Raw genomic sequence first — 72,089 nt, 5'->3', positions numbered from 1 at the left:
GATGCTACCTTGACATAGGGTAGGGCCAATACAGCATGGAGGGAAAGGTTAGGTCAGGTTAGGTTAGTGGCCGGCCACACAAAGAGAATTGTTGAAAGGAGATGAAACATGAACATACAATCTAAATGAATTAATGAAACAGAAGGGTCCAATCCACCTCTTAAGTGAAGAACTGAGATAAAGAGTACTGACAACATGTCTTGTATTGAATATCCAGGATTTTATTGTTTCAAACCATACCCTTTCATGATATTTGCCAACCCCTGGACAGGACATCATATAATAGCAGTGGTTCTTTGCACTTGGGTTAAATTCCATGGCTGAACAAGGTTGGTGGGCATTATTTGCTATGTAATTACCAATATGTACAGTTTGGAGTTTAACAATTGTGAAAGCCCCCAACCCCTAAACCTTTTTTACCATCACACAATGTTTTACACCTCTGTATACTTTCAACACACAATTTCATTATTTCCTTTCATATACTACTCTGATACCCCAAAATTCCTTATTACATTTCTTTAAACAAGTTTCATGATCAGTTTATTATTACATCCTCTTATTGCTCTATCTTTTGAGGAACAGCTCACTCTCAACATCTGTGGTAAAGTCTCCCTGTACTCTTTTCCAGGGTGGGCATGTCTGTGGCCTTTAACCTCTCACTGTAATTCAGTTATCTTATTCAACATGCCACCTTTGCCACCTTCCTCTACAGTTTCCTTACTGCAAACAAAGATGGGCAGTAAGCCACATCAAAGACCCCAACCCCAGCTAATCCCTTTTCATTTCATGGATCATATCACAACCATAAAATGTTAACAGCCACTGAAGTGATGGCTGCTACGCAGCCATCATCAACCCTCCTGATACCCATCCAGCCTCCTGATACCCATCCAGGCAGTACTGATAAATATACCCCCTGGTCTTTTGCTGCCTACCAACCACTACCTATGGTTTCTTTATGTACATGACCAACAATGAAGTTCCTCACAGTCCCTGTATAAGTTGATGCAATCCCTGTCATAATTTATTTCACATGACTTCAGCATCATCTGCAAATATATTCCAGTATGAATATGTCCTAAGACAAATCCTTGAGGCACATCACTGGTTATCACTACCCATTAAGCAAAAGAACCTCTGAAAAGCATCCCATACTCCCTTCCACTCTTAATTCTTGATCCACCAAAGAAGTCCTCCCACTCTATGCATGCCTGAAAATTCAGCTTCTTTACCAACCTCACAATCAATACAAGGTAATGAACTGTAAGACTGGAATACACCGAATGAACTGCGCAAAAATATAGATTAAAAAATTTGAGGAATCATTTATTGACATTATCAATCTGTTAAAGTCAGAAAATGTGAATCACTAAAGACATATGAGAGTGAGCAAAACTTACCATTAATATATCTATAATTGGAGCATAGATGCATCTAGAAAAATCTGGAACTGCCCAAGTGGGTTTATGGCCCTGGTGAATCTGACATCTTCGCTTAGCCTTGCCCTGAAATCCTTCTGGGCACGTGTTTTCATCACTCTGTCCTACCTGACAACAAATATCATGCATCCTTTATCTATGTGCACAAAGTATTGCTATCCATTTGTATAACCAAAATATGGCTTCAATTTATTTGTGAGCAAGGAATCAGGTCATCATATGGAAGAATTATTTGAACAGAGCTTGCAAACATTGCATCATATATCAAATGCATAATTACAACTATACCCCTTCCAATAATCACTTACCAATGTAGCTTGCCAGGTTGTAGAATTTGAAACTTCAGCAGGACAGTATGTATCTTGAGGGTGAATAATATGAACAATCACTGTCTGATCATTGCTTTCAGTCACAACAGAGCTACAGAGGTCCTTCTTCACTATCACTCTACATGTGACATTCACGGACTGCTACAAATAAAATTCTCAGTATAAACAGAGAATTCAAGAATCTTGAATATGTAAAAACAATAAAAACAGGAATAATCACACCAATAATACTTGCTCGGAAAGCAAAAATGGGTATGTTTGAAGGAATAGTGGTTCCAACAATGTTGTATGGTTGCGAGGCGTGGGCTATGGATAGAGTTGTGCGCAGGAGGATGGATGTGCTGGAAATGAGATGTTTGAGGACAATGTGTGGTGTGAGGTGGTTTGATCGAGTAAGTAACGTACAGGTAAGAGAGATGTGTGGAAATAAAAAGAGCGTGGTTGAGAGAGCAGAAGAGGGTGTTTTGAAATGGTTCGGGCACATGGAGAGAATGAGTGAGGAAAGATTGACCAAGAGAATATATGTGTCGGAGGTGGAGGGAACGAGGAGAAGAGGGAGACCAAATTGGAGGTGGAAAGATGGAGTGAAAAAGATTTTGTGTGATCGGGGCCTGAACATGCAGGAGGGTGAAAGGAGGGCAAGGAATAGAGTGAATTGGAGCGATGTGGTATACCGGGGTTGACGTGCTGTCAGTGGATTGAATCAAGGCATGTGAAGCGTCTGGGGTAAACCATGGAAAGCTGTGTAGGTATGTATATTTGCGTGTGTGGACGTATGTATATACATGTGTATAGGGGTGGGTTGGGCCATTTCTTTCGTCTGTTTCCTTGCGCTACCTCGCAAACGCGGGAGACAGCGACAAAGCAAAAAAAAAAAAAAAAAAAAAAAAAAAAAATACTAATAACAACATCTTGGATTACAAAACATAAATAGTTTACAGAGAACCCCAAACATGGTACACAAATACATTGCAATGACGAATGGGAAGCTTGGATGGCACTGCACATCCCACCTCACTGAACAGTGGAAAGTTAGTATGTGAACTTGGCAGGGAGACAATTATAGCCAACAAATTACAGACTCCTAAATCACTATAGCCCTAAATCAACTTGCATTGTGCAGCACAAAATAAAGTTATTAAAAAGTAACTCTTATTTACCTTTACATTATAAATAAAGATGCTTGATCTATTCCACAAACTATTCTTATGAAAATAGTGGCCTACACCACTCTTAGGCTCAATCATCCACGAGAACTCATAGTGCTGGCCACCATCCCAATCACTCTTGATGCTGCAACTCAGGCTAACATTTCCATTCTGGTGTACAGTGATAAGAAATGTTTAATTACAATACCATGAAACAATTAAAATTCCTTAACTTTACAGCTAGTCTCAAAAGCAAGCTTGTGAAATCTATTATTTTACCACTATCAGTAAGGCTTTTAGTTTATCACAATAGAATATTTAGACGTAACCATAAGAATAATTTCATTACCATCTGAAGGTAAAATTTAAGGGGAAGGAATGTCTGAGCAATGAAAATAGTATGCAGAACATGTGAAGGAAACATAACTAAAGCAAAGAACAATATAAGAAGAAAGAAAAGGGAGGAAAGAGAACAAAAGACAAGAAAGGAGCACCTACTTACATAATAGTGCCCACAAGATTTTGCCTGGAACAGAGGTACTGCTATTTACTCATCAAATATCTTGCTTGTTTCACACAACTAATGTTTTCAGCAAAAAAAAAAAAAAAATATATATATAGTTGCTTATCCTGGGTTCATCAGGAACTGCTCTCAGCCTTGCCTAATCTTTGTAAAGGTTTCAGAGCTCATTCTGTCTACTCTTATCATATCATTGGGCAAAATACTGAGGTCTCTTTCCATCTTTCTTTGTTGGGCTCTCTAACATTTTTGTTCAAAGGCTCTTTGATGTATTCCAAGGTATACTTGCAATTGGGATTACTCTTCTTTCATCCAAATGGATTCCTCCTATCAATTGCCATGTATAATTTTTGTCATCAAATATCTGAATGGACTAACCTTCTTCAAAGTTTTAACATATGGGATGACTTCTATGTGCAGAGGATGGGTGAGCTCTGCTACAATGGTACGGCTGACAGTGTTGTGATTATCATCTGTAATTTGGCAAGTGTAGGTCCCCCAATCCACAAGTGGATTGTAGCCTTCGACCCAAAGCTGAACAGTACACACCTTACTAGTTTCTTGATCGTGCATAATGGTTACTTTGCCTTTATTCACATGTGGAACTGAACTGAAAAGTACAAGGCAATAAAATTTTTTCAGGTAACACAAACACACATTAAGGTATATTAAGCATCAAATATATTCATATATCATATATATTCTATGTATATACTATAACAATCTTAACAATAAGCCTATCTACAGATGTTGAAAACTGTGCCACAATGTCAAATGAAATATTTTTCTCACAGCCTTGGAAGGCGGACCAAAAAGCAACTGGAACATGAATCTTTGGTGTTTAAAGCCCTCAACATTTTGCCAACTGCCACTGTAATTATCACTAATAAGCCACATATCATGAACAAGAACTACTTGAGAAAAACACGACCAGAAGATATGACAACTGAAATTGATGTTAAAGATTAAGACCTACATGACCTTGAGATGCCAAAAGATATAGAAATTTATGTACCCACACAAGATTCTCGTGTTTGATACATACCATGAAGTGACATTGTGGTTGTAGATACGGTGTTGACCTTTGTACCACGTAAACATGAGTGGCAGATGGCCAAACACACTGCAAGTGAGCACAAGGTAGTTGGACTGAAATACCTCTTTCTTCAAAGGCTATTGGAAAACAAAAAATCAAATATTTGTATTGTAATTTCCAGGTCTGACATCATTTTGTCTACGTTTCATTATCAAGAATGAGAAACACTTTTAGGGTATCCTACGAAAAAACCATGTGCAATGAGTGACAAACTGATGAGAAAAGGACAAATTGTAAGGGGAGGAATAGGTAGATAATGGTTCCCATAAGTAAATGACAAAGGTATTAGAATACAGTATGTGTAATATGTAAATCAACAGCCATAAGTATTGCACATACATACCTTAAAATTAAGATGTTTGCGAATAAACATGGTACAGAATCAGAGAGGACAGGGTACACAACTGTATGATTAATCCATTTCTAACAAGAGGAAATACTATGGGTGGTGTGCACCATGTGCAGGCGCAGAGAAAAGTATGAGAAGGTTTGCAAGATTATATGGTGTAATATAATGGTCAACCTTTTCTTTCACATGGTAAAGGACAAGATTCCAGACTAAAAAATGGAAAGGATAATAGAAAAATTGAATGAAAATGTGAAACTTACAACTTCCCAGTGACGCTGAATGATAATCTGAGGGAATCTAAGGCAGTACAAGGTGAGGTTAAGGTTATGTAGATGCAGTGTAAGAATGCGTTATAAAAGGTTGTCATGAAAGTATGAAGCATCATACATGTGAGCTGTGGAAAGTGGAATAAACTGATCGATACAAGTAATATACTGTCAAATTTCCTGCATGCTGGTAAACTAACATCATATGCTGCTTAAACCTTCCATAAATGCTGCACCAATTACTATCACAATTACACTCTCCACTCACCACACCATGGTTAAGGACACTAATTTTGCTTTGGGTGAAATTATATCAAATAAGAAAAATTTATGAAGGTCAACATGGACTGAGTGGTTTAGGTGCATTGCATCCATTCTCGAATCATTCCTTTACCAACCTCATCTGAAATATCTCTATCCCTCATCAATTCTCTCATTGCATCTATCCATCTCCTATTTGCACTTTCAACTGTACAACTATAGATCTCCCTACCCAAATCATCATCTGTCATCCATTCTACATGGTCATACTATCCTGAAAGACTCATCCCTATATCTATGAAATTCTCATGAATTCTTTAAAACCCTATAACTTTTTACATCTTCATTCGATCACCTTAATTCTAGCTTTACAACTGTACATCTCCACAGCTCTTATTTCTGACATTATAACATATAAAATGGGGGTGGTAGTGGACTCTGCCAGCAAGGAACTGCACTGAGAGGAAATCAACTCTGGTGAGATTATACCAACATCAACGGACATAAATGCATAAATCTGTTCTAAGAGCTTTTCACTCCATAGGAGTCTATCATTTCCCAACTACTGATTGTGGTGCAACATTGAAGCTGCAGAAACATAATTAGAAGGGGTCCTGAGGTTAAATAATAACCTGACGCTACCTTGCTGATGCTGGAAACAGCGTTCAAGTATAATAATAATGATAATAATAATAAAATAATAATAACAATACTATGATGATAATCATAATGATAAAATTATCATTATTAAACTGTGTTTCCCATCCATACATTAGAGCTGGGATAAGTGCTCATTCATGAAACTTTCCTGCACCCTCTACACAATTTTTTCACACCAGAGTCTTCAATGTAACTCCAATTTTTATCCTTCACAAGATGCTACTCTCAACTTTAAGTTTCCATATACCACTCATATTATGCACTATACCAAAATAGCTAGACATCAACAACTTACAGTCTCTTACCATGCACATGGATGTTACACCAAAATTAATCCCTTTCAAAAACTAGCCTTCTGTTTATTCATATTCACTTTTAGCATTCTCCTCCTACGTGCCGTATCTTAATGAATCAGTCAACAGTTCCTTTAAACTCTTGGGCTGATTCAGCAAATACAAAGCATTACCTTTGTAAAATAGCTGTTGTAACTTCCATTCTGTTCCTCCATGATTCAGTAATAAACCAATATCCTCCCACTTTATTCTCAAGTAATGCCTAATCCATTACAGCATTAACAACTAAGGTGACATTACACAGTTTTAATGCACTCCCACATTATAGTATCCGAAACCAATAATCCATACTACAACTTATTTTCATACATTTGGTACTTTTGCCTTAAAATATTATATTTTCATTGACAAAATTTTTTCATAAAACAAATGATGAGTAAATGATATAAAACATTTTAGATATCTCTGTTGCTGATGAAGTCAAGTTTGTATTCAAGATAAATGGTCCCTCTACTGTAATTCAATATAATAGAAAGAATGATAAATACAAAAATTTAATAAACTTCTAGCATACCAAAAAAATACTTACACCAATCCACAAAACATTTTGATAAGTAATTGTTACTGAGGAGTTGAAGCTCTCTTCCCACACTTTCTCTCTTGGCAGAAGATCTTTTTCTTCATCCTTCACAGTAAAGTGTACTTTCATCTCCCCAGAACTTTATAAGAGAGAGATAAAATCAAATGAATAACTAAAAAACAATGAAATTTTCACACATTAGAAATATGTATTTCTTAAACTGTTAGGCACCAATTTATGTAACTATAATTGCAACACAATTATTCTAAGCTATTGTATATGTACAATGTGCAAAAGGTTTTTGTTAATTCAAGTGCAATCCTCCAACTTACAACTCTAAATTTATTCCAGAAACACTGCAAGAAAACTTCGATATTCTTCCTTACAGGAGAGATGGCTGCTAAGTGCACTATCATTTGGCATAATCTATGCATTCTTAAAAACACTACACCAGAAAAAGGAAAATCACATCTTATGGTACAAAGCATTAACCAGATTCTTCACTAACAATACCCATCATAATTCATGCACTGTACATCTGCTAGCCATCTCACATAAAGATGCTGAAATTTTACTAGCCTCTAGCTCATGTGGTTACTACTTGTTACCTGAAGTTTGTAACGCTTACCAGGTTGCAAAATCTTTATAAAGTTCATGAAACTAATTTCCCTAATTACTAAAAATTCTCTTGGGATCTCACCTGTTGGGTGGAACAGTGATGTTCAAGTCTTGAAGTCCTTTTTCATGAAGAAACTTGTAGGTCTGAGGAAGGGATGTTAAGTATACACAGTTAATCATATACAAGTCCGTTATCTAAAATCATTAATAAACATTTAGAAGTATTTATGCTGTTACACCTTACCTACCTCGAATCATTAAATATTACTAGAGGATTCTGTCGATCATGCTTAAGAAAGAGTCCACTCTAACAGATCTATGTAATCCATCTGACTGTGGACTCTAATCTTAGGTTATGAAAAGTCTTCAAAATCTTGTATCTTACAGGTTTCATTTCTATATCCTTCTTCAATTCTTCATAAAACATCAAAATATGTGATGAGACGAAAAAACTGGTTTTTCTCAAGGCATAAAGTAAACAGATTATCCAGTATTACATCTTAGTTCAAACTACTGAAAAGGTAGGCATGATGATATTACTTGATAAAGTACGCAAAACGCCAGTCAATCTATCCTGTTAAGACTATACCCAAAAGCATCTTGTCAGAACAGAAAAAATGTTTTAAAATATCATAATTGGCCAAATGTTATGACTGAAAATTTATTTTCTTAAGTCAATTATAACAAGCCATGGCTACATTTATACCAAGTCCAATGGGAACAGTATGAAGTTAACAATAGCAATCAAATGGGGTTTCAAAGCCAGAAAACCTTTCATCCTAACAACAGAGATCAATCTTTCCTCACTCATTCTCTCCATGTGCCCAAACCATTTCAAAACACCCTCTTCTGCTCTCTCAACCACGCTCTTTTTATTTCCACACATCTCTCTTACCCTTACGTTACTCACTCGCTCAAACCACCTCACACCACACATTGTCCTCAAACATCTCATTTCCAGCACATCCATCCTCCTGCGCACATCTCTATCCATAGCCCACGCCTCGCAACCATACAACATTGTTGGAACCACTATTCCTTCAAACATACCCATTTTTGCTTTCCGAGATAATGTTCTCGACTTCCACACATTTTTCAAGGCTCCCAAAATTTTCGCCCCCTCCCCCACCCTATGATCCACTTCCGCTTCCATGGTTCCATCCGCTGACAGATCCACTCCCAGATATCTAAAACACTTCACTTCCTCCAGTTTTTCTCCATTCAAACTCACCTCCCAATTGACTTGACCCTCACCCCTACTGTACCTAATAACCTTGCTCTTATTCACATTTACTCTTAACTTTCTTCTTCCACACACTTTACCAAACTCAGTCACCAGCTTCTGCAGTTTCTCACATGAATCAGCCACCAGCGCTGTATCATCAGCGAACAACAACTGACTCACTTCCCAAGCTCTCTCATCCCCAACAGACTTCATACTTGCCCCTCTTTCCAGGACTCTTGCATTTACCTCCCTAACAACCCCATCCATAAACAAATTAAACAACCATGGAGACATCACACACCCCTGCCGCAAACCTACATTCACTGAGAACCAATCACTTTCCTCTCTTCCTACACGTACACATGCCTTACATCCTCGATAAAAACTTTTCACTGCTTCTAACAACTTGCCTCCCACACCATATATTCTTAATACCTTCCACAGAGCATCTCTATCAACTCTATCATATGCCTTCTCCAGATCCATAAATGCTACATACAAATCCATTTGCTTTTCTAAGTATTTCTCACATACATTCTTCAAAGCAAACACCTGATCCACACATCCTCTACCACTTCTGAAACCGCACTGCTCTTCCCCAATCTGATGCTCTGTACATGCCTTCACCCTCTCAATCAATACCCTCCCATATAATTTACCAGGAATACTCAACAAACTTATACCTCTGTAATTTGAGCACTCACTCTTATCCCCTTTGCCTTTGTACAATGGCACTATGCACGCATTCCGCCAATCCTCAGGCACCTCACCATGAGTCATACATACATTAAATAACCTTACCAACCAGTCAACAATACAGTCACCCCCCTTTTTAATAAATTCCACTGCAATACCATCCAAACCTGCTGCCTTGCCGGCTTTCATCTTCCGCAAAGCTTTTACTACCTCTTCTCTGTTTACCAAATCATTTTCCCTAACCCTCTCACTTTGCACACCACCTCGACCAAAACACCCTATATCTGCCACTCTGTCATCAGACACATTCAACAAACCTTCAAAATACTCATTCCATCTCCTTCTCACATCACCGCTACTTGTTATCACCTCCCCATTAGCATGAAATATAAAAAGTTATGTTAACAAATGAGGCCAGAAAAATCCATCTGGCCTTTGCTCTTGGGATTATTCCTCCTACTTAGGGCAAAGCAACTATGCTATACCATACAAGCGACAGTTCCAAAGGAATCCCCCCACCCTATGACTATCCCCATTTACTGGTTATCTCACCCTATACAGAAATGTTAACTCTATCACATGATACCAGAGAAAGGAGAAAGTGACAGGAGAAATATAGAGAAAGGGTGGTACCGTAGTACAATGAAACATAATTGCTCACAAGCTTCCTGTATGGGAAGAGGATAACACAATTCTTATATTATTGTTCCTTCCCTTGATAGGATCACTGTGTGAGCAGAGAATGGGAAGATATGGACATATGAAGAAAGGGGAGGTCTTTCCTTCTTGAACTTCTTTGCCTCTTTGATGTTACTGCTAAGGAAAGGAAGACTGGTTTCTGGTTTAAGACCAGTTTCACGTATTGAGTGTCTGGGAAGTCTGATCCCATATTTTGAAAGGAGGGTACTATATTAAACACTCAGAAACTTTGGTGGAAAGGAACTTTAGACAATGGATAGGTAAGTAATACAAACCGCTGTAGACAATGGATAGGTAAGTAATACAAACCGCTGTAGATATCAATAAAGTACCAAAAAGAAAATGTGTTCTGCCATGTCATGTTGATTAGGCAAGGATTAGCTTCAGTCAATCTAAATCATGCTGGTAATGTATGTATCTGTAACTGTAAGAGGATGAGAAACGTACATCTAAGAGGTTTCTGTGAGATGTCTGTGGAGTTATGGTAGTAAACATAGTGAAGACTTACAATAATAGGATGATTCACAAAGCAGTTTAGTATTACAAAATGGATTGCTAATTATGTAATGATATGACATGAAGTGGTTGGAATTTACAAGCATACCAGCAAATGAAGAGCACAGATGTGGAAAGAAGATTCATGGTAAAGCTTATGATATAAGACACTGTTAGTCTGAATGAAGACAATATACAACATTATACTGGAAATGGTAAATAAACTAATAACCCAGTGCTGTGGGAATATCAAACTAATAAGGAAGAGGCATTACATACTTGGAGGAGATGTTCACATGGACAAAGGTGAAGGTAACAGTCTGGGTAAACTTACATATGAAGTGATGTGCAGTGACCACAATGCCTTTAAGAGGCTCTACATGGGCCAACCTATTCTGGGGCAAAATCAAGGCATACTTCGTAGACAGATAGAATCAAAATCAATAATAATGGAAATTCATACATTAATCAAATAAGATATCAAATTATACACATACATTCAAATACGGAAAGGACCGACAATCTCTCCATATATCATGCTGTGACACTACTACGCAATCTCATCATCCACAATAAACAAAGCTTTATGTTTCAAGTAACACATACAGTGCATTACAATATGCCTAAGAGCAATCATGTAACACTGACCTTCTCTTTGAGTGATGTGTTCTCATGGCTGTTATGAAATCTCACTGTGACATCCCAAAGATCATCTGCAACCAACAGTTACATAATAGGAAAAAAAAAATCATTAACAAGCAAAACATCCTGTATTATCCTGATAAGTAATTAACTGTTTGGATGGCATGGAGAATAGCTCTAAACTTGTGTACCCTGCCTCTTAAACTTTCTTCATCATAAAATACCACTTTCTAAACTTTCTTCCCTAGCAGAACAGAAGATTGAGCCTTAAATTCCTTGCTAGATCTCTTTTCTGTCAATACTTTTATAAAGTAACACTACAGAAGTGGAGGATTTCCAGTCTCCCACTCCTGCTCCCACAGGGTGGTATTTTTTCTTCCCTAATGACAGGTGAGAGAGAGTGAGCTTGGAAAAAAGGCCTGTGTGCCAAGATATCAAGAGAGACTGAGTGGAGAGTGACAATTGGTGAGAGTAAATAAAACAGTGGGAGTGAAAGAGGAGTGGAAGGTATTTTGTAGAAAGCGAAATGTGGATAATGAGAAACGGTAGTAATTCGAGCAGGGGTTCCCAACTTAGGGCACATGTACCCCGAGGGATATATACATATGGGTCTGAGAGTATAACCATGATGTACAGTGCTGTACAGTGTACACCTTGACTAATGTAGAACACAAGTAATATAGAACACACTCATTACAAATCAGTATAAAATCCTTGTATAGTCTCTTACAGATTTCATACTAAAATAACATAAAATCAATATAATCCTACCTATCAATTTTTGATCCTTAATTTTTTGGGGTACATGGGAACCTGTCAGAATGCCCAAAGGGAACAAAAAGGCTTGGAGCCCCTGAATTAGAGGAATGGAGAAGATAGCTTGCAAGTAAAGAAGAAACAAAATGTGTAAGGATGGCAAGAGCATGGATGGAATGCAAATTACTGGGAGGATTACAAAAGAAAGCAGCAGAATTTCAAGAGGGAGGTATGAAAGCTGAAAAAGAGGCAAATGAGATATAGAAGTGAAAATATCGATCAACTTGAGAATGAAAGATGTTTTGTGAGAAAATGAATTGTGTGAGAAGAGAACAAGCAGAGTGAATAATCTGAAGGACTGTTGAATGTATTTAATGATACGGTGACATAGTGATGTGCATGGGCCAACATGGTTTGTGGAGTAAGAGTCTTGGAAAATAGTGTCATGAAATTGAAGAAGGTAGCAAAAGCCTTGCACAGGTGTGGCAAAGTGGCAGGAGTGGGTGGAATATAGTGAAGTTTCTAAAGAAAGGTGGTGACAGTGTTGCTGATTGGTTAGTCAGGCTTTTCACCATTTGTATGGCCCAATGTGAAATGCCAGAGGACTGACTGAATATGTATATAGTGCTCTAAATAAGAGGGGAAAAAAGTGAACACTTAAATTCCAGAAGCATAATTTTTTAACTATATCTGGTAAGAAGTATTGGAGAGTGGTAAATGAGAGAGTGGTGGCATGCACAGAAAAGCTAACTGGGGATGAGCAATAAAGCTTCAGAATGATAAAAGATGCATGGACCAGATGTTTGCTTTAAAAATATTGGATGAGACATACTTGAAGTGCTCACCGCAGGAAAATCTTGAGTTATGAAGACTAGATTGTGTGAGTTAAGTGTTGTCAAGAATAATGTGTGACAAGGAGAGATTGCATGTATATTGACAGAATACCAGCAATCCACATGTGTGTGAGGCAGAAAGAAACATAGCTATCTGAGTGAAAGGAGGACAACTTGACAATCACTTTAAGTGCTATCCCACTATGCAGCCATCAATAACCCTCTGATACCTAGGTAGGTAGTACCAGTAATATACCTCCCTGTTTGGTGGCTGTCTATCAACTATTACCCACTATTTATTGGTATGATAAATATATATGCATTACCTAATGAAACACAATGCGTTTTATCTATCAGCATGTATCCTACACGACACAGGCACCTGGGAGTACCCCCTGCCATGTGACAGAGGTGACTACACTCCAACCGACCACCACAATCTGCAAAAAATAGGAATAAAGAAAAAAGTACTATGAAGATGGAGCACAATGCAAATAAATTCTATTTAAAGATTTTAAAATAGAGAAAGGTCATAACCATGGATACTAACAGCCTGGTATCCTCCAAACTATATCTCATCTTTAAATGCAATAGGACCACTATACATTCATACTTATGTATCATATCCTGACGAGTCAGGAATGCAAGTATCTATCATTTATGTATCATATCCTGACGAGTCAGGAATAAAAGTATCTATCATTCTCATACTAACCAAAGACATTTATGATCTTTCTGAATGTAATATCTTACAACACATGTTTGACCACCCCGTTATAAGTGAAAATTGAAGATTTATGGAGAAACATTATAAAAAATTTCCAATCAAATATATGAAAGGAAATGAAAGGGGGTTCACATACTGTATCATACTATATGCTGTTATAATTCAACCTTCAACTACTGGTATTTAAAAAAAGGTTTTAGCCCTCATAGGAGGCCCGACAGGTTTGTATAGTTTCATAATGGGCATCTGGCTTTCATAGCTTATGCCTAAAGAGTTCCCCTCAAAGGCAAAACATTTCAAAATCCAGTTTTTGTACTTCTGATAATGATGTCAGATAATTCAACTCTAGCAATTTCTTACTGCTGTTTTTCATGTAAAACATCCATTATTGCATTTCACTCATAAACTTACTTTAACTGCAGTCAAATGCACTGTGCAGTCCTAGCTCATCTAATTCTAAGTTATATGTACTTGAACACAACACATTAACTACCTCTTAAACAAATTTGGATTAAAACAGCTCAAGAATATGTTTCACCTTGAGTTTTACTCCCCTAAATGGCATATTCTGTACTTGATGATTAGTAACTTTCATGTCCCAAACATAATGTGTGTAGTGTTCAATAATAGCGCCTGCAAAACTGCACATGAAAACTTACCTTCTTAATCCACTTGATAATCATAAATTTGTGATACATCATTATTCGTGTAAAACTACTTTTTGTACATGCATTCTTTTGATCCTTCAGCAAATTCTTGGAATCTTTTCAACAACAAGGTGCCCCCAAAGTAACCTTTCTATAGGTAATAATAGACGTGTTCAATCTACACTAAAACATGAAAAAAAAGTGGTGCATATATTCTTCACCCCAGTAATAATGTAGCTATAAGCAATTTCAAATAAATCTACCAAAGTAAGTCCACTCTTTTAATGCGACAAGCCTTAAATTTTAAAGACATATCACTTTCAGTTCGTCAAACAAGGTTATTCATTATATTGTTCATAAGTTAACCTGGACTTCGTTAACTAGCACTGAACTAACTTATGCTCACCTTTACTGTGTTCTGGAGCAGTAGATTCATGGTGCTCACAGTGTTGGCCAAAGTATTCTTCATTACAGACACATAAATTCTTCCCTCCTTGGTACCTACAAGTGACAGAGGTCAATCTAACAAATGTTTAATATCACTAAATTCATTTAATAATTACTTACCTGTACCCAAGTTCATGAATCAATTCATCCTCTATAGAGTTAAGCATCTTATATGCCTTCTATTGCTTCAGCAAAGACATAAATTACAGAAAACTATACGACTATACAGTCTACTACTATTGAATGTTTAAAATCTAATTATTCACTTGCAGCTATAATTTTTTGCCATTTTCACAGCTTCTGTATTAAGTTACAGTGCACTCCTCCATTTTCAAAGTTTTATAATGCAGTCCATCCCAAAACCTGAATCAATAACACATCTCTCTATTATCTTTAATTCCATTCCTATTCATATGGAATAAGGTGCATACAGGCTTTAGTTATACTTTAAAAGGGGCTCTAACATGCAATAACAAATCTAAGTTTTCTTTAGGAGGACCAAATGCAGGTGTATAACCTTATTTTTTGAAAGATGTTGATTGTTTAAAATACAAAAGTATTTGGAACATTGGAGAACAAGTGGAACAATTTTGTCAAGAGTCAGGTTGGTAGGGAACAAATCTTAACAGATGTACAAGTTATCCCATGCAGATGAATGGTTTCATCATGGGGAATGCTGTTGAAGAAGAGTAAGTTTGGTAGATGAACTGGCAATAAAAGAAAAGAAGTTATGTGAAATACTGTAAAGCAAGGAAGAAATCAATCAACGCAGTCAGAAATGTCAGAGGTGCATTTAGAAAAAAATTGGCCAATGAAGACACTTAATCTTGGAGACTTCTATGCCTACAGCATGAGCAAATAACTTGTTTCACTTGTGATACTACGTTTTTTGAGCATGCAGTCAAATCTATTTTCATCTAAGCTAGGTTAAAAAGAAAAAATAAGGAGCCTACAGGTCATATCTATTCATCACAACTTAAATGCACCTGCAGACGGTATTTTACATAGTGAAACCAACTGTTCTAATATGAATCTTATTATTACATATTTATAAACAAAGAAATACCCCTATATAGCAATCTTAATCTTTAATGTTAATATGAGCACCCCTCCCCCCTAAAAAAAAAAAAGCATCATGCCAAGAGAGAGATAAGAAAAAAATGAGATTAAGCTTACTGGCATTGTCCGTGATTGAAGCAGACGTCTGTGTGCGTGGGGTCAGGACAGACACCACCCCACTGACACATCTCTCCAGAAGAGTTGGCAAGACACTGGCACTGGAACTGGTAGAGTCTGTCAGGATTATACCATGCTCAGCCACAACACCAGGATGAAATTCATTTTGCTCCCTTCAATATGCAAGTCATAGCCTGGCATATGCTCATCTTTCCCATTAAAGTTCCTGCATATCTGAGTTCTAGCTTGGTTTGGCAGAAAATGAATAAACAGAGAATATATAACTACACAAAGAATTAAATGTTTTGAGGAACTTGGAAACTGTTCACATTCTAGTAAATATCTGCATCCATATTTCACACAGTATTCAAAAATGATTCATACCTCATTACTCTATACTTCTCTCCTGCTTTTGGCATCTTTTATAGAAACATTTTCCGTTATGAGTGCAGTCATCCAGGTAATCATTTACATACATCAAGAGAAGCAATGGTTCCAAGTTACAGCCCTGTGGAACACCACTGGTAACCCCAACTCAATTCAAGTGGGTACATCTACAATGCATCCATGGTTCCCTTCGGCTCAAGATCCCACTTCTCTACCAACCACCTATGTGGCATAGAGTCAAATGTTTTCTGGTTGCCCACATACACATAATCAAACCATTTCATGCACCACCGTGACTGTTTCTCTGATGCTGTCCTTGTATATGGTATTTTTGTTCTGGTTCATCAAAATTCTTTGGAGGATTATGAATCAGTGTTACTGTTCAATTCTTTCCTACAGTTACTTTCCTCATTATATAGTGTATGAATAAGCTATCCATCAAATATCTTTTGGTTTCCAAGTTTCTTAGCCTGCTTAGGTATACTTCCTGTTTACAAAACTCCATATAGAAGACAATCATTACTGGTCAGTCTCTTAAGTCTTCACTGTATCTTCCATTGCTCTCTGTTTCTTTTATCTCAGAGGTTGCACCTGACCTGCCTACAGCCTCTGGTAGTCTTTTAACAAGTGTTGCTTCATTCTCCACCCTTTCAAAACGTACGTCCCCATATCTCTTCCTCGTTATCAGTACCCATAAATTCCGTTGTTCAGCCCCACAATTTGCTCCTGCTCTCCATTTTTAAGTGTGTGCTATGGACACATTTTTATGTGTGTGTGTGTGTGTGTGTGTGTGTGTGTGTGTGAACAAATGGTGTGAGAGCGAACAATATGATGTTGTGGGTCTAGATGCTGGGTCAGCCCGGGTCATGCCCCGTCACCCTTGACCTTCAACACCTAACCCCATGACATCCTGACCCCGGCCTAGCGTGGATGGCACAGAAGGATGAGGATAGGGTGTAGATTAAAAAGAAAAACGATAGTTAAGACTTGATGGCTCCTAAGGATAGCAAATAAAAAACTGAAGGAATATGCTGGAATATTTAGGATGGATAGTACACACACAATCCAAATGTTGTAATACTCCAGCAAGATAAGAGTTTGAAGTCACCCAAACATACGTCAGCAGCACACAAAACTAACCAGATTATTTTTTCGTAATTATCTTTTTCATTTCTAATAAATTAAAAAAAATATTCCTTGATGTCAAACTGAACCTGAATGATTTTACAATGCGCTGCTTATGGCAGGTATTAGACAAAGCGAGAGTTCCTGTGACTTATTCAATGCAAGGTCAGAGGTGGGGGGTCAAACCTAACCGGTTTCCCCTGCGGTCGCTGACCACCACCACAAGCGTTAATACGAAGACTTCTTAGAACTTCTTCCGCAATGCTTCTAGCCATTGTTGTAACACGCACAAGAAAGAAGGAAATGTTGAAATTCTCGAAGGAGATACAGCAAAGAAGAGATAAACAAAAATAGAGGGAGAGACAAGAAAAAAGTCGCTCTTTTTTTAGTGATAATGACCTGTACTCACTGTAGTGACAAGAGCCTCTACCACCACCAGTAGCTATTAATCACCCCAACAACAGCTACCCGCCACAACCTCTCTCACGACCACAACCATTATTAATAACCAATAATCAGCTATAGAGGAACTACCTGCAACTACCCTCTTCCATACGCACAGCCACACAGCCTTGCAGTCGGCCCACTGTTGTAACGGTTCACGGGCTGACCTCCACCTAGTCTATCACCAGTAGTGAGTGTTCGTTCCTCTGAGTTCTGTTCTATCCATCCCCTTCCCTCCTCAACTACGAATTTTCAAGACATAACTCTATTCACTCCTGCTGACTCGACTCGAGTGTTCTACCTTCACTACATGCCAAACTCTCTCTCTCTCTCTCTCTCTCTCTCTCTCTCTCTCTCTCTCTCTCTCTCTCTCTCTCTCTCTCTCTCTCCTTACTTCTACTGTTTTCCTCAGTTCAGACATCGATTACATACATTCCTCTGCAGTAAAGAAGTAACATGATCAAGTCCACACTGCTTTAAATCCCAGGTTCGTTCCCCCTGTGTAGTAGTCCTCTTCAGTATTTCCCCTCATGAGGTTCCTGTGCCAATCCTCGACTCTGTTAACATACTTGACACTGATTTAACGTCACATATCACGAAAATTTAACAACACTGAAATAGTTAGGCCAAAAATAAAATGAAAATAAAAGGGCCTTGCCACAGTCTTCAGATCTGAGCTACTCAGCTACGAAAACTGCTCCTTCAACATGTCTTCAACACACAGAGTGCGAGATTAAGGTCCTAATGAACCAGAGTCTAACGGATCCAAATGGTCCTATATTCACAGCCATAGCAAAACTCAAAAATAATATATCTTAGAGCAACTTTGACTTTTCAAAATATCAACTTTAATAAACTCGTATTCTGATCCCTAATTCTCTTCAGGAGTCACTATCTGAATTCGATTTCTGTTATTAGTCCCAAGATTATGAACCTGAAAATGTAATGGTTCCCCCTAAAAATGACACACGTTTGGTCACAGATACTTGCCCGTCTTTAGCGTGAAGTTCTGGGAAGCCGTTATAATTACAGTGTTGCAGATAGGCATTCTTGGACATCTCCATGACCAGACGAGGCTCACCATACTTCCAGAGCTCATACGTGATGTTGAACATCCCTCGGCCCAGGTATGCATCTGTCAGGGGCGTGGGAGAACTCATTTAAAAGTTTCTGGCATGTGGCAACTTACGTTCTCTGGCAGCCAATCTCCTCAGGGATGTCAACACTACGTTCGTCACACGAATTGCAACTTTTCCAGGATTTCATGTCCCCTGCTACAATGTAGTTCTCCCTTGCTCAAATCTCTACGATGTTTGGGAGAATAAAAATCCCTTGGGTTATTAGAGGACCTTCAAATCTCTCTTGGTTATTAGGGGATCTAAAAATCTCTTGGTTATGATGGGGCTGCTAACATCATCTGGACATCAAGGTGAGCTCCCATGGTAGGAGGAGGGTAATACACTGTACCTGGGAAGTTAGGAAAGCGAGGACGTTGCTAAAATCCATTGGATGTTATGGGATGTTACAATCTCTCGTACGTTAAGGGATGCCTAAAATCCTATGATGCTTGGGGATGTTACAATCCCTAAGATTTTAAATGTTGAGGGTGTTAAATCCTCGGGATGTTAGAATGGTGTCCAATTTTCAGGGTTGTTTGGAGGTGGTAGAGAGAAGACATGCGAAACCCCTGACCTGTAAACTGTAAGTAAACCAAGTACTTAAATTGTACCGCAAACATGAACCATGTTTTACTGGGAGTAGGCAGAGTCATGCAACAAAAAATCGCAGTGATCATATGGAAGCCAATGTGATACATCAACCGACACTGACCCTCAGCAACAGTACAACAGCCACTGTCCCTTACCATGGTGCAGGCTCAACAGCTCGGGCTTGCTGGGGACAGTAATGTTGACGTAAACAGCGAAGTCGTAGTTCCGGAGGTTGACGCTACGAGCACAGTAGTCAGGGAAGTCATCACACATGTTGTTCACAGTGTGGCTGGTAAGCGTTCTGCTGTCATAGTGCTCGCGAAACTCACTCTCGCACACCCGTACCTGCAACACGTATCGTTAGAACCCAGCGCTCGCACACCCGCTCGCTCAACATGACTATATCCAACACACGCGACCGTAAATGGTTACCCTTTAGCAAATCACGAAAACACACCATAACAGGAAGAGTAAAAGACAAACCACAGAGGGGAATGCTGAAGCAAACCATGTAAGACAGACCAAAGCAAACCAGAGGGATACAATAGACAAGGACAAACATTCTTGTATAAACAAATCTCATTTCACACACACACACACACACACACACACACACAAGAATCATTTACACAGTTCATCTCAAGTTTTGCATCACGGGTTCAAGCCATCAACCACAAAACTCATGTAAGAAATCATCATCATCACTGATCTCAACACCAATGAGATCGTCAGCAAAACATGTTATCATGAAGTGACAACATAATGGCAGCGACAAATGCTGTCAGCAAAATGAATACTGGAACACTAATCACAAAACAGTGACATGAAAAGCCCTCATATTTTGCCATACACTGTGTGGAATATCATCACCCACGTTTTTCAAATCAAGAAAGCAATAATTACAGCCATCAATATCGCCACGCAATCATCAATCCTTTGGCTTCACCATCTTAAAGGTCCCGACAGTGCTAGGCAGTAGCGAGGTTAGGTCAGGGAAGAAATATAACAGCCTACCTCGGTGGTGGGAACATCTCCCACAAACAGGAGCCTTCTGAAATCCCGAGCAAGGTAAATGATGCTGGGTAGAGCGGTGAGGATTTCTCAATCTTGTGGCAGATTACAAAATCCGATAAGGGATGGCAACTTGGCCGGACAGTGTGCAATGTCAGCGTTTGAAGGTTGCCTAAGAAAGGTCACGCCCCTGAGTGGGCACCTCAGGGGCCCACATCGGGGGGCGTGGCGGGAGGCACCTCGGAGGTCATGCTAGGGGCGTGGTACAACACAGGAGGGCGTGGTGAGAGGAACTTCGCGAGTCAGGCTAGAGGGGGAGAGACCTTAGGCATGTTTGTGAGGGTAACGCATACTCGTGTATACAAAGTGAAGTGCATAACAAACAACACACCTTTGAGTAAACCACGCAACACGCACTTAAGAAAGCCAGGTGACACGTGCTTAGGAAACCTTACACACACACACGTACGTTAGCATACGACAACACACGCTGGGGAAGCTGAGCAACAAGTCAAAGCCTGGAAGCACACGGAGCAAGTCGAGCACCACCTCCAAGTCACACCACATCCACAAGTTAAAGCAACACATGAAAACCTTGTAAGTCAAGCCACCTGGCACGGGCCTTGTCTTTTGACGGCTCGTTCCTTTATTGCCTATTATGGTGGGTTACTTGGGTTTAATATCTATCAATTATCAGGGTCATTCAGACCGTCAACGCTGTATTACAATCACCAACCCAAAAATTTGACATTGTTTAGCCAAAACTACATGATTCATCTGGGCTTTGGTAACTATATATAAAATGCTGGTCCCCTATTTAGTTGTAGGACCTAATTTCTTATGGATTAGTAGAATATATAAAGGAGAAATGATCTATTCCATAGAACGTTACTCATTTTCCTACAGTTCGATGTGAACGAGGAATATGATCAGGGAATGTGAGTGGTTAGTCGTAAAAGTAGGAAAGGCCAGTTGCAGAAACCAACAGAATCTTTGAGAGCCCCATCTAGCTTCCCCTATTTCCCGATATTGATAATGTTTTTCAAGTAACACACGAAATACACGAACGGAACTGAAATTAGTTGCCTTCCGCCTTAATGGCAAAGAGAGGTTGCTAGATACGTGTGCCTTCCATGAGACGAAGCGTAAACAATCAGCAGAAAAAAAAAAATATCTGGATATTAATACATTTAGAAAGCAAAAGACTGTAAGCACGCGACCATAACAATTACACAATTACAGTTTTCAAACAATATCGTTCTTCTGATGTTTGAAAATGTCTACTGCTTAGGGAATCCGGGTAGAGTTTTGACCGGGTGCAGCCGATTTCTTTGCGTTTTTTCCGTCACACTAAGCACACATTTTCCCCAGAGTATTTTTCAGTCCACACCCCAAGCGACGTAAAATCCTAGAACCACTCCCAATTTAAATTTATCCTATCGAATAAATCAAGCCATCTCAGAAATATCAAAATCCAGGGAATAATATGGCAGTACTTAATAAACAACCATCTAGATTTAAATGTTGAAGTCATGAATCTAAAACTTCCTCGGTGAGATGAAAATAAAGGACTAGACAAGTGTCTTTCGTCAATCAGACAATACTAGGCCAATCTTCAACCCGACAGTTTGACGCTTACAGAAACACTTGATCAACAAAACAATGGCTTTGATTATCCATTTGTTTATCGTCAGTGGTGTTCGCTTCTGACGTGGAGACACGAGCACCTCCAAGAATATCAAGGTACACTTCGTAAACCTCAAAGTGCCGGGTTGAGGAGAGAACTTGAGATTCCCACCATGAAACGAACGATATGTATCCAATTCACACATCAGAAACACCTTGTCAATATACAATACGTCAGATATGAACCTCCTAACCTAAAAAACAAATATATATATTTGGATTTTGACACCACATAAAGCTCATACACTTAACTGCGTAATGAGATGTAAAATGATTTTATATTTTGCATAAAAAAGAGGTCTTCCTCGGCGTCCACTTACCTGCACATGCTTGAGGTAATACTCGTGCAAATGCAATGTTACGATGTCCAAGAAATCCTCAAGGTCGAGGAAGTAGGCCAGGAAAGTGTATGGAAATTCAATCTCGTCACAGCACAGCCCAGGGTGCAGGAAGCCAATTTTGGGGTTATTGGTGAGGGAGATGCTCACCTCGCACAAGTGCTTGTCTTCACAACCGGTTGTGGAGGTGGCGGCCACGGAAATGACAGACGCCACCCACACTGCACCTCTCCACCATTCACTACCCGCCATTGGTTCCGTCTTGGTCATCCTTCAAGTTTAGCACAGTCACCGGCGTAAGGGATCAAGGAATACTTTATGTAAGTATCCTTCTCTCCCTCTCTCTCTCTTTGTCCGAGAGATACACTCAAAGATGATGGGACGCAAAGGTGCCAAACAAAAGTTAAATTCTTCGACAAATGTCAAAACGCAATCGAACGAGGAAGGGCTACTGTAAGATGAGACTGGCGTCCAACCTCAAGCCTTCCAGGAGTAATACTGAGCCCTGGCCAACCAACGGTCACAGAGGCGGTGCGTACTGCGTAGTTCACCAGTCGACAACCTGACCCACACAAAAACAAAACTATTAGTTCGCCGAAACGAATAAGACCGTGAGGCACTGAGTGAAGTAAACCTGTATTCGTGCAGCGGAGGGAACGTTCGTATCGATAAAGAAAGGTTCTGATGGTTGCCGTCTAAGAGCGTGTCTTGGCGCTGCAGCTTGCAGGGTAAATAGTGAGAAGGCAACACTGCCCGAGGAAAAAGACCGCATCCGAAACATGCTGACTTATGTAACACTATGTGGATGTTGAGCTTCGACTTGTTACTGCTTCTGAACGCGTGTCGGAGTTTTAAGTAGGTCGTGCACAGGCGCACACGCAACTATTTTCACGCACACGTACGTAGTATGAAGGAAATCGTAAAGATAATAAGGTAGTTTAAGAGATGGGGGTTCCATGACTAAATGTCATGCCCTTAATTAATAAATGAGCATATTACGCATAACCATTCGGCAAAACATTCTTATGATTACATATGTAGTAATTATACATACACGAAGCTAACACATGTGGAGAATCGTTTACACTTCATGATATTCACCTCACCTTATCTTACCGTATATGACCCACAGTTGATTCATTCCTTTCATAAGATACACAACTGATTTACTTCGGCATCTTAAGAATCTGTATAACACTTTATTGTTCAAGAAACAACGAGGCTTTACCACCTCTCGGCTTAAGAGTTATACCAGGTTAGCTCGCAACAGTGCCACTCGCTAGCATTTACTCAAATTATGATTTAGCCCAAATATGGCAGTTTGAATCATGAGTACAAGTGTTTGTCACGCAGTGATAACAGTAAGAGCTGCTTCATGACATCAACTGCGTTAGTGTCATAAGTTGTGAAGTTATGAATTACAAACTGTGTATTGCAAAGTTCATGGAATACTTTGGTTAAGTTTTACTTACAGCATCCGAGTCCTGGTTGGTCGGTTAGCTATTTGGGCTTCAAGCCAATAAACCGCCAGTGTTATTAACGAAGACCGTTCGCGTCAAGTTATAATTCTAAGATCATATACTCGGCGTGAAAAGCCCTTGCACGAGGTTTGTTGTTGTGAGAAGTAAGAACATTTGTCCCAAGGGTCGAATTGGAAGGCAAGGGGAAATGTCTGAACGTAAGAATCTCCGAGACCAAGATATGACATCAATAAATATGAAGCAGATGGCGTAAATGTTACTAACTCAGATCAAGTTTACTCTTGTCGTTACGTGTGTTACCATGACCAACACTGCACTGCAGGTGTGTAATCCTGAGGTTAAACTGAGCTTCATGAAGTGCCGGGGTTTGCTTGTGGCTAAAACCTTCACATATATTTTTTCTACTCTCAACTGTCCTCTACGATGATCCTACTATGTACTGATATAATTAGTCAATGATATAAAACACGGGTCATTTTGCTGATGAACAATATCTGTTCATGGTGAGTAATGTATTCTTAACCATGCAGTATGAACTGGCAAGTCTCTGATGTATCTGAAGCCTCAAGATGAACCGGATATGATGGTTCACCTCTTATGTTTCTGAATCAGCGGGTCGAGCATGTGAAGCTGTCAACAGTTACTGACCTTGGACTCTGTAACACCAAGAACGAAAGTACATTCTCATGTGTGAACGTTTCATGATCTCATTGCCATCAAGTAACAGCGTGGCCAGAGCATCATACACATCAAGCGTACGTCACAAAAGCTGGGTGGCAGCAGGCAGACTACCGAGACAACAGCTTGGTCTGGGTAAACACACTGTGAGCGGAGTCGAACGTTTCAAAGAAGTGGTTACTCGTTCGAGCCTAGCTGCTGCATAGTTCACTAGGTAGGAGGATGTGAGGTAGTGAGGGCAATGTTCTATCATAGATCACTGTATAAATTCATACGAACAAACCAAGTAAGACAGTGTATCCTGTTGTGAATATCAATTCATAAACTAATGTATTTACCTAGACTCCTTCAGTATCAATCTGAATACAAACAGTTTTCATGTCATAAACTTAATTAAGATTCAGTACTCTTTATGCTTAATATAACACGTTAGTTAATGGACTTGATCAGTTCTATTTGACTATTCTTTACAAGGCACATGCCTGAATTAGAAAACGCAAAATCTGATCAGTACGTAATACTCATTTCATATGCCTGACCACTTACCCTAAACATTTTCAAAAATTATGCCTACAAAGCCACTAAAAACTTATCTTAATCTCTGATTGTTGTGGTTATCACAAGTACTATCATACAGTACGTAAACTGAATCGTGTTTAGTATTCAGAACGTGTTATTGGAGCTCTCTTCATGTTACATCTCGTTGTATTTACCTTTTTCATTTGGATAAAACAGTGCAAAAGGCTTGCATATTTATAGCTTTCACACAAGGCATTTAAAGTTAAATAGGCTGGTCGTTGATGCAGATATCTCAATACGTCCAATTCCTTCAAGTTTTCGTAATATTATGTCACACCAGATGGGTCAGCTGTAACGCTGCTGTGAGGCTTCAGTGAAGTACATCGCTATGAGCGAGTCTTGTGTGACGACGGCGCCCACGGTTATTTCCCTGGCTGGCGCGTATCGAGATCAACCACCATGATCGGTGGCCACCCAACACAGGATCTTTTTTTTTTTGCATAACCTCTATTTAGAAGCCATTGGTTTATATGCGATGGCGGCCACTTAGTAAGCACTGGTCCCTCCTGAGATATTACCACTCAGCAAGCATTACCTCATCGTGAGTGTGGCGGCCACTCAGCAATCTCGTAGCCTTTTGCAGATAAGTGACCCTAAGGTCAGCCATCCTGCAAGCACTGGTCTGACTATCATATGGACCATTCAGCAAGCACCAGCTCCTCTTGAGAACGGTCAATCAAGTTACTGGTTTGTTGTCCTTAACGATCAGTGGCTTATGGTGGTTCACCATACAACAGCAACACGAAGGACGGTTGTACTACAGCGTCTCCATAAGATGCCTTGGTGAGGGGGTGCGGTACACAGATATCAATATCGTAGTCATACGGTCGAGTACGACGTTTCGATCCTTGGGAAAGCATGAACCAATGGTTGGGGGACAGTCGTCTCTTGGACTAACGCTCTGTGTAAAGTCCACCTCGCCAAATATCGGCGGTCTGCTTTCGCACGATTTGCGGATAAACTTCGACCCGAAGATTAAGGGTCAGGAAAGACATTACCGAACACGTACACGAGTTGGTGGTGTCGGGCGAGGTGGCAACACGCCCCAGGCGCGTGCTGCTGAGCCTCAGTCAGCTGGCGCCCGGCGGACGTCAGTATTGCTACGACAGCAGAAAGAGCGGAACGTGGTGCCGCGCGCCGCCAACCGTGTCCGCGCCGCCGCGTGTCTCCGCTACCTTCCGCCCGCCGCCTGTCCTTGCCAACGCCACTATGTGTTCTGACGGACCGAACCTCGCTAACATTGGCGACGCTGCGCCGTCGTACAGGGACTCGTGAATAAAATTAGTATGTGAAAAACACAGCATTTCAAGACGATGTTACTTAAAGTCCGATTTATGAAGAGGATTATCTATATGAAGTAATTCTAAACTGTCGTTCATGGACGATTTTGGCATATTTCTTCCCTACAGCATTGTTTGTGATGCTTCATACGATGGTGCAGAACTGCTGCACACGCGTTGGTGAGGGCGGACAGTTGTGCCTTCATTCTACAAGTTCAGTGTTTAGTGTACGAACGTCTCTGAAACCAGCGCCTCTACAGGCAAAATGGGCGGTGCTGGCACTTGTGGTGGGCTTGGGTAGCCAGGTGGGAACATGGGCGGCCCACCAGGACGACCACAGTGGGCGGTGCACCCCCTGCAACAGCACGGTGGAGGTACCCAACTCGGAGCTGCCAGCCGTGGGGTTTATATGCCCTAACGCACCCCTCCACCACCCTTACACCTGCCTCGTGTTCTTCCGCAACCCCCACAACCTCACCATACACCTGCACCACTTCTATCCAGACCACATGTCCGTGAGTGTCGTCCAAGGCCTCTTGTAGACGCTTGATTAGCTCCTGGGTCGTGGAATGTAAACACAAAAAAGACAATCCTAACACACACACACACACACACACACACACACACACACTCTTTTTTTGTATCTTATCAGTAACTGACGAAAATAATAACCTGAGTAATGAAATTGTGAATGCGAACAGCATATACAAGTTTAAAAACTTGTGGAAGAGGAAGTTCAAAAGATGGTACCTAATGATTGTAGAACTCTACTCGCATCAAACGAACATCAATTAAGCCTCTTACTCATGGACTCCCGTGGAGTACCGGTTAGCCCAGGGTCGAGCAGATTGGTTCGAATCCTGGTTACGGCAGTCGGTCCACAGTCAACCCAGCTGTTCATCAGCCCTATATGGAGAGGAGAACAACATTACAATGGTGAAGATGCCAGGTGACCTAATGAGACAGTTGGCTTTTTGATTCAACTCAATCTATACTGGAGCGAGTGAGACCCATGTGAATATGTAACAGCTGTTAACGAGACATAGTTACGGTGGCGATACATCTAATAATGTAATGTTGATTATGTGGGGTTGCCAGGAGGGAGCTGAGGATGATATATTCACGATTTTCTGAGCACTCAACTGCACAGTCTATTCCAAAAGGTTAATAAAGTATCTCTCTATCTAGCTTTACTCTAAGTGTCGTTAAGTATATACATCTATCAATCAATCATTCTATCTATCTCTCTATGTATGTATGTATCTATCTACCTAAATAGCTGGTCTGGTCGCCCTAGTCGTCCAAGTTCCTAGCTCCAGTCCTCGCCACACAGCAAGGAAATCCAGCAGACAGGAAACACATCAACTAAATATTTTATTCACATTCTGATCTTCATGAAGGCATCATCAAGCGGCAACGCTGTACTGCTCGAGGTCCTAAAATCCTCACTGATAAGGGAACTCGCACATCCCAACCTCAGCAAACCAGACGAACCTCGGTAGAAATTACGTTAAGGGGCGAGGCGAACATACTTCATAAACACAGACGAAAATCATATCAAACTGTTACAGTTATCTGAACTCTACCTCACCCCCAGCAACCACTTTGAAGACGGTTAAGGCTCTTAGGGTGCTATTATGTTTCTGTTGTCAATCATAACAATACTGAAAGAACACAACTTCAAGTGAACCTAATATACGGAACAGGAGCCCTGCTGACTGTAACGAATCTACTAACATGATTTTCAATGATGCCAATCAGTTATCTTCGTCGCGCCTCCAAATTAAGTGGTTACCATAATCTCTCCCTGCATACTGAGGCCAAACGTCGTAATACGGGTCAGGCCGTCGACTGAAGCTCTCGAAAACTGTTTGGTCTGGTGTCATGTTACCTTATAACCTGGTGTGAGTGTGGGCTTGCCTACAGGGGTTGTGGTGGATGGCATATAGTAACAGAATGTTTATGTTCGTTAATTTTACGATGTTTACAAGAGCCATACCCCATGGTTATACACACCACACAGGAAGTACGTAAACATGTGAATGTGGCCCAAACATAACGACGTAGTGGTCCTGCCAACAAACTAGGCTGTGATGTGCTGACGTTCACTGGTTACACCTTTCTTCAATCTTCAACACCCATGGAAAATACGGCACAGATTTCCAGAGCACAAAAAACACTTCAGATTCATGAAAAAAAAAAAAAAAACGCTCGACGTCCAGCGCGCATAAAGGGCGCCTTACAGAGTGAGGTCCGTGAGACACTCACGGACGCCCACCTGCTTCACGACCGGGATCATCTCGTGGCTGCCAAGGTCCAGACCCGGCAGAGCTCGAGTGATAATTTCAAAATATCATCCTGCCGGTCCCAGCAGACGCTCCGGCTGGGTCCCTACCACTGTGACGTGACCATCTACCTACGCCAAGATGCCTACCGCCCCCAGCAGCGCCTCCTTCAGCATAACCTTCAGCTACCCCGGTTGCTGACGACCCTGAATCCGAGGACCTTACATTTACGGACTTAACCAGTGCGACGACGCTGGAAACATACAAGTTCCTCTGTTATATAAACCTCGTTACATAAAATAGACATACATTAGTTACATAAATCTGACTTTCATTCCACATGATTTAGCATAAGTCAGTCACACATATGTACAGTTAGCTTTTCAAATAATGAAAATGTGTGAGCTAGATAAGATGATGTTAAATTACAGTTACGTAAGGAGAGAAACGCGTGTAGAACTGTGTCCAATGGGAAGACAGTGCCGTACTTGGCTAGGCTGGAGCCAGGCCCCTACGTCGGCAACCTTATCAAAGCTCCCAATGTCCCAATCCTGAAAGAAAGATAGAAGAAAAAAAAGAAACAGCGGGGAGGTCCCTGAAGGAAGTGGGAGGTGTCAGAGGGAACAATTTCATCATCATACACAGGCCTTGGGAGAGCAAATCTTTTAGAGGTTTTCCTTGAAAAGAAGAAAAATTATACATAATAATAATAGTAAAATCATGGAAGGAGGTGATTTTTGGATGATACTCTTACATCCTTTTACAACTAATTCAACCCAGCATAACACCTCTAGCATAAACTAAATTCAACCTACCCAACCTAACCTAATCACCTATCGATATACCACTCAAGCTAACCTAAATGATGAAGGGTTTCTACCTGTATGGTGAATTACTGGAAATACAACCGAGTCTGGGAACAAAATATAATAAACAGTGGCAAATTTCCTCAAGCGCCTAGACACACATGACTATGGTGGTGTCTTCCTTGTAAGTGTTGTATGGGAATACCTGAAAGATTACTTACAGTGAAGACTGTGTCAGGAGGGAGGGAGGGAAGGAAGTACTGATGCTGTGGTAAGCTTCATCCACGGTGTCGTCTGCTCCCTCCCTCCCTCCTGCATCCTCGGTGATGTCCACGTTAGCATGTACGAGGCTTTCAGTACGTACGTGGGTGGGAGGTTAACGTCAGAGCGCCGTACCGTACAGCATGCCTCTCCTGTGAGACCATGAACCTGACGTGCCACACAACAGGCTTTACCTTAGTGGAATGTTATTCATGTATGTTTGTGTTGTGTTGTGTGCTTCACATTTCAACCCACTGGGGTCTGAGTAAGACCCTTTCCGTCCCCTGTAATCCTTTTGCGCTACAGTATGAACATGGGGTGCAGAATAAATTTGCTGGGGGCATCGGCACAGATCAATCGATCATGTGCGAAAAAAAGGAATTAAAATATTAATAAAGTAATTCGATATGGAATAGCAAGGTATAGCAAGATATGGCATAGCAAGGTATAGCAAGATATGGCATAGCAAGGTATAGCAAGATATGGCAGAGCAAGGTATAGCACTGTAACACAGAAATTCCCTGAGATATGAAGGTTTATCATCATTTATCTATCAGTCTGTTGACTGAGTTACAGTACAGAAATATCAAACAATCAGGGCTCGTTTGTACATGTCTAAATCCATCTCAAGAATATAAACTAAGTTACTAACTGCATTTTCACTTAATCATAACAACAAATATATCTGTATAATAAATCCTTGTGTTCAGTTATATAATCATTTCATCAATAACCACTTCAATAAATATATATATTCATTTATCATCAAATTATAGTACAATGTAACAGAACATTATAGTGCTGGAATTACCCCTTAAGAGCCAGACCTCTTAAAGATAATGTAGGTAATGAATTTTCATTTATATGTGCTGCGTGTGGTGCCACTATTACTGTGGGTGCTACGTGATACAGCTACCACATACAATGTCATAAATAATGTTGCATTATGAACAACAAAAAATTATTCCTTACAACCAGTCCTCCATTATTATACCTTAAACACACACACACACACACACACACACACACACACACACACACACACAGCGTACAGACTTTTCTTGTGTGTTATTTTCGGTGTTGGTGAGTGAGATGTTACTGGTGTTGCAGGTGGTGTTGTGCAGCACCATGTACTATGATTCCTGGCCAGCACTTGCCGGGGAAGAGGACCGCCTCTGTGTCAGCCTTCAACAACTGGCTCGCTTCCGAGACGTAGATCACCCGGTCTACCTCAACATATCTACCTTACCCATGGAACCCTACAGTCAAGCTTTCCTCACACACCACCCCAACACTGGTAAGCTTACATATCAGATATCTATAATTAGAGTCCCGTGAGAGAACATCGCCAGCTCACAGTTAGCCTAGGTATTCATCCTCTTCTTTGGAGCTGGTCCATAAAAAGGCACCTGGCAAAAGATGGTTTGCATATATGTGTGTACATACATAAGTTTAAGACGTGGTATACATATAAGGTGAGAGGAGATGAGCCAACACCAGTGTACCACACTCTCCCAGCCCTCTCACCTGTCCCTGCATGCCTCTCACCTGCCCCTGCATGCCTCTCACCTGCTCCTGCATGCCTCTCACCTGCTCCTGCTTGCCTCTAACACAGCTGGTTTTCCCCCGCCCATCCAGGACGCCGTGGTTTCAACTTTACGTACGAAATGCGGAGCTGGGGTGACTCTGAGCCAGCTGTGGGCGGCCTGGACCACGCCCACCTGGGAGACTGTAGCTACAACGGCGTCCCCGTCCTGCACCAGCTGTCCAACAGGTTGGTCACGTCCCCATCAACTGCATGTCTGTCTGTATATCCCTGAGGTCAGGGGGAGGAAGAACACTGCCCACGTATCTCCTGCGTCTTATTGAAGGCGACTAAAAGGGGCGAAAGTGGGAAGGAGGGGATAGTTTATATATATATACACACACACACACACACACATATATATATATATATATATATATATATATATATATATACACACACATATATATATGATCAAAAAGGCTCTTCAGCCATCGCGAAACCAATAAGGAAAAACACGACAATAGCGTCATATCAATAGCAAGAAGCTACAACAGTAAGTAACAGGAATAACGAATGTAACAGTTGAAGTAACAGAAAGAAAAGTAGCAGCAGCAGCAGCAGCAGCAGCAGCAGCGGGAGTAACAGCGACAGTAGCAGCAGCAGCAGGAGCAATGTAAACACCATTACCAGCTGACGGCTGGCCATGTTAAGTGGAACGCAGCGTCAGCTTACTCACTCACTCAACACATTACTGTCTCATCAAACCCAACACGCTAACCCTCTGATTCATTCCTGTGTTATTGCCTACCGTGTACCTGGGTATATACTGTATGTACCTGGGTATATGTATACATATACACAGTACGTCCACAGATGAATATATGGATGCTACCAAACATCTCAATTCGAGAGAAAACATTTCCATGCTACTGGAGGTAGTGCAGCAGAAGGAGCCTTGAGCTGCAAGAGCCTCTCGGAAGAGACCCTGGGAGACACCGAGACTATATTGTCTCTCAGTAAGTAGTCCTCGAGGTCACCACGGTGACACGGAGTCCAGTACATACATACACACAGACCTCAGTACTGTACGGTGAACGTGGCCTGAAAATGGTCCTCATACCAAGACACTTGTATGTACAGACCGCAGGGGGGTGGGGTCGTGACCCGGGCGGACGGGGTCAGCCCGTCAGTCAGTGACTTTCCCAAGTGGGAGCGAGTAGTACCAGTGGTGGTGATGGAATCTTCCACTGGAGGGTGACGCATCCCCTCCTCAGCCATCATGTCCAGTGATGCCCACCACTGCCACATAATGCCCACCACTGCCACATGATGCCCACCACTGCCACATAATGCCCACCACTGCCACATGATGCCCACCACTGCCACATGATGCCCACCACTGCCACATGATGCCCACCACTGCCACATGATGCCCACCACTGCCACATGATGCCCACCACTGCCACATGATGCCCACCACTGCCACATGATGCCCACCACTGCCACATGATGCCCACCACTGCCACATGATGCCCACCACTGCCACATGATGCCCACCACTGCCACATGATGCCCACCACTGCCACATGATGCCCACCACTGCCACATAATGCCCACCACTGCTGCTGCTGCTGCTGACGACGTGGTCCAGCACTTCATTCCAAGGTCTTAAACTTTGTTCTTCAGAATATCTTTGTTCTTCACTGCTGCTGCTATGTTCTTTGGTGGGTAGACGTTGTTCGTCGCTGTGGCTAATGATTCTTCAGTTCAGCTTTGTTGTTCATATTTCGTTCTCTTTTTTCATTGCTGATTCCCTCTTGTTTTTCATTGTAGTTTTGTTCTTCAGAAATATGTTTTGTTCAGTGCAATTCTGATCTTAGTTTCACTGTTCGATGCAGCTTTGTTCTTCATCGCAATTTCGTTCTGACTGCCTCATTTATTATTTGCAGCTGACTTTTTCTTCAGTGGAGTGTTCTTCTTTGTTCTTCATCGAATCACTGATCTCCACTGCATTTTGTTCTCATTTGTCTGCCCTCATTCCTCCTATTGAGCGTTACCTTCTTATTTCTATCTTCGTTGTGGCCTCATCCTTGCGTTCTCACTACTCACATCCTTGCGTTCTCACTACTCACATCCTTGCGTTCTCATAACTCACATCCTTGCGTTCTCATAACTCACATCCTTGAGTTCTTATAACTCACAGTCCTGTGTTCATCACAGGTCCTTCATGTCCCTTGGTACTGTGTGGCATCCGTCCTCTGGCTGAGGGAGACTGTGTGTGTGTGTGTGTGTGTGTGTGTGTGTGTGTGTGTGTGTGTGTGTGTGTGTGTGTGTGTGTGTGCACTGGAGTGTGGAACCTGCTTTGTATCATCTGGAACTAGAAAGGGTACTGCGCCACACAAATGTTTCATTATGTCGCTGGCTTCACATCTAATGCGCTATATATACATCGCGAGTAACGGCGTCATCATATTGCGAAATTCATTCTCACTACCGCGGTTGTCAGCGTTCACCACCATAACCTCAACCACAACACTGTCAGGTTATGAGCGGCAGACTCACCATAAAAGTTGTCGATGCAGGAGCTGAATCCTCCTGGTCACACACACACACACACACACACACACACACACACACACAGGTGGCCGTGTTCACAACACCTACAATGTAGCAGGTCGGAACACCAATCTCTGTTCACAAAATTACTTTGCCCCCATAACACGTAGCAGCAGTTGTGGTATAATTCGTCTAATCATCAATACCAGGGACTTCGCTCACCGTCTGGTGAGGAAGCTGGCGTCATCGGACATGATTTCCACAGTGCAGGGGGGACCATGTGTAGTGACACGATGGATGGGAATATGGACAATACAAAGCGAGTCTAAGATTTACGTTCACCAAGCATAATGGCAGATAAGTTCCACGTCTGCAGACGTGAGTAGCTTTCGATCGCCTGGAAAAGCTTCTATGGTTTGGTCGCGTAGGAAGAAGAGGAGCAGTGTGAAGGTTCTTCACCTCAGTGTGTTGCCTTGAGAACCATACTGCAGGAGGTGGACGCCACTGGTCAGCTCCCGGGCGAAGGCTCGATCAAAGTGTCCCGCGTCTACTCAAGTGAAGTTCTGTGACGAGAGCAGCTCGTGTGGAGGTCCAGTCGAGGACGTGACACCTGGGGTGAATCTCCAGCGTCCCGGTACGTTAGCGCACACCACCAACCAGGTCCAGACTGTACCGGGCTTCCTGAGTTTCCCCGTCTGGTTTAGAGGACCCGGCAAGGCTTCGACGAGGCACCTATCAGGTCTAGCGGAGTGGAGTGGGGTTGGGGACGTCCTAGACCGGCCTCCACCAGCGGTATGTGTATGTCAATAAAGACTGGCAGAAAGGTTTGGTGAAAGTCCGAAGAATTAGACGCCAGACTTGTTTACAAGCTCTCAGGGTGTTCCAGCTCCTTAGCGAGAAGTCTTGCCGATGCTCACAAAACTTTCACACGCACACAATACGAACTTCCGCCTTTGATCGACTTGATTAACTGTTGTATATCTTATGTTTATGTGATTTGATGTCCCAGTCAACGTCATCCCACACCCAACCTACCTCTTCATCCTCCCCTCAGTCGATAAATGGGAACATACAGGAATAAGAAACAGGACAGCAAGAATGTAAATCTCTCTCTCTCTCTCTCTCTCTCTCTCTCTCTCTCTCTCTCTCTCTCTCTCTCTCTCTCTCTCTCTCTCTCTCTCTCTGTAACACACAAAGAGTAGTAACATGAGAGTCTGGCAAGATGGGGATCTACAAGCATAGACCTCAGTCTCCGTACTCTAAAAAATAAGTAATTACAAAACACACACACAGAGGTACAGACATACACCAACACACATACACGTACAAACGCTCACGCTAGCATGGTTCTGTATATATATATATATATATATATATATATATATATATATATATATATATAGGTTTGCGGCAGGGTTGTGTGATGTCTCCATGGTTGTTTAATTTGTTTATGGATGGGGTTGTTAGGGAGGTAAATGCAAGAGTCCTGGAAAGAGGGGCAAGTATGAAGTCTGTTGGGGATGAGAGAGCTTGGGAAGTGAGTCAGTTGTTGTTCGCTGATGATACAGCGCTGGTGGCTGATTCATGTGAGAAACTGCAGAAGCTGGTGACTGAGTTTGGTAAAGTGTGTGGAAGAAGAAAGTTAAGAGTAAATGTGAATAAGAGCAAGGTTATTAGGTACAGTAGGGTTGAGGGTCAAGTCAATTGGGAGGTGAGTTTGAATGGAGAAAAACTGGAGGAAGTGAAGTGTTTTAGATATCTGGGAGTGGATCTGTCAGCGGATGGAACCATGGAAGCGGAAGTGGATCATAGGGTGGGGGAGGGGGCGAAAATTTTGGGAGCCTTGAAAAATGTGTGGAAGTCGAGAACATTATCTCGGAAAGCAAAAATGGGTATGTTTGAAGGAATAGTGGTTCCAACAATGTTGTATGGTTGCGAGGCGTGGGCTATGGATAGAGTTGTGCGCAGGAGGATGGATGTGCTGGAAATGAGATGTTTGAGGACAATGTGTGGTGTGAGGTGGTTTGATCGAGTAAGTAACGTAAGGGTAAGAGAGATGTGTGGAAATAAAAAGAGCGTGGTTGAGAGAGCAGAAGAGGGTGTTTTGAAATGGTTTGGGCACATGGAGAGAATGAGTGAGGAAAGATTGACCAAGAGGATATATGTGTCGGAGGTGGAGGGAACGAGGAGAAGAGGGAGGCCAAATTGGAGGTGGAAAGATGGAGTGAAAAAGATTTTGTGTGATCGGGGCCTGAACATGCAGGAGGGTGAAAGGAGGGCAAGAAATAGAGTGAATTGGAGCGATGTGGTATACAGGGGTTGACGTGCTGTCAGTGGATTGAATCAAGGCATGTGAAGCGTCTGGGGTAAACCATGGAAAGCTGTGTAGGTATGTATATTTGCGTGTGTGGACGTGTGTATGTACGTGTGTATGGGGGTTGGGCCATTTCTTTCGTCTGTTTCCTTGCGCTACCTCGCAAACGCGGGAGACAGCGACAAAGTATAAAAAAAAAAAAAAAAAAAAAAAAAAATAAACACATCAATCCATCCTAGGAATTCAAAAGTGGATGACGTCTAATTTGCATGCGAGGATAAGCAGGTGAGCTGACGACATCACCACCATGTATGTGCCTCTGGTAAACAGACCATAGATCTGCATCTCTGTCTCCCATTGTTCCTGGGACGAACATGCCGACGCACGGGAGGAGGGGGGAATGAGGCTCAGGAAACAGGTAGTGGGGACGAGGGAAGATGGAATTTCTTGAGCACGAAGGTACGACCCTTGAGCACGAAGGTATGACCCTTGAGCACGAAGGTACGACCCTTGAGCACGAAGGTACGACCCTTGAGCACGAAGGTATGACCCTTGAGCACGAAGGTACGACCCTTGAGCACGAAGGTACGACCCTTGAGCACGGAGGTACGACCCTTAAGCAGAAAGGTACGAACGAACTCTGGGTATGATGGTCTGGCCTTTGACCTGGCCCTCAAGGGTCGTGTCAAAGGGCCAGGCCATCATAAATACGGGTCGTAACGTCGTACTCAAGGGTCGACCTAGGGAAAGGTAGACTCCACGTTCCCTCTGCCAAGCTGTCGCAAGGCTTCAAACTCCTGCTGACGCCATGACCGCGTGAATTCCTTCGCGCATATTTTCATTTTCCAATCTCTTTCATCATAACCATTCAGTCCGGACGCCTCACTCCCTCCTTGTCAGACTGGTGTGTTCAGGGAGAGTGGAGCCGGACGCGACTATATGTGTCGCGTGTCCCACGATATAAATATACCTTCGCACACGTTCGCCATTGGTAAGGCTAAGTCTGCTGAGGTATAAATAACGCTGGAGACAGTGCGCTGCCTTGAGGAACCCCCTACCTTACTGTGCACCATGACAATACTTTGAGAAAGACTAGAATTATGAATTCAATGACAGTGGCTGGAGCACCATCGACGACCAAGGACGGTAATAGCAACCCCTCGAATGTGATAATAAACTATGAAGTACGATAACAACCCTTGAAGTACGATGACACTCCTTAAGGTACCATAATAGTCCTTGGAATACAATAAGTATCCTTGGAGTACAATGACAACCACTGTCTTACCAGTAACAACACTTGCACTATGGTAATAATTCCTGGCAAGCGAAAACGACGTGGGATGGACGAACGCAATAACTTGGGTACAACAACAACAACTCCTGGAGTATGATGGTTGTCTTGGGGTACGATAATTACCCTTCAGGTACGACGGTGTGTGTGTGTGTGTGTGTGTGTGTGTGTGTGTGTAGGCTTCCACGTGATTATAACGCATATGCAACGCTTGGCTTGGGTGAGGACCTTCATGAACTGCAGACTGCTTGTTTATAAGACCGAGGTGTCTGTGTGTTTCCCATCAGCTGCGAACTAATGAAGACAAAGCCTTGGAAACGAGGCAAGACCCAATTAAACATGTTGACGGCCAGTTAGAGCTGATCCTAACAAGGCAATGTGAATGAAGCCATAGCCAAACACCCAGGACCCGCGGATCAATTCCCACAAATATAATCAGTCTGAAATGCCAGTAAGGATAAGAAGATGTATCAGTGCGGAGATGAGAAGTAATACCCGGAACCTGATTGCCTCACACATGAGATGTTCACCAGCCAACCTATTCTGGGCCACTGTGAGTCTCGGGGGACGACCACCACCGGCCTGGACACACGATGTACGACCCACCTCACAACACTTGTGGGGAAGCACCTGCTCAAAGTGCTGCCACAACCACATATGTAAGTGGGTACAAAACTCCACGTGTATACGTGGGTACAACACTCCACGTGTATACGTGGGTACAACACTCCACGTGTATACGTGGGTACAACACTCCACGTGTATACGTGGGTACAAAACTCCACGTGTATACGTGGGTACAAAACTCCACGTGTATACGTGGGTACAAAACTCCACGTGTATACGTGGGTACAAAACTCCACGTGTATACGTGGGTACAAAACTCCACGTGTGTAAGTGGGTATAATACTTCTGATAATTTTTTTTATAGTGCATTGTTACTGAGTGCAACGATGATGGTACCAGAATTAAGTTACAGGGGAAGGGAAATGACCTTCAATTACCCTATCTTGGAAATGAGAGAGTGAGGGGTGACCTGATCACATCCTTCAAGCTTTCAAAACCAAGATGATGGCGCAGACAGTGAACAGTTCTTCGAATGATATAAGGAGAGAACAAGCAGAGGACATAACATGATATGAAGCAGGACAACTGTTACAAACACACACACACACACACACACACACACACACACACACATCGTGGCTGGCCAGTCCACAAGACACAGCAACGGGGAAGTGGCTGGTCGGGTGTTAATCTATATATATATATATATATATATATATATATATATATATAACACAGACTCACCAGAAAGTAATGAAGTCGCTTCGCACTATAGCGGGGGACAGCGATCAACACACCCAGTACCAGCGGATCTCTCTCTCTCTCTCTCTCTCCCTGGTGATGATGATAGTGATGATGATCGATGGTGATGGTGATGGTGATGCTGTTTCTGCCGTTGTTACAACTGCTGCTAACGTTTCCCGAGCAGCTGTTGCGCATAGTGACACTATCCTTCCAGGCGCTCCCCATCCCTACAGATGTTAACTACATCGTGTAACTATCCCCATAGCAGTTAACAAGCCCAGTCCCTGGTGACGGACCGTCTATCCTCATTATCTTTCTCCCGGTATGGCTGAGAGCCTACGAGACCAGCAGCTCAGTAGCCGGCCCTTTCACCACCATCAAACAACCCTTGGTAAGAGAGAGAAAAAGGCATCAATTCTCCTCGTCGTCTCTATACACCGTGAGGTGGAGGTCGGTTAAGGAAGGATCTTCATGATAAACACATTATTAACTTCCTCACCTCATTCCTCCTCCTCCTCCTCCTCCTCTCCTCCTGAGTCGTGATGAGTGTAGGAGTGTTCCCAAGGCAGCCTCGGTAAGCCTCGTCCTCTTGCTAACCACGTCTAACGATGCGATGATGAGGATCGTCTGTGGAAATGCCTCTGGAAATATGGCTGTAGGCGTGATCTTCATTGTATATGGTCTCCGGACGAGGGGAAAAAGGGAGGAGGAGGAGGAGGAGGGAGGGAATTCTCGTCCAACCCCAGGTGCTCCCAACACACTGTACACCTCCACCTCCCGTGAGCACATGAGGACAATACGTTTGGAACGGACGACTTGACAAGACGGTCAGTAAAGCTTAAACCGCCCGTGTTGAGGGTAAACCTGCCATACAGACCTTAAGTCATGGCGGAGGCGACCCAGTTCGCCAGGGTTACAACACTCACTCACTCGTAGCAGGCGGGGTTTTCCTGGGACTCCCCCCCCCCCGGGGGGGGAACATTTGCTAACTTGGTATTTACAGATCGAAAGATCCAGGAACACTGTCGCCTAGTTACGTCATGATCGCAAGACCAGGGAAAACTGTCTGATTGTTACACGTAGACCGAACGACTAGAGAGCATTGTCACCTTGATACGTACAGATGGGACGACCCAGGGACCTTGTTACCTTGTTACTTACAGAGGGGACGACAGGTAAACAAGATATCCTTTGAGGGATATGTTCTGCCTGGGGACAGTGAAGGGATTTCCCAAAACGGGGACAAGGTCCTTCGGCTGGAGTGGAACCTAAATCCATACAGGAGGGAGTCGCTGTGGTTCCTTCCATGCATCCTCGGTAATAGGGGGATCATAAGGGAGCTATGGTGTCCATGGGGTTGTGAGGAGAGAGAGAGAGAGAGAGAGAGAGAGAGAGAGAGAGAGAGAGAGAGAGAGAGAGAGAGAGAGAGAGAGAGAGAGACAGGCTGGTGTGGTGTAGTGTAGTGAGAGGGCTGGGAACAATAAGAACATCCCAGGATCCGACACCATTAATCATGTGGGCCAACTTGCCGCCCCGCCCTCCCCCTCCCCTCCCCTCGGGAGCGACGCCCCTAGCAACAGCCGACCACCACGGGGGAACCACGGGGCCAGGAGATATCACGGGGAGCACCATGGAGAGAGGAGGAGGGAACCGCGAAGCGAGAGGGGCACCATGGAAAGGGGGTGGGGGGGGGGGTATCATGGACCGATGGAGGGGCGTACTATGGGGATGGGGGCATCATGGGGCGAGGAGGGGGGTCACCATGGGGCGAAAAGGGGGTCACCATGGGGCGAGGAGGGAGTAAGGACGAACCATGGAAGAGGCAGATGACTAATAAGGGAAAGAGAAAGATTAAGATGAGGAAGCCGAGAGGAACGAGATGAATGGAGTGTAGCGGGGAGGTGGACTGAGGTGATGAATAGATGTACAGAAAGACGTTGACGTGATGAATGATGCATAATGAGGGGGAGGGGAGGAGGGCGGGAGGAGGGAAGCTATGAGACGAGGCAGGGGTGACCAGGGAGTGGGGGGGAAGGGAAAGTAATGGGTCTCGACGACCCTACCAACGAGTCCCTACCTATCTATCTACCTACCAACGAGTCCCTACCTATATATCTACCTACCTACGAGTCCCTACCTATCTATCTACCTACCAACGAGTCCCTACCTATATATCTACCTACCTACGAGTCCCTACCTATATATCTACCTACCTACGAGTCCCTACCTATCTATCTACCTACCAACGAGTCCCTACCTATATATCTACCTACCTACGAGTCCCTACCTATCTATCTACCTACCTACGAGTCCTTACCTATCTATCTATCTTCCCACGAGTCCTTATCTATCTATCTACCTACCTACGAGTCCCATGAGTCAGGGGGTAGCGGGTGACGTGCCTGGTTCACAACACTGTTCTTACCTGCCGCCACACAGCACTTGCCCCAGCTGTGTCTACCCTGGGGGTCACGCAGCAGAGGTGTCCTCTCCTGAGGGCGTCGTCGGGTCTACACCCCTGCGAACACCCCCTGACGAAGGTGGTCAAAACCAGTGACGGATCTCCCCCCGATCATCCTCCGGAGGGTCTGGCATGCCTCAGTTTACTGATATATTTCATATGTTCCCAGGAGACGTCGGGGCATCAACTACTGATTCCTGTTACGTCTCCATCTCTTCGTCTCCACGGACGTGAACACCTCAAATCCTCTCACTCCTTCATGGCAGTATTCCCATTCCCGGAGTTTAGGTCGTCAATCATTTCTGAATTCTCTCCTCCTCCTCCTCTTCCTCCTCCTCCTCCTCGTCCTCTTCCTCCTCCCCCACTCTCGTCGTCCTCTTCCTCCTCCTCCTCTCTCGTCGTGGAAAACTATCATTATCATACTGCTCACTGCCTGAACTCAGTTATGTCAGTCTTTTTTTTTTATAAATCATTTCGTAAAGTCGGTCGTCTTCCAATCTCCCTCCTTGACCCGTGTGAAAATGTCGCAGCCGTGTTCACGATCCTTCCTCGACGCGTGTGTTCGAATGAGAGAGAGAGAGAGAGAGAGAGAGAGAGAGAGAGAGAGAGAGAGAGAGAGAGAGAGAGAGAGCAGAGTCAGCGCTGTACAAGTTCCTCGCCGTCCATGATGGTCTCGTCAGCCAGCCAGGACCTCCCGTGTGTCGGTTATAAATAGTGCACGATGCATCTGACCCCTGACCCCCGCCTTGGTTCCCTCCACTTGATGCAACATTTTCCCTCCACCCTTATGACACAAGACTTTCCCTCCGTCTCTCTCCTCCCCTCCTGGCCTTTTTCGGTACCCTTCTCTCCCTCCCCATGTAAGATACACCCCCTCCCCGTGTGGAGGGCACATTTTTCCCTCCATCTCTGTGAGGCATCTTTCCCTCCCTGCCTTTCTAGGGCAAACTTCCACTGAAATACTTCCCTCCCATCCTATTCAAGACATTCCATTACTCCCCACCTCCCTTCATTCTCCCTTTACAGGAACACCTGCCCCCCCCCCCTCTCTCTCTCTCTCTCTCTCTGCCTTTGTGAGAGGAACTCGTTATGTTCCTTCGACAGCCACCAACAACCTGAAGTTTCATGACGTGCACGTGAGTGTGTGGCTGGTGTAGCCACGGTCACTGGTGGTGTGTGTGGCTGGTGTAGCCACGGTCACTGGTGGAGTGTGTGGCTGGTGTAGCCACGGTCACTGGTGGTGTGTGTGGCTGGTATAGCCACGGTCACTGGTGGTGTGTGTGGCTGGTGTAGCCACGGTCACTGGTGGTGTGTGTGTCTGGTGTAGCCACGGTCACTGGTGGTGTGTGTGTCTGGTGTAGCCACGGTCACTGGTGGTGTGTGTTGCTGGTGTAGCCACGGTCACTGGTGGAGTGTGTGGCTGGCGGGTGGACTCCGGCTGATGTGGATTAATGGCTCTGACTCGGTTGATTTTCCTCCCGTATTTTGGCGAGACGATGTACGTGGATGACGGGAAGATCTTATTTTGCGAAATAAATAGCGTTTGTTACGTGGGAAATAATACGGCGTTTATTACTCTGAGCCTTGTATCATAAGACTCAGTTAGTGCTTAACGAAGGATCTATTACCGACAAATTCAACAGCTTCTATTTGGTTGTGTTTCCGGCTTTTGTTTACTTTGTTCTTCAATCACATACGGTTAATACGTATTTGACTAAAGTAGGACCATTATTAGAAATTGTAATGGCTTTGATTTAGTCAGAGTTCGGCTGTTATTTGGAGAACAAGCGGGGCACAATCAAGACGAGACGAAATACTGTTTTTATGGCGACCAGCCACAACGCTGAGGACCACCAACACACCACACATGGTGTACGTTAGGCTTAACGAATGTCATTTGATCATTTGGCAAGGGAAAAAAAAAAAAGGAGAGTAATTTTCTACGAGAGTTTCAGTTTCATGTACGGTAATATATATAAATTCATCTTCGTCCAGCTTTAAGTTTCACCTTCCAAATGTGTTTCAGGATTGAGCGTGAAGCCTTACAAGTTGTGTGTTGTTTGTTGTTAATGACTCAAGTGTCATCTGTGTCGTCAGGGGAAGCAGCAGGACCAGCAACCACACACACACACACACGTCTCACGAGAAAACTGTTGTATTGAACGTGTTGCTTGTGCTGCTGCTGCTGCCTGGTGTTTGCCGCCTCAGTTTTTGAGAGACGCGTTCGTGATAATGACCTCCTGATCCAGAGCAGAACAATGATGGCGCAAGGTTTTCCTCGCTTCTGTCCTCACTCCACCACGTAGCTTTCTTGTATGTGTGTACGAGTGTGTGTGTGTGTGTGTGTGTGTGTGTGTGTGTGTGTGATGATGGGTATGTGTGTGTGGGTGTATGTATCATGATGACGATGATGATGATGATGATGATGATGATGATAGAATAATAATGACAATGAGAGAGAGAGAGAGAGAGAGAGAGAGAGAGAGAGAGAGAGAGAGAGAGAGAGAGAGGTCAGCTCATGTCATGAGCGTGAAGAATGGTAGGCGTGGGGTTCAGTTCAGCGAGTCCTGGGTTGTTTACCAGAAGTAATTAGGTTCGATCATTACCCATTGTCCTCTCCTGCTTCTTCACATTAGCGAGGCATTGTCCCGAGTTGTGAAGGAGCTCAGTAATGGCTGGTGTTGGTGGTGGTGGAGAGTTGATGGTGATGGTGAGCCTGAGTGTTGGTGATGGTGACGTGTTGGTGGACGGGTTATGGGAATGTTTCCTCACCACTAGTGTATGACGGCCGCCAAACTGGCCTGCCTGGTCTCCTGTCAAGGTCTGGCCTACTGTCCCCTTGTCAAGGTCTGGCCTACTGTCCCCCTGTCAAGGTCTGGCCTACTGTCCCCCTGTCAAGATCTGGCCTACTGTCCCCCTGTCAAGATCTGGCCTACTGTCAAAGGCGAGTCTTCCGTCAGGAGGCGAGCCATGCAACACTCTGGGGGGGGGATGATGGTGGCAGAGTGACCGTGCGTTGTGTTGCCGTCTGGGTGGGTGGGTCAGCCTGGCTGGTTATCACCGTTCGCCTTTGCACTCGGGCGGGAAACCCTCCCCTCCTGTATTACCATTTTCCAAAAAGCTAGGAAGGGAAGACGAAGCCCAGCGAGGATCACCTTCCTCTATAATACAGTTTTCTGTTCCTGGAGAGAGAGAGAGAGAGAGAGAGAGAGAGAGAGAGAGAGAGAGAGAGAGAGAGAGAGAGAGAGAGAGAGCACTAAATCATTATTAGTGAAGGCCAATGAGGAGACTTATGACCAGTAAGACGTTGTCTGCCCCCGGGCGGGGTGCTGGTCCGGGCTCCTGCTGCTGCTGAGGACGTAAATCACATTATCTACGACGGTAAACACATCCATCACGCCTGTGACGCCGCTTCCCCCCCCCCCCCCCGTGATGCGTCATGTGAAGCGCAGGCAATACCACACATACGCTTCTCTCTCTCTCTCTCTCTCTCTCTCTCTCTCTCTCTCTCTCTCTCTCTCTCTCTCTCTCTCATAAAAAACAGGATACCGGGAGTGTATAACAATAAGTAATAATAATAATAATAATAATAATAATAATAATAATAATAATAATAATAATAACAACAACAACACCATCAACCACGTGTAACACCATCAACCACGTGTAACACCATCAACCACGTGTAACACCATCAACCACGTGTAACACCATCATCACCTGCTGAGGCTGGAACACAAGATGTGGGGAGGGGGAGGTTCAGTTTGCAGTTCGACTGCCATGGCAACCAGCATCCCTCCTTGTTTATTTCCTCTCATAGGACGTGCTCACGACACACCCGCCTGCTCAGGCCACAGTCATTCCCACCTCGGGTTCATGTTATAGGCACAGGACAAGCTCCTGCGGCCGGTAAGGTGAGGGGATGGGGGTGGTGGAATACATGGGAGAGAGAGAGAGAGAGAGAGAGAGAGAGAGAGAGAGAGAGAGAGAGAGAGAGAGAGAGAGAGAGAGAGAGAGAGAGAGGCTCTCCGATTCCTCGATCGGATATATATTTCATTTTCAGTCACGTCTTCCTTCTCCAGCGCACCTCCCCGGGTCCCACTTTCTTCAGCTGTCAACACCAATAAACAAGAACTACGTATATACTTCTCACTCGTTCTATATAAACTCGGGCTATATATATATATATATATATATATATATATATATATATATATATATATATATATATATATATATATATATATGTCACTAAGGATGCGTACATAATGTCAGTCGTGGAACCCATGCGAAACACTGATCCAGTCTATCATCAAAACCTAATTATGAAAATGCTTTTAACTACTCTAACTGGCAAAATCCATTTCCATGTGCTAACAACCCCTTGTAGAATAAGTACTGCACTAAGCTTATACTACGCTAAGCTTACTCGAGGTAAAGCTTTTGCCCACGAGTGAAATCAGACGAAGCTGCTGGCCGAATTAGGCCTAAACTACTTTGTTTGATGGACATCATCAAACCTTCTGTTGACGAGTCTGAATACCGGTGTTGGAGAAGACCTGGCCAGGGGTGGGGTGGGGGGGGACGTGGGGTGGGGGTGGGGGGGTGGGTGGGGGAGGTGAGTGATGGATGGAGGAGACTGCTGGAGGCGGTGGCGGGGAGGGGGGGAGGGGGGTACTACTGCGGCAGACGAAGACGAGCCGCAGGTATGGAAAAGACGTCAACACATTCTTGTTATGTGAGCTTCTAGGAAAGTCTTTGTTGGCGTGAGAGAGAGAGAGAGAGAGAGAGAGAGAGAGAGAGAGAGAGAGAGAGAGAGAGAGAGAGAGAGAGAGAGAGGAGAGGGATAGCGTGGAAGAATATAATAATCTTTGTCAAAGTTTTGGTAAAATAATGTTGCCATAGACACAGACCCGAGCCTCTACCACCGCCTCCAACCATAGTCTCTAGACCACGACGGTACGACCCTTGAGCACGACGGTACGACCCTTGAGCACGACGGTACGACCCTTGAGCACGACGGTACGACCCTTGAGCACGACGGTGCGACCCTTGAGCACGACGGTACGACCCTTGAGCACGACGGTACGACCCTTGAGCATGACGGTACGACCCTTGAGCACGACGGTACGACCCTTGAGCACGACGGTGCGACCCTTGAGCATGACGGTACGATACCTTTGGAGCTGGTCGATGAAAGGGTACCTGGCGTAAGCTGGTGTGTGTGTGTGTGTGTGTGTGTGTGTGTGTGTGTGTGTGTGTGTGTCACAGATCAGCCACTATGTCCTATATTCACCCGGATGTTAATGTGTGCCTAATGAAGTCGCAATCATATTAACACACGGCCTCAAACACCTCCACGGTGACGTCACACTGTGCATTTGACGTCATGTGACGTAGCATATCAACCATGACGTCAAACATTACCCACAAGTCACCTGTATCCTTACAGGAAGTTCCGGTACAGCTGCCAGTGTTCAGCTGGTGCCAGGGGTGACCACTGCCATCTGGGAGGCCTCTGTACCAGCTCACGTGACCCCCGCAGCTGGTGCAGCTACCATGGCCAGTGCAGGTAAGTGTTGGCACCACCCTACAGATGGTACTAGTGTTGTTACCACCCTACAGACGGTACCAGAGTGTTGGCACCACCTTACAGATGGCATCAAAGTGTTGACACCACCCCACAGATGGAAACAGTGTTTGGAAACCACCCTATAGATGGTAACAGTGTTGCCACCACCTGCAGGTGGTACTAGAGTGTTGACACCACCTTCAGATGGTACCACAGTGTTGGCACCACGCTCAACAGACAGTACAATAGTGTTGACAGAGGGTGTTGCAGTAGTGGTGGTGGCAACCTTGATAGCATAATCGTGGTGTTGGCAGGTACCGCTGTAGTAGTGTTGGCAGGCACCGCTGTAGAAGTGTTGGCAGGTACCGCTGTAGTAGTGTTGGCAGGCACCGCTGTAGTAGTGTTGGCAGGCACCGCTGTAGTAGTGTTGGCAGGCACCGCTGTAGAAGTGTTGGCAGGTACCGCTGTAGTAGTGTTGGCAGGCACCGCTGTAGTAGTGTTGGCAGGTACCGCTGTAGTAGTGTTGGCAGGCACCGCTGTAGTAGTGTTGGCAGCATGAGGGATACGATGATCTGTTCTCCTCACCTATTGTTGTCAGGTTCATCGCTGGGGAGAGCATCTGCGCGTGCGCGGAGGGCTATTACGGTGCCATCTGCCAGTACCACTTCACCACCATCCCCTCCTATGACAAAAGTAAGTGTGTGTGTGTGTGTGTGTGTGTGTGTGTGTGTGTGTGTGTGTGTGTGTGTGTCTGTGTGTGTGTGTGTGTGTGTGTGTGTGTCTCCCACTTGTACTGAAGGAGGGATCCATCGCCTCATTTAACATAGGGTCGGACTTATCCCCTGTAAGGTCTTCAGCCACAGACCAACATTATTGTGGTCACTGCCAACACCAGTCCCTCACTAACAAGATAAGAATAACAAAATGTTTGTGGTTTTTATCAAGTTATGTTTGTCAAAGACAATCATGGTCACGGTTAATCACTTGCCTATATAATCACTTGCCTATATAATCACTTGCCTATATAATTCATTTCCATGTTACCAGTCATCATTTCCATAACGTAACTAACTGTGTCGTCGGACATACGTGCCGCACCTTGTGATCAATATATCCTGCGGTGTTAACCGACCCCCCTTCCCCCTGACGTGCCCGCAGCCTGCGGTGGTCTGCGGCACTGCCACCACAACTGTCACCTGCGGGTTGAGGCGCAGGCGCGGCATGCCTACTGCTCCTGTACCGCGGGTTACCTACCGTCCAACACGACCCACTGCCTGGCCCAAGGTCAGTGCTAACCACCTCACCTTCTGTTCTTACATTTTTGGTGTTCTTACTGTCCTCCTTAACTCTACCTTCCCCATCCAGTTACCTGTAGACGTTCCTTATGTTTACGTTGCTCAACGCAAGACTTTCCCTCTGCCACGTCGCTCACTTGACTGTGTTGGTCGGTTGTGTTGCAGAGGACTGGGACGTGAGTGTGAGTCTGCGGCTGTGGGGAGGCCCGCCCTACACGCAGGAACACCTCCTGAACAAGGTGAGTCCCACCACATCCACACACTCACTCACTCACCCACTCACTCCTCACGACCAAGTGTGTACACACACACACACACACACACACACACACACACACACACACACACACACACACACACACACACAAGCCAAATGTATATAATATCTATCTATCTATCTATCTATCTAGCTTGCTATCTATCTAGTTATCTACAGATATAATTGTTGTTTCGTCCCAGACGTTGAGGGTCGTGGCCGCCAGCGGTGGGTCGTCAGAAGTGGTCAGGAACCTCACCGTCACCTCCCACAAAGTTCCCATCACCTCCAGGTGAGTCTCCCCCTCACTGGCTAGTCAGTTCCCATCACTGCCCTACCCTCCAAACAACGTTCAAAAAGACTCAACGAACTGAGGGTTGAAGGCAGGTGGCACGAGCCTTCCACACGCGCCGCTAAAGTCAAAAGAATATCGAGGCACAGAAGACGAGGAGGAGGGGGTCGAGGAGATGAGGGGCAGCCAGCCAGGCAGGCAGCCAGTGTGTGTGTGTGTGTGTGTGTGTGTGTGTGTGTGTGTGTGTGTGTAGCAACCAGACGCCAGGATCGGAACCAGGACAACAGGACGTGAGTCCTATATATGCAAATTACATCAAGATTCCTCATGTGGAAAGGATTGATGTGTTTGAATCTCGAGAATTAAATTCCATGAAACAAGAAGAGGCGAGGTTCTCTCATCCGCCAGTCACAGCTCAGCGAGGGAAGGGTTTTGTTCTGATTGGATTATTTTCTTTTACTCAAGTACGGAAGTGACTCCCGTGTTCCGTACAAACCAGGGAACATCCCCCTCTTCCCGTGTTCCGTATATACACGGACACAATTATCCCCTATATTCAATAACAAAACGACTTAAAGTATTAAAAGACCATCAAAATATTCATATAAACTTGAAAATACATATTTTTCAAATTCACTGGCTTCATCTATATGATTTATATATCCAAACTAAGTGTACAAATTTATGTACCGATTGCTATACCTTATTTCAGGTCTTCCCTAAGTGTGTGATGTATTACCACAGGTCGGGCGGTGGCGAGGGAGGAGGAGGAGGAGGGGGAGAGGAAGTGGCAATGATGGTGGTCGTGGAGGTGAGCGTGGAAGGGACGGCCCTGGCCCGACGGCTCACGCAGAAGACCCCGTGGCGGCAGGAGTTCGGAGGCGGCGCCGCCGAGATCGTAGCCACCCGCCTGCCACAGCTCTCAGTCGGGGTGGGTCCACACACACACACACACACACACACACACACACACACACACACACACACACACAGTGACTTTACTATCAATATTCATAACAAAGCTCAAACCATTAAAAAAGACAAAAACAAAAAATGAATCTCAATGATTTTTAGTTTATCTTTCGCGTACGACGAAACGACGACTGAAAAAGAAGGTTACGACCCTTCAGCATGCCGGCTCGACCTTTGAGCACGACGTTACGACCCTTGAGCACGATGGCACGACCCTTGAGCACGACTTTACGACCCTTGAGCACGACGTTACGACCCTACATTACGACCGTTGAACCAGATCTTACCTTTGTCCATGATAGCTTGGTCTTTTATCTGACCCTGACGGGTCCTCACACCATAGGGTCGTGGTAAGGGGTCGTACCGTTGTTCTCAAGGGTCGTGTCGTCATGCTCAAGGCTCAAGAGATGACCTTAAGTTTACAATATACACACATCTATGATTATATCTCTCCTGTTTACCAAGAAATATCATCTAACATTACAGCTGTTATTTCAACTTTTATCTAAATATACAAACGTACGACCCAGTTCTGGAAAATATGTTTTTATTTCCCTTGTGTGCATCCTAGCGACAATAATGCTCAGTCGTGTTTATCACTCGCTCTAACACGTCAACAGTTCAATCAACATCCGACAGCGCTGCCTCGCGTACAAGAAGAGGGTAATAATGGTTTTCAACCAATTTAAGATAGGTTGTGGTCGGTCTTTTTTTAATAAGACGTTTTCTCTGATGGGATGGCCAACGTTCTCTTTCTCAGCCGGTGTGGGCGGAGTCCGGCAGCGAGGCGGCGCTGGTGCTGAGCTGCCCTGTTTACGGAGGGCCGCACCTCCAGCTCACCTGGTACAAGGATCAGACGGTCATCTACAAGCACAACGTCTCCTACTGGTGAGCAGCGCACTTGTACTTTCCCTCACTGCTAACATAAAATGAAGTGCAAAGGTCGATCGACTACAATTATCTTTTCCTCGACTTCCTGTAGCGTAAGACTGTACCTCCTCCCCTTCCCTCTTTCCCCCTCAGCTCCTTCGAAGGCGAGACCCCGCGGCTGCACGTGGTTGCCGAGCGTGGCACCTCTGACCACGAGTGTACCGTCATGGTGTGGGTGTACCGGCCCCAACAAGAGGACCACGGTACCTACGTGTGCCACGTGGTTGACCGTGGCTACCAGGCGACCCAGATGGTAGTGGCTGGCCTCAACCAGTCCCTGCAGTTGGAGCTGATGCCCCGTGTCCTCACCATCAACCAGGTATTTAGTTAATATTGACCGCATTACTACTTACTCCCTCTCCTGACTCAGGTTTACTGTGCACCTTCCTCCCTACCTGACGCTCACCTCCCTCCTCCCCAGGGTGACGACGTGACGGTGACCTGCGTCACCAAGAATCGTGGGTGGGCCCACCCGGATCACTACCAGGCCTTCTGGCGCCTGCAGCCACCACCCGGCCGGCGCGCGTACGGCCCCGTCACCCACACTCACATCCGCCGGCGGGGCTCCCTCATACACGTCTTCAACGTCACCGTGAGTCACGAGTGGAAAACTCAGACAATGAGTCATGAGTGGGAAATGAGATGATGAGTCATGAATGGAAACTGAGATGAGTCGTGAGGGGAAACTGATGAGTCGTGAGTGAAAACTGACATGAGTAATGAGATATGAACACTTGTGTTTGCTGAATGTAAACTACCAATATGCGCTAAGATCAACGTTACGTATTCCAACTGCTAACAATAAAGTGTGGTGAGATGGATGTTATTCATGACAATAAAGTAATCATATACTTAAAAAGAAGTGGTTGTAATCTCTGCATCAGAGTTGAAATGGAAGAGATATGTCGCTCAGGAACAGAATACAGTAATTTCGGCTTGCTACACGAGATGAAGATATACATAGATATATATACACGATATGCATACAGATATGTCAAAGATAATACGTCATTATTCTCTCTCTCTCTCTCTCTGTGTTCAATATCTGCACACTCCTGCAGGAGTCGCTCAATCTGACGTGTACGATGAAGGAGAAGGAGGGCGTGGTGTGGATGCCCCAGGACGTGGACGGAGCCGAGGCTCAGGCGTCAGCAGTCGTCCGTGTCCTCATCCCTGGCGCCCCGGCTTGCCCCGACGACCTCGCTTACGGTGTGACCTGGCGTCGAACCCCGGTCAGTGGCTCCCCGGTGCTCTTTCCTGCTTCCCGTGGCTCGTGTTATGATAACAGTGTGTCTTACTGTTTTCTGATGGTCTTTCTCACCACCCACTGATGGTCTTTCAATCTTGTGGTAGTGTTACAACACTGTGGTGGTCTTTCTCACTACCTTGTGGTTGTGTTTCTCACAATCTTGTGGTGGTGTCTCACTATCCTGTGGTGGTGTTTCTCACTATCATGGTCACCGTGAGAATATGGTTATATGTACGAGAAACAGGAGAGTGGCAATCAAGGAGCCCTTGGGAACGTCAGAATCAACCAGTGCCATGTGTCCACCAGTAGAGGTAAGTGGCAGCAGGACACACACACACACACACCGTGATACTCTGGCATAAAAGCAGATCAAGTTGATGCTCTCAAGGCTGTTTGTGACAGCTGAAGGTTTCAGGATGCAGAGGTTAGTATGGAGAGAGTAAAAAGGTAATTTCGAAAATTGAGTTTTTGCATTTCTTTCTGCGGTGGTGTACCTCCGATTTACAGCGGTCTGTGATGGCGCAAGTCCTTTTCTTGTGGTTCCCTTCTCATGATATTCGTCTTTCACATGACGAATCTTAGTCGTGCAGCGGTTACTGGTCCTCTGGTCTTGAACTGTAACTCTCTTCTTATGGTTGTACACTAGTTCAGCAGACAGACTGGTCATAGGTAACTGAGCCCATCATCCACATACGACTGTATATCAACACGAGAGTAAAATTTTATGTTGATTTTTACATTACATCATCTGGTTTCGTCTGTTAATGACAAATATATATATATATATATATATATATATATATATATATATATATATATATATATGGTCATACAACGTCTAGCATGAGTGAAACGTGTTAAACATTAGCTTGAATACGTTAATTCATCAATAATAAAGTTGGGTGATGGTGAGGATGGGACAACATCGGTTTTCGTTTGACGCAGGTGGGGGAGCGGGACGAGGCTCCGTGCCCTCACGGTTACCGAGGGGAGGCGGCCACCCGCTACTGCCGGAACCAGCAGCAACCTGACCCGCGCCGAGCGGCCCCAACCTGGGATGTGCCAGACTTCTCCGGCTGTATCTACGAGCCACTCGTCTACATCAGGACGGTGAGACAGACAGTCACTTCATTAGTCTGGGGGCAAGTAGTGCAAGAGAGAAGTCCTAAGGTGTAATAAATACCCGATCCTTAACTTGCATTAAGTTTCCATTTTTGCAATTACTGTACTGAGGAGTTTTAAGCTTTGGCAGAGACATTAGGGAAATTATTTATTTTAATCTAGTATAGATTCTTGCTGCTGGTTCTACATTTGGAGCCGCACTGCTAATCTAAACCCACCACACTTTGTTATCCCTCGACTCATGACAGCGCTCAAGATCACAATCACTTCACTTCCACACCACAGCCCCTGTACCTCGACCAGCGGGGCTACAACTCCCTTCCCGATGATGTGGACAGCCTAGCCGAGGACCTCCTCACACTCCTTCAGGAGAGGGTCCAGCCCATCCTTCCAGGCGAGGGCTCCAGCGTCATCGACATCATGGAGATGCTGGAGGCCACGGAGCTAAGGAGGAGGAGGAGGAGGAGGAGCATCATCTCCATGCCTGTGTTCCTGGGGATCCTCGAAGCTGTGGTGGCACACAGGGAAGCCCTCAGTTCCACGGTGGGTCATACTCTCACTGCTCCTTTAGGGAGAGTCGCAAAGTACTCCCATACATGCACACGACACACACACACACACACACACACACACACACACACACACACACACAAAGCCTTACAAAATTTAATCTCTGAACTTTTGAAATTTCGTTACATCGTCTATTTGTTGACCATACACGTCATTATGAAGGTATGACACTTATAAGTGACCCATAACCGGGGTGATGACCTCATTTGATCAAAATCATTCTATTGGCTGGACTTCTTTTCTATTTTGTATATCATTTGGAAAAAGAGGAGCGAATAGGTTCTTATTGTTTTACAAGATTTCCGAGATTGCTTCGTAAAGTAGAAATGATAAATTCTTTACTGTGATTTAAAGGTAAACATTAACACAGTGTACATCGCAACGTAAGGAAGTCATCTGATCCTTTGCAAGCCACCATGTCTCAAGTACAACCACTGTAACCCAACCTAACTCCCCGCAGGACACTTGGAGGATGCTGCAGATGACGAGGAAGTACCTGAGGACCATGCTCGAGTCTCCCTCGAGTAAGGATGAAAGCGTCAGACTTCACAAAGTGGCAGCAGAGGTAAAACAGCTCCACCAGGGGCAGGAAGCAGTGCTGACAGTGGTCAGCAACGCCAAGACTCCCTCAGAGGATGACAGGTAAGGTCTTCTGGCTGGTGAGCCGCTATGGTCAGATATGACAATTTATTTTGGGTTTTCTAGTTGTAGGTGGACTTGAGAAATTACATTTCCCTAAAAATATGATCCGGTGCACAACAGCACACGTCTGGTTCTTGCGACAATGGTACGCCCTCTGGTACGTACCTGAACTACAATATTCACTCTTTCCTCCTAAGTGTGCAGAGTTCATGGTTTAGGATTAGAGGGTGTCTAACGGTCAAGTCTGCGTCATGTTTCTGAGTTATATATAAAAAGAGAAAGTCTTAACTGCATGACCAGTTTATATCTAACAAACTGTATGAAATTACACACCGGTCGAGGTACTCAAGCTCAAACTGTTTAAAAAATACTATGGGTCTTCACCTCCTGCAGTTTGTGGCTGATGAATGTGACGGTGGAGGCGGTGTGGACAGACACCCTGCGGACGGAGGATCCACCGAACGAGGTAATAGAGAGGGAAAGTCTACACATGCAGGGGCTGCCGGAGGAGGAGGTGGGGTGGCAGCAGGGGCACCATCGTCAGCAGCAGCAGGAGACCGTGGTTGTCGGGGTAGTGATATTCGCTCACCTCTACCCTCACCTCCCTGTGTCACGCAGGTACGATCTGCTGACTCCATAGCGTATGAGTCACATCATCGCTTAAGACATTCACACACTGGTTGTGGGGCTCCTCTTGAGCAAGACGATCACCTCCCCCTCACCACTGGTGATGACGGGGAACATATGGAGCGCGGCACGCAACACAGACAGTATGGCAGACATCTGGTGAACGTGGTGCATGGTGGACGTGTAGATGAAGTACATGAAATGGGAGACGGTAAAAATGATGGCTGTACCGATGAGACTATTACGTCGAGGTACTTCAGGTGACGAAAGAGGAATGGCTTGTCATCGTGTGCAGTGTTGTCGATCAGTGTAGAAGCGGAGGTGTGAATGAGCACGCCGATCTTATTTGACGAATCAACGTCGTGCGCAAAAGCATAATCAAAACGTCCTACGTCGCACTTGGACAAGTGATAAGGGTGTGTATGCGAGAACTGAGAAACTGCATGACGTTCAAACACCCTGTGTGAATGGGTACAGAGTTAAGGGTAACTGATGGACAGACAACACCACACTGTATTACGTGCAAAAGGTATGTTTACCACTCATGATTTATCTATGACCCAAACACTGGCAGTTTTCTACACAGTTTCACTTTCCCTCTCATTCCTCTGTGTACACAGGGAAGTCTAACATTCATACACGAGTCAACATCAACATGTTTACATCATACACAGTCGAGTCCTGTTTGGTATCCCTCACTACCCTTACTTTCTTCCTCAGTGAGGATAGTGAGGGGCTAGTGTGGGTGGGAGCGCCCTTGGTGGAGGTATTGGCTGCCAGCCGACAACATCCTCCGCCCACATCCGAGTCGTCCGCTGCTGACTACAAGACCCACACACAGGGGTCGTCCAGCACACCCGGCACGGACGCCCACACTACCGTCTCACATCTGGTCTACTTCGACTGCACGCAGCGTCCTCGCTGGCTCGAGAACAGGTCTGTCATTACGCGACGTTTGATGAGGATCTCGTAACTCAACCAACAAGTCATTATTGGTCATAATCACGTCTGAAGTAATTACCAAAATCCCTGATGACATACTCGAGTGTTGCCATAATTCAAAATCCTCACTGTAACTTTCACTGTATTCCCCACTATCTTCTGCAGGAGCGAGGAGGGCCCTTGGGTGTCAGGCTGTGGCCGGGTGGCCATGGTAGGGGGCGTTCTACAATGGGACCTCGGCCCGTGCTCCACAGTGGAGGCTGCTGACGGAGGCCCTGAGGGAGGGAGGTGCGAGTGTCATTGTCGCGGCCCAGGGCTCTACAGCCTCCTGCTGGTGCCTCCCTCGCCCCCTGAGGTGCGGCAGGTGAGCTCCTTCCCTGTGTACACTGGTGGCCAGAACAAAACAGGTGACATCATGGAATGAGAGAGAGAGAGAGAGAGAGAGAGAGAGAGAGAGAGAGAGCAGTGAGTGTCATGGTGTAGGTCAGGTTTAGTGTAGTCAGTCAGACCAGAGTGTATCCCTGATGAGGGCGACGGTGACACCTAATTCTCCCAGGTTTCCCGCATCTTACTGAATCCACTGGATAAACCGAGCAGGTACGACGCTTCCCCCTTGAGTCGACCAACGTGAGGGAGCCTGTACTGTGGACCAGTCAACGCCAGAGGAACCTCCGTCTGGACTAGCACCACGTAATACTTGTTGTTCTTCATCTAACATACTTTACTGATGAGGCACTTGAGCCAGATGTTGTCTTACAGGGACGTGTATGATTCACACGAGTATCATCTCCTGGTCATGAAGTCTCGATCAGATGTTTTCTCTTCGTCAGGAGAAACTGTGGTGGACGGGAGACCAGGCTGTGATGGGAAGCTGCGTTGCCTCGCTGGTGGTGGTGGTAGCGTGTGTGCTGCTGCAGCTGCCAAGGGCCTCCCACACCACAGTACAGCTCCGGATCCTGAAGTGTCTCTCCCTGGGCGGCCTCGACCTCACCTTCGTGGTCTTCGCCCTGTGGCCGACGTCTCAGGTGCTGACCGCCTGACACATCCACCCTCGCCTCTCCTGTCCTCAGCCCCTTACCTGTAGACCAAATAGGCTAACCATAACCATTGACTTTTTCCTTCGGATTCCTCAGGAAGACATAATGTTTTTCCTGTGTCCTCTCCTCAACAGACTTGCTTTATATATTTTCCCTAATTTGAATGCACTGATATAATCTATGCAGTGAGTGTATCTGGTGAGTGCTTATCCTACTGTCTCATAACTCTAATGCAGAGGAAACCTTAGCCCACGTACCACGTCTCTTTCCCTCTAATATCATACCGTCTTCCCACATCATTTTGTTGTGAGTTGCATGTCGAAATTACCATTAAGAAAACTATCACTACATTTCCTTGGAGTCTTCCTTTTTCATATGGGAAATAATCATTGATCACAGAGTCTCATATTTGAGCTTTATATCTAAGACACAGATCTAGCTTTGTTGCTCCTGTTTTACTTTGGATGTTTAACAACTTTGTTGTGAGAGCCATTACAGATGTGGGAAGGGAGGGTAACCTACATTACAGATAAGGTATAAACACTGATATACGACGAAATCTGAAGGAAATTTATCCATTCTTGATTGTGTTGCGGGTAGGATGGGGGGGGGGGGGGGGGATTGTTACGAAACACTCATCCATGGTTGTGTTGCTGCAGGGGGTGCATGAAGGAGTCCTGGTGGCTGGGAGCGCCTGCCTGATGCTGTGTGTGGGGGTGGGCGTCAGTGAACAGGTAGCCATGCACCAGCAGCTAGCCCTCACGCCCTACACCACGCCCATCTCGCCCGCACACCTCACCACCGTCATGGTCCTCGGTACGGTACCATCTCTGGAGATCCTCAGTAACTCCTGGTTCTCAGATATGCCAAAAAATACTTGCCAATAACATTGCTTGCTCGGACTGTTCCGCACAGTAGGTACGTAGGTCAGCACGTCGGCAGAGGAAGGTGGTGTGGAGCAGGTGGTGGAGGTCAAGACCAAGTATTACTACCTCTAACGTTTTCTTTTTCCCCCGGGTGTGTCAGTGTTGTCGGTGATGGTGGGGGTGATGGTGGGGTTGGTGCAACGCCTCCACCACTACCACCTAGGGCCGCCCTGGCTGCCCCTAGGGGTGGCCTGGGGGCTGACGGCGGCCGTCCTGAGCTCCCTGGCGGCCCTCTCCCTCCTGTGGGCGGCGCTGACGGGCCACAACCTCAGACGACTAGCCCTCATCAAGGCCGCTACGCCGAGCCACAGGAACCTCACACTCGTGTAAGTACAAGTCCTCGAGAGTCGCAGATCTGTGGATGGAAAATTAAATGTCTGGTATTAAAGATTGCCACCGCCGTATGTGCACGTGAAGAAGGTGACCCCAGCAGGTCCTCTCTCTCTCACTCTCTGTGACCAGGGAAGGGCGCGTGAGGCAGATGGTGGTGGTGATGGGCGGCGAGTGGACGCTCATCTTCACCAGTCTCTTCCAGCACCACCCAGTCGGCCGGTACCTCTTCTGCCTCGCCACCGTCGCCCAGGTACTTCATGCAGAGTCTTCCTCGGGCACCCACGCTGGCCTGCTAGTGTCTTGCCTCAGCGTAAAGTTTTCAGGTGTTCCAGGTGGATGCATCTTCATATCTATGACATCACCATTGACGTCTACAACGGCTCATTATCGTAAATTACTTATGATACACAGGTAATGTGTTATCACATGACCAGTATATCACACAGGAATTATACACCAAATCAGGTTCATGTTTTTCACAGGTCAGTTAACGATTCATCTTTCTACTTTAGTCTGGTGTCAGGGATGTGTTGGGAAGTGTCAGGGAACACAGTGGTGGCAGGTCAGCCAAGTCCGGGGGTGGAGGTTGGAGGTGACGGTGATATCCCGACGTTGACCAAATCTTCCCTTCCCCCTGCAGAGTGTGGTGACGCTGGTGGTGTACACGTGTGCTGGGGACGACCTCGGCGGCTCTCGCTGGTGCCGGTGTCTCCCTAGCCACCGACGTCGAGCTCCCCCAGATGGTAAGGGTAAAGTTATTTAAGTGGTCGCTCGTTGTGGCTTCTTGGCTGTAGACCAGGCCAGCCAGGGATGCAGACCAGGCCAGCCTGGCCAGTAGACGGTACTGTTTTCTTGGTGGGACGATATATGACTGTTAGGTGTGGCTTTATGAAGAGGATTTCCAGTGTAACTGGTGCATCTTGGTCCTGCAGATGGTGACGAGTTAGGTGATGGAGGGCGGCGAGGCCAAGGGTTGTATGGGCGGGCTGATGGCCTGTAGGATCCCGCCTACCAGGACTTACGAGGTCATCCCAGGGAGAGGCTCGAGCCACGACACCCTGGGCTTCCGTGCTCGTGGTGGGTCCCTGTGGTCGCAGACCACCACCACCGTAGTCATGCCGGAGGCTGGCGAGCCCCTCCACTCCCCCAGAGACCACATCCGACCAACCCATCTCCACTTCCCAGAGTCCAGGAAACGACTGTCATTGTACGCCCGCTGCGGCAGCTTCGGTGTCGCCGGCGGGAAGCGACCGAGGAACCTCTTCTTGAGGGGCACCGACCTCGTCTGCGGTGAGGACATGACAAGTCCCCAGAGTCACGTCCTCAGCGTCTCCTCGCTGACCTACGAGGACATGGACCCGAGGGTGAGTGGAACGAAGAGGAACTTATCGTTCAGCTTCCACCAGCCCATCATACACGAGCTCCCGACCGAGTCGAAACACGACGGTTCCCCGAGGCCCCACGCCAGACACACAGGCGAGAACGATGACCTCACAGGTAAATATCTGGACATGACGGTCACCAGGGGTAAAGTGTGTCCCAACACCGAGAATCTAAGGTCAGCGACGAGTAAGAATGAGGCCAAGTTGAAAAGTTACGTAAATACGACTGACGACCAGCCAAGGTCATTTGTATTTCTTAATGGTCAAGCGTGCTCACAGGCCAGTGCGACCAGGCCACGTTATGCTAACGTGGGGTCCGCCAGCAGGAGCAACAGCTCTCACCACCGCTACCTGCCCATGGAGGTGAGGGGGAGACCATCAGGGAGTCAGACACTGGCGAGAGTAAATATTGGGTCAACATCGGGAGAGCGAGACGACGAGAACGTGGGCGATAGCGGCGACCTGGTGGGTGGGAAGAACGAGGACGTGCCTGGAGGGATAACAGAACCAGGTCGTGAGGCGACTCAGACCCGTGGCAAGATGAGGCGTCCCTCGCCACATTTACCCGTGAACCCTCGAGAGAATCCCGTGACCTCGGAGATCAACTGGGATCATCCCAAACCTTCCCGAAGGAACCAGATGGACAGTGAGAGAGGAAGATCGTCGACTGACGCCCAGATGTCGGAGTGGAGTGAGGGAGACCCACCCGACTGTCGCACGTCAGTCGACGACTGGGACCTGAGGCAACCCTGTGCTACCCAGGCCGGTGGACTGCCGTCTCCTCCGTCCACACCAGAGGCGGTAGAGACGGACGATGAAGGGCCTGGAGATGAGGGCAGCGCCGGGTCTCTAGTGCTCCGGGGGACACGGTCGCCTCCACATCCGCCCATCCTCACTGAAACAATTGAGCATCACGGCCGTCCCACCAGACTCTGAGGACCGGGTTGACTGTAGTGGGTGTGGCACCACAAACTCGTTCTCTAAGTGGCGACCCATGTATCATGTGATGAGTTCGCAAAGTGCTCCAGAACGTCTTATGGACTGACACACACACACACACACACACACACATACACGGCAGGAAAGTCTGAGATGAATTACTGATACAGAAAGAGAGAGACAAAAATATCGTGATATTGAAATTTTTACGACAGTGTCGTGTTGCAAGTCGGTCAGTCCCGGACTCTCCCGTGATCGCGTCTCTCTGACCTTCAAGCCGTCGCCTCACAAGCCATCGTTAATTAAACTCAAATCCAAAATTCATCTCCCGTGGCCAACTTCCCTGCTGATCTGTGATATCTTAACTCCACACCTCTGAAGTGAGTGACAGATGACCTTTGATGTGTGTGTGTGTGTGTGTGTGTGTGTGTGTGTGTGTGTTAGGGAGGGGAGAGCATTAGTGAATGGCAAGTTAAAGAGTAATCAGTTGAAAAAAGAAACGTTATAGAACAGATCGCATGGTAAGAGTATGCAGCAGGCATTTTGCTCCAGGCTGGCGGTAATGAGGTGTGGCTAGGCCCCGAGTACCAAGCTCCAGGACCTCTCGTTCCACGCTAGACGTCCCTGTGTCATGTACAGCTAACTGAAGAACGTCAACGATGACAGTCATCTGTTTACCAGGTTTCTCCAGCGATCTGCTGGCGTCCAGCGCACGGCTGAAGGTGGAGGTGTGGCTCGGGTGGACGTGGGAACCTTCCTCGAGAGCGGGCCCGGCACACAAGTTACCTGAGGAACTCCACCACATGTCTGGTGGTGAGGGGAAGGAAGAGGGGGTTTTGATTACCGACAACACAGCTCCTGTGTCTCAAAGCTTCAACCACAGCTGCTGCCACTCACAGCATCAACCACAGCTGCTGCCACTCACAGCATCACCAACAGCTGTTGCCACTCACAGCATCAACCACAGCTGCTGCCACTCACAGCATCAACCACAGCTGCTGCCACTCACAGCATCACCAACAGCTGCTGCCACTCACAGCATCAACCACAGCTGCTGCCACTCACAGCATCACCAACAGCTGCTGCCACTCACAGCATCAACCACAGCTGCTGCCACTCACAGCATCACCAACAGCTGCTGCCACTCACAGCATTAACCACAGCTGCTGCCACTCACAGCATCACCAACAGCTGCTGCCACTCACAGCATCAACCACAGCTGCTGCCACTCACAGCATCAACCACAGCTCCTACCTCTTACATCATTAACCACAGCTCCTACTTCCCACAACACCAGTCGTCATCTGAGTGTTTATGTTAAATATGATGAATCTTAACATGGTGTTAATAACCGGAATTACTGAATATATTCGAAGAAAAATTCTGGAACATTTGTCGCGTATCTCTCTTCCTCCAGTTTGCGTCACTTGTATATGTATTGATAAGCACCGATCACTGTACGTGTGTGAGTGTATAATCAGTATACATCCGTAAGCGAATCTCTTTAATGCCATTAAATTATCTTTTAAGTGATGAAGGTGAATATAAATGTCTGCTGGAAGAAATATATCACAAATGCCTAAAAACAGGAACATTACCCGTAGTAAAACAGTAGATTAATAAACATGGGATATAAATGTGTGGGAGCCAATATGTAACGACAGTTTAGCATGTGAAGTGAATGACTGTAATGTATATCTTATGTTCGACAATCTTTCGTATAATGTATGAGATCTGTTAGCTATTACGGTTATGTACAAATGAAGTTCGGTAATGTAGTGTACATTTATGTTTCATAATAAATGCTCAACGGATTAGTAAAAACGGTTGTTGTTTCTGATAGAAAATGAAAAGTCGAAATCTATATGTTCGGGTTCCTCATTACAGCCATCTTGAATGTCCAGTATTGTTGTGTTGACAAGAGCTTGGGTCATCTACTGTGACTTGTTTATACTTCTACCTCTCTTCCTCGCCTCTGAAGTGACTTCTCTTTTTTTCTATACGCTGGCCGTACGCCCGCCCACGGGAGATTACGAGCAAGGGGGTGAGTGACTCCCTAGTTATAGTCCCGCTAGATCCCACTATTGTAATCAAGATGACGGCCTGGATGACCCAGACTGGCACCTGATGGGCGCAAAACTCGCACAACTACCCAATCAACCGACGCCAGTACAGCTGTGCCGTCGCAATGAAAAGTCGTAGGATGAGACAGTGTGGATCACCGCGTTGAGTGTCCACCAGTAGTCACAAGAGACGGCCACACGTAACTTACCCACCATCGTAAGCCAGTCCTCTGAAGGCCACTTTGTACGCACCTGTCCCGGTCATTTGAACAGGGGCATGTGACCGTAGCCTCTGACGGTCTACATCGCCTTCCACAAACATCAAGACGGTGACTGAGGAACTAACTGGCCGAAGTAAAAAGCAGACGCCTTTACATATCTATTTATTTCTATCTATCCAACCTTTTATCTGCTTGTTTATATATCTGTCTACAGAACTGTTCCGCCATTCCATCTATCCCACTGTTGGTTGTTCTTATTCAATCCTCCATTTCTATTCACTTTACGTTTATTGGGCTATCCCTCGTCCTCGCTCCTTTTCAATCACTCAGTCAATCACTCCCTCTATCCATCTATCAGTCCTTCCACCCAGCTATCTTCTTATCTTTTGATCTATCTATCCAACTGTCTATCTCCAAACCCAGTCAATCGCTATCTTTAGTGCGGCTCTTGCCGCAACTCACCTCTCCTGACGCTTACGTCAGTAAAGCTCTCGACGAACTCATGTGCATTACGACCTCGACACCACAGCAGAGGAGAACTGGTCTTACGAAATTAAAATGACCAAATCAGTGTTGACCGAACAAAGTATGGAAATACGATGGGAAGCTCTGAAGTAGGTGATCCAAAGACTGACGAAGACTGAAACAATGAATTTCACCAGCATAGTTTTTAGTGATGAATTACACAGGTTTTGTAACGAGAAAGACGATTAATTGCAAAAGATTTGTCGAATATTTCACTACAGCATCTGTACAATAAAGGCTACAAAATCCATCTTCCGACAGCCTTGAAAATCATTCCACCCATCATATGAATACATTCAGAATAATTTCTTCAATATCATTATGGAAAACTAATAACTATGAGGCAGTCGCCACATCTGGGCCAATCTATTTGAGTTACCTGTCATGTGTTCATTTTCTATTATTCCCTTTCAGAGAAAACGTAAATAATTTTAAGCGTAACCAAACTTATCCTTATCAGTCCATCTGATAGGAAGGCAGACCTCAACTCTCTCATAACGGTAAAAAGGAGAGTTTGGGAAGACATGATAAATATATATACATTTCTAAAAGTTAGATACGACAGTAATTTTTTTTGATGCTTACAGTAGGAAGTTTGGGAGGAGAAGTGTACGGAGGAAAGTGGCTTCGGGCAAGAGTGTTGCATGGAGGCTGTGAGGGAACAACAGTTCCCTCACAGCCTTCCATGCGACAGTTGTGGACGGACGCCTGGATCTAACCAAGCCAAGAACAAGCAAATACAACCACCATCGGAAAATTCAACGAACATGTCAAAAAAAAAAAATATCAGGAAACAAAGGCAAGACCTCCATGGGTTCGAGTGGAGATCCTACACGTTTAAAGTGACATAGAAAACCGGGAAGTTAGGCGAGCTCATTCACATACAGTGACCTGCTGCCTGGTGTGCCTTCGCAAGATATTGTGATACTTCCATCTCATCTCCACCCAGCAATTTTTCTTCTCTTTCTTCTCCTTTTTCTTGCTTTTCTCCAATCGCTTCTTTTTCTCTTCCTTCTTTTTCTTTTCTTTCTCTTTCCACTTCCTCTCCTCTATTTCTTTCCTGGACAAGGGCGTCACCCAGGGCGATGGTTGTGAGGTCGATGGCTTTGGTGTGGGGGGAACTGTGGTGGTCGGGGCTACAGGCGGTGGTTTCGGTGTGGGAGGCTCTATAGGAGGTGGTTTTGGTGGGGGTGGTTTTGGTGGGGGTGGTTTTGGTGAAGGTGGTTTTGGTGGAGGTGGTTTTGGTGGAGGTGGTTTTGGTGGGGGTGGTTTCGGTGGGGGTGGTTTTGGCGTGGGCGGTTTTATGGAGGTTGGCTTTGGTGTGGGTGGTTCTACGGGGGGTGGCTTTGGTGTGGGTGGTTCTACGGGGGGTGGCTTTGGTGTGGGTGGTTCTACGGGGAGTGGCTTTGGTGTGGGTGGCTCTACGGGGGGTGGCTTTGGTGTGGGAGGTGCTACAGGTCTTCCAGTGGATGGTTCTGTGGTCGTGAGTGGTTTTATAACGAACGGTTCTGTTGTGGTTGGTTGTGTGGTCGTGGGTGGAAGGAACCTGTCCGTCGTATTCTTCAACCAAGCAGTCAGGTCGGCGCGGCTGACGGTGGGAACCTCCGTGCCGTAGTACCTCAAGATGGTCGTGAAGGGACCCACCGAGTCCACCACAGCCTCGATCTTGCTCATGAAACGAAAATTCGCGTCGGACTTCTTGGCAAGTTCGTAGCGCTTCGCCCAGACGATTCTCGTAGCCAGGGCCTTTCTGATGGCCTCCACCTCGACCGCTAGGGCCGGGTCTGTGGGATACGTGCCTTCGTTTTCCCCCTGGTAGTCCTTCCCGAGGAAGTCCCAGCGAGCGGTGGCCCGGGACACCACCTGGAACGCGGTGAAGGCCTTGAAGTCCTCCACGTGAGATCGATCGACGTCCTGGTACACGAGGATCGGGTCTGGGTTACCAGCTCGGTAGAGGGCGATGACGTTATCCTTCCTGAAGATGGAGAACCAGACGTATTGGCCGACGATCAGGCTGACGTGGCTCCTGCTCACGAGACACAGCTCGTGGTTGATGCCCCGGGCGTTCATTTGGGTCTCCCGCTCGTACTTGGACATGTAGAGGGAGATGAGGAAGGTCTTCCCGTCGCGAGGATTCCGTAAGGTGATCTCCGCGTCCGCCAACGCATCCACGCCAAACACTGAGATCGAGGACTCCGCCGTGGGCAGGGTGTACCAGTCCGAGGGGCCAGCGCCCCTGTAGGTCACGATGGGACCCCTCACCACCAGGGCCTCCGGCTCGGACGCCGCCGCTGCCGTTCCCCATAGACACGACTCCGTCAGGAGAAGGAACACTACAAGACAGTTAAGAAAAGTCGACATATGTTGAGACAAGTATTATCTGTGGCTTGACGTTTCTTCCACTGCAGTAGTTACGACGTAGAATAGTGAACCAAGTACACGTAATGTGAGGGAAAATTAAGCGGAATGGCACTGCACACCGCCCCTGCATCACTGTTCACTGCACCCTTTCCTTTCCTTCACTGTTCACACTACGCTCACCAACCATCACTGTTCACCCAAACATATTCTATCACAGTGATTCATTAGCTGTCAGTGTGAGGTAGGTGGATGGGAGTACTGTAGTAGTCATGAGTGGGGTTGACTCTACGTGTGGTGCTGGGATAGCTGAAGAAAGACGTGGGAGGCGGTACACTGAAGTGCTGAAGATTCTGTTAAGCGAGATAACGATAACATTATGTAAACACTGAGAGTAATGATTATAGCAGGTCTTGCTTTATGAATACAACAGCTATGTCTCTCTCCTGCCACATTTCATTAGTTAACAATCATCAATTCTGGGTTCACCAAGTTGCTTTTCGTTGTTTCTGTCATCGTCCTTTGCATGTTTCTTGTTTCTCCTGCAGAACGTGGTATGAGTTACGTGTGAGATGGAGACACTGTACGGTGGTGGAGTGAAAGCCAGCCAGCCAACCAGCCAGCCAGCCCACGTGTGGTTGAGGCAGAAAGAAAAGACAGCAACCTCGGCCAAGGGAGTGACACTTGACAGCAACTGAAGCACTGGCTGACTGTACAGACGTCAGTAACCCTCCCTATACTAAGAGAGAGAGAGAGAGAGAGAGAGAGAGAGAGAGAGAGAACGTTTGACTTTCTCGCAGTTACGACAATCCCTCACAAGGATAAACAATTAACGCGCGCACTCCTAAGCCACAGCCAAGCCCCTTACGGAGCAAAATAGAACACTTGGGCGGCTAACAATGTGTTTGGTGGAGTATGGGAGCCTGGGGGGAGCCTGAGGGGAGCCTGAGGGGGAGCTTGGGGGGAGCCTGAGGGAGACTGGGGCTGCTGGGGGGGGGGGTAGTGGAAGCCTGGGGGAGACGTGGCTTAACGTGGGACAAATACCAAGAGAAGGAGAGCAACAGACGGCGGGAAACACCATAACAAAGGCAGACACACACACACACACACACACACCGAAAACCACTTGATCGAAAACAGCAAAACACTCACTAAAACAAACACAACAACTACAACAACAACGCATACAACCTAGACATAACCCAGGCATAACATCAAGCATACGACCAGCTCACAACACACAGCAGAGCACAACAGCAACACGTAATAAGTCAGGCACTACAACACACAGCCAACATGAACAACACATGACATGGTACACAATGAAGAGCCAAAACCAACACAGCAGGAGAGAGAGAGAGAGAGAGAGAGAGAGAGACCCCTGATCATTTCCGAGTGTAACCCTCATCTTGTATTACTACCTATGCCATCAAATGTGTGTTCTCAGGTCAACACGTCAGAGGGCACATTGCTCTTCCTTTTTTTTTTTTCGCACTGCAGGATGTACGTTAAGCTACAGGAGGTAGAGCTAGCTCACACTGGGATTAATGTGGGGGATCTGAGCTAAGCCACCGTGGGCAAAACTAGCTTAAAAGATATTGTCGGGCCTTGATAGCGGAGCTCACGTTTTCTTCATGCTAAAGGCACTGCTTAAGGATATATAAGTCTGCATCGAGGCGAGGCCTAGACTCATACGAAAAGAGGGAGACTGGAAATGGTTGATAAAAAAGGGAGCGTGGAGAGAGAGAGAGAGAGAGAGAGAGAGAGAGAGAGAGAGAGAGAGAGAGAGAGGATCAGTATTTGGGATGTGAAAAAAAAAAAGAAAACCAGAAAGCTACTAAGAGCAGTAGCCAGGTACGTTTGCCATCATGATGTACAGACAGAGACGAGATCAACACTACTGACGAGGAAGAGGGTGGTGTCATGATGGTTCCGGCCATCTCTTTTCTACTCCCAGGTCAGGGGGGAGGGGGGGTTGTATACTCTCTCTCTCTCTCTCTCTCTCTCTCTCTCTCTCTCTCTCTCTCTCTCTCTCTCTCTCTCACTATATAAAGGGGGGGGGGGGGTAAAAACAGGAAGCAGGCAGCGTCGTTGGGAGCGCTGAGGGGCGGGCCGAGGGAGGCCAAGTACTTGAGCGGAGCCCGCCAGCGGGTCCTGAGGGCCCGGCCTAACCAAATTAGCTGGTGTTGTAACATGTGGGTCCTCCCCAGGTTGGAGCCGAGGCAACGAGTTTGGCCCAGTCGCCACATGCTACCCACAGCCTCTCTCTCTCTCTCTCTCTCCCCGCCCATCAGCACCCACCCACCTCTCTCTCTCTCTCTATCTCTCCCCGCCCATCAGCAGCCACACACCCTTCTCTCTCTCTCTCTCTCTCCTCTTATCCTTCCTCTTTAACCTCAACTTCCTTGCCATGTTCTCCTTCTTCTTCTCCTTCTTCTTCTTCTCCTTCATGTTCTTCTTCTTCGTCCTTAATCTTGACTCTCTCCTCCCTCGCAGACTCATATGTTCTCCTTGTGACTCTCTTAAAGTCTCTCTCTCTCTCTCTCTCTCTCTCTCTCTCTCTCCCCGCCCATCAGCACCCACCCACCTCTCTCTCTCTCTCTCTCTCTCTCTCTCTCTCCCTCAACTTCACCACACTTCCTCTCACCGTTCTCATCATCTCGCTTCGTGCTATACATTGTGTTAACACTGCTGACCGCTGTACACGGAGCGGGTTAGCACTGCTGAGCGTTGTACCCTGAGCTAACACAGTGTTTATCCAGAATGAAGTGAATTTTGGTTTATCAAGGGCGTATGGAAGGTGATTCTGATAGTGTGTCCCTCCGTAGCGAACATGATGGTGAGTGAGAGTGAACATGATGGTGAGTGAGAGTGAACGTGATGGTGAGTGAGAGTGAACATGATGGTGGGTGAGAGTGAACATGATGGTGAGTGAGAGTGAACATGATGGTGGGTGAGAGTGAACATGATGGTGGGTGAGAGTGAACATGATGGTGAGTGAGAGTGAACATGATGGTGGGTGAGAGTGAACATGATGGTGAGTGAGAGTGAACATGATGGTGAGTGAGAGTGAACATGATGGTGAGTGAGAGTGAACATGACGGTGGGTGAGAGTGAACATGATGGTGGGTGAGAGTGAACATGATGGTGGGTGAGAGTGAGGAGGGAGACATATTCGAATGTTGCTGTTTCGAATTTTTCCTCTTGTCTCTCTCTCCTCCCCTCTCCCACCCTCCCCTTTCATATCTTTTTTATTCCAATTCACTTCCTTCGCAATGCCTCGCCCGTGAGAGTAGTGGCAAGTGATAGTAGTGGCAGGTGAGAGTACAGTACAGCAGAGAAGTGGCAGGTGAGAGAGTGGCAGTGAGAATACAGCAGAGGAGAGTAGTGGCAGTGAGAGTACTGCAGAGGGAAGTAGTGGCAGTGAGAGAAGAGGAGAGAAATGGCAAGTGAGAGCAAAGCGGGTGAGAGTGGTGGCAAGTGAGAGTGGTGCTTGGGGAGTCAGTTCTAAGGGCAGGCCATCATATTGAAGGGTCGTACCGTCGTGTTGAAGGGTCGTACCGTCCGTCGTACATACACTAAGCCACGTCGTTGTACTCAAGCGTCGTAGCGTCATAATAGGTCGTACCTATCGCCCTCATCAAAGCACGAATCATTTCCTCCACCCACCACCACATCAGCTGACCACACACACACACACACACACACACACACACACACGTCAAACAGCTGGATTCTCTTCGTTTTGACAGTGTCGTTTTGACGCAAAAAAAAATATGAACACTTGTTCGTATCCGTGTGTGTGTGTGTGTGTGTGTGTGTGTGTGTGTGTGTGTGTGTGTGATCATACGAGTTATGAACCCGGCCGGTGCACAGCGCTGGTGGAGCACCCCCGCCGCCCCCACACACTGGGTAATCCACTCAAGACATCCTGGACACTGGGATTAAGTAGGAATCCCGGGGCTGTGGTGGCCTCCACGCTGATATTTGTGGCGACGTGTTGTGGTGGGGATTAATTTAACGCCACGCTTCTCATTATCATAGAGAGGCGAGAATGGCTCCTCAGGGGGGGAGGAGGGACGACCGTGCGTTGTACGCAACTCCAGGCACACTCCCGCCATCTTTACCACACACACACACACACACACACACACACTGCTGTGCCACACCCACCCACGTCTAACACGAGCGTTGCACAGACACAGCAGCAGCCATAAGACAAACACACAACGCACAACTACAATATCTAGACACGACAGCTACAATGTTCCCGGGGGAGAGGCAGGGAATAAACTGCAAGTCATCGTGACGCTGCAAAACTGCCACGGTGTTTTGGGAGAACAGTCCCTCAGGTCATGTGACGTAGGGGTGGTATTTCATCCCCACATCCGTAACCATGGGAGGAAAAAAATGGGTTAGTCATTCCTACAACCACGATCATGATAGGAAAATGAATATATATATATAGCTTGATCGTCACCCTTAATAATAGACCTTTAACTCCAAAAGGCTCAAAATACAATACAAAAAAAAATCTCCCATAGTAAATCACTTTAACATAAGCACGACGGTACGATCCTTGAGCACGACGGTACGACCCTTGAGCACGACGGTACGACCCTTGAGCACGACGGTAAGACCCTTGAGCACAACGGTACGACGAATTCAGCCGGATGGTAAAACCACTGGAAATGATAAGTCTGACCTTAGAGATTGTAGTGAAGGGTCGTACCACATGGTAAATGGTCGTACTACAGTATTAAAGGGTCGTACCCAAAGCGTCAGTAAATTCTTACTCTTACAGCTAAGGTTTAATAATAATAATAATAATAATAATAATAATAATAATAATAATAATAATAATAATAATAATAATAATTATAATATTAATAATAATAATAATAATAATAATAATAATAATAATAATAATAATAATAATAACAATAACTAACAATATTTCTGAACCATAATATTCAATATAAATAAACGGAAAAAATTTAAACTAAAAACAGTTCGTAAAAAATTCGAGTTATAAAGAAAATGAGACAGTGGAGAGCGGCGTTGTTTATGTGTCTGGGAATGGAGAACCCCATAAATAATGCACATAGTTGTAAAAGGTTTTGTTATGTAAATTGGTGCAAAACTTCAATCCGATTATTGGCATCTGTCGCTACAGGTGTGGACATGGTGTGGTCTGGAGCCTGTAGCCTGCCACATGGTGTGGTCTGGAGCCTGTAGCCTGCCACATGGTGTGCTGGAGCCTGCAGCGAACAACAACTGACACTTCCCAAGCTCTCTCATCCACAACAGACTTCATACTTGCCCCTCTTTCCAAAACTCTTGCATTCACCTCCCTAACAACCCCATCCATAAACAAATTAAACAACCATGGAGACATCACACACTCCTGCCGCAAACCTACATTCACTGAGAACCTGGAGCTTGTAGCCTGCCACATGGTGTGGTCTGGAGCCTGTACCCTGCCACATGGTGTGGTCTGGCGGCCGTGTTGACTGATGTAGACACTACGTCGCAGCTTGTGGTTGTCTGGGCTTCTAACATGTACCAAAAATCATTCCAACCTGGCCATTGTATACACAAAATCTTGTATTACGTATGTGAGATAAAAAGAAAAAGACAAATGTTTGTAGTGTAGTAGAGACAGACAGAAATGTGTAAAGTATAGCTAGAGGATATACGACAGTGTTACACGTATATATACATGTAGATATATATCCATAAATTCCTCGGTACATACTTCCAGTGGAGGGGATGTATGACTTTATTTTTCCAGGAGGTAATCCTGGAAGCCGGGGAGGTTCCAGTGGGTTTGTGTCAGGGGAGGAAAGTTTAGTTAAAGACACACACGGAAGGCTAGGCTGCCTCTCTTTAATCTTATTTCCATAGTAACTACACTGTTTTATTTACCTTATCTTCTTTCCTTCCTTTATTTGCATGTATGTTTTTTCTTCAACTCTCTCTCTCTCTCTCTCTCTCTCTCTCTCTCTCTCTCTCTCTCTCTCTCTCTCTCTCTCTCTCTCTCTCTCCTTAACCTCTCGTCTGGTGGTGCTTTTCTCTCTTCCATACCTGATATAATCATTACTTCTTTTTCTTGTTTCTCGACACCAACTTAGGGAATTTTTCTCTCTTGTTTACTAGGTATTCATTATGTCTTTGTGTATCTTTACTTATCCTGGCATCACTATACTGTGAATCTCTCCCTCTCTCATTTAATCTATTTCTCTCAACACTTCACTCTTCTGTAATTTTCCTCATCAGGGTACATTCCCAACATCCTCAGCACAGACACCTCCACAACATCCTCAACACAGACACCTCCCCAACATCCTCAACACAGACACCTCCCCAACATCCTCAACACAGACACCTCCCCAAC

At 45.4% G+C, this 72,089-nt stretch overlaps 2 protein-coding genes across 6 annotated transcripts in view; one reads left to right on the top strand and one right to left on the bottom strand.

Moving 5' to 3' along the window:
- Positions 1-23,311, bottom strand: part of LOC139754031 (uncharacterized) — a 34,785-nt gene extending 11,474 nt beyond the window's left edge. For 2 of the 5 annotated variants that reach the window (XM_071671006.1, XM_071671007.1), the window contains exons 1-14: positions 22,588-23,311; positions 19,726-19,915; positions 18,852-18,996; positions 15,906-16,022; positions 14,689-14,783; positions 13,235-13,348; positions 11,326-11,390; positions 7,645-7,706; positions 6,954-7,083; positions 4,485-4,612; positions 3,818-4,049; positions 2,932-3,090; positions 1,751-1,912; positions 1,404-1,550 (exon numbers count right to left, since the gene is read on the bottom strand). In XM_071671006.1, the coding sequence (XP_071527107.1) occupies positions 1,404-1,550; positions 1,751-1,912; positions 2,932-3,090; positions 3,818-4,049; positions 4,485-4,612; positions 6,954-7,083; positions 7,645-7,706; positions 11,326-11,390; positions 13,235-13,348; positions 14,689-14,783; positions 15,906-16,022; positions 18,852-18,996; positions 19,726-19,915; positions 22,588-22,875 (2,034 nt within the window). In that variant the 5' untranslated portion in view covers positions 22,876-23,311. Of the gene's footprint in view, positions 1-1,403; positions 1,551-1,750; positions 1,913-2,931; positions 3,091-3,817; positions 4,050-4,484; positions 4,613-6,953; positions 7,084-7,644; positions 7,707-11,325; positions 11,391-13,234; positions 13,349-14,688; positions 14,784-15,905; positions 16,023-18,851; positions 18,997-19,725; positions 19,916-22,587 lie in introns of those variants that run through there. The other 3 variants (XM_071671003.1, XM_071671004.1, XM_071671005.1) reach the window with 3 other exon arrangements.
- Positions 23,312-26,458: 3,147 nt separating this feature from the next.
- On the top strand, positions 26,459-59,342 carry LOC139754030 (uncharacterized). Its single transcript, XM_071671001.1, has 25 exons — positions 26,459-27,138; positions 31,086-31,272; positions 31,614-31,749; positions 46,892-47,011; positions 47,610-47,704; positions 48,170-48,295; positions 48,472-48,545; positions 48,766-48,854; positions 49,599-49,785; positions 50,587-50,714; positions 50,850-51,075; positions 51,178-51,348; positions 51,818-51,988; positions 52,951-53,115; positions 53,413-53,670; positions 54,158-54,339; positions 54,733-54,957; positions 55,687-55,902; positions 56,074-56,272; positions 56,739-56,933; positions 57,605-57,761; positions 57,972-58,197; positions 58,334-58,454; positions 58,845-58,947; positions 59,137-59,342. The coding sequence occupies exons 1-25, from the start codon at positions 26,764-26,766 to the stop codon at positions 59,202-59,204; spliced, it is 4,200 nt and encodes a 1,399-aa protein (XP_071527102.1). The 5' UTR covers positions 26,459-26,763; the 3' UTR covers positions 59,205-59,342.
- The last annotated feature ends 12,747 nt before the right edge of the window (positions 59,343-72,089 follow it).

The sequence above is a fragment of the Panulirus ornatus genome, chromosome 16 (genome assembly GCF_036320965.1).
Source record: "Panulirus ornatus isolate Po-2019 chromosome 16, ASM3632096v1, whole genome shotgun sequence".
Taxonomy (NCBI): domain Eukaryota; kingdom Metazoa; phylum Arthropoda; class Malacostraca; order Decapoda; family Palinuridae; genus Panulirus; species Panulirus ornatus.
The sequence above is the reverse complement of the archived record's forward strand: the minus strand, read 5'-3'. Positions and strand labels throughout refer to the sequence as shown.

Coding starts and splice junctions, on each gene's coding strand:
- LOC139754030 (XM_071671001.1), top strand. CDS start 26,764: ATGCTTCATACGATGGTGCAGAACTGCTGCACACGCGTTGGTGAGGGC. Junction 50,715..50,849: donor AAGCACAACGTCTCCTACTG/GTGAGCAGCGCA, acceptor TTTCCCCCTCAG/CTCCTTCGAAGGCGAGACCC. Junction 56,934..57,604: donor CCCTGTGGCCGACGTCTCAG/GTGCTGACCGCC, acceptor GTGTTGCTGCAG/GGGGTGCATGAAGGAGTCCT.